The 63,338-nt window shown below is 54.7% G+C and overlaps 1 protein-coding gene across 8 annotated transcripts; it reads right to left on the bottom strand.

Annotated features, from left to right (window-relative positions):
* Positions 1-19,174: 19,174 nt before the first annotated feature.
* LOC109575307 (WAS/WASL-interacting protein family member 2-like) lies at positions 19,175-54,387 on the bottom strand. Of its 8 annotated transcripts, XM_070775738.1 has the most exons (8): positions 54,273-54,387; positions 51,511-51,589; positions 50,545-51,266; positions 48,751-48,866; positions 44,417-44,585; positions 44,145-44,278; positions 34,228-34,303; positions 19,175-19,548 (listed from the first exon to the last, which is right to left on the bottom strand). In XM_070775738.1, the coding sequence occupies exons 3-7, from the start codon at positions 50,666-50,668 to the stop codon at positions 34,238-34,240; spliced, it is 609 nt and encodes a 202-aa protein (XP_070631839.1). In that variant the 5' UTR covers positions 50,669-51,266; positions 51,511-51,589; positions 54,273-54,387; the 3' UTR covers positions 19,175-19,548; positions 34,228-34,237. The 8 variants fall into 8 exon arrangements, 4 of the variants coding, with proteins under 4 accessions (XP_070631839.1, XP_019838849.2, XP_070631840.1 ...); XR_011562711.1 differs by having other exon boundaries at positions 44,710-51,266; XR_011562712.1 differs by having other exon boundaries at positions 44,417-44,817; positions 48,751-51,266.
* Between the last annotated feature and the right edge of the window lie 8,951 nt (positions 54,388-63,338).

Raw genomic sequence — 63,338 nt, 5'->3', positions numbered from 1 at the left:
CTTGGGGAGGGGTCCAACACAGAGCACGTCATGCGCCCCAAGGCTGCCCTCTCAGCTCAGCTCTACCCCTGATGGCGGCACCATGAGACCACCAAGCAGATCTCAGGTTCAACGCCAGGGGCTCTGCTCTACCTCTGGGCTTCCCCCGCCCCTGGGCCCCTGCTGACTGGCCGCAGCCCTCTCCCAGCCTCGGTCTCCTCGTCTGTCACTCGGGCCCATCGGAGCTGCTGTCGCCACGGAAGTCACACTCTAGTTCCTGTCCTCCACTGCACCCCGGGTGCTTATGCAGAATAAACTCAGGAAACCAAGGCCCAAAGAGGGCAGGTGACCCGAGGGTGGCTGAGAAGGGGTCAAGAACAGAGCCAGGACTGGTGGCCTCTGCCCTCTCCCCCCGGGCCCTCCACCCCCATCACGCCCTGCACACGTACTGTCACAGGACCCAGGAGCAACCCCATAAACAGCCCCCACCACCACAGCCCCAGGAGCCCAGGCCACCCCATTCCTGTCCACTTCCTGATAGCAGCCCCAAGAAGCCAGCCCAGGGTTCTCCTCGGGGGCAAGTCCCAGGGCTCAAGGTCAGGGGCTCATCTCCAGGAACCCCAAGTCCCCCTAAGTGGCCCTGCCCCTAATGTGCTGGCTGGCCCTGGTTAGTAGCCATCTGGTCTTCAGGCCTGTTCTCCCATCACCAAATGTACGGCAAGTGGGGTAAGAAGAGGGGAAGGGGGCCTCAGGTGCAACAAGACACAACTTCCAAGGGTCTCTGGTTCCTAAAATCCCCCGTTCCCGGGCGACGTGCTTCTGGGGTTTCCCGAATCCCCTGGCGAGGGGCAGGGCCTGGGGGCACAGGGGGGAAGCCATGCCCAGTCCCCGCCCCCCCCCCCCCCCGGCTCACCTGTGCAGGGGGAGGGGCAACAGGACGACCTCTCGGCCAAGGTCAAATTCATCACTGAACAACCTAGCCATGCCCAGATGCAGGGGCCCAGATGCCCACCAAGGTGCACCCGCTTACCCAGGTGCCAGCCCCAGTGGGAACACCAGCACCATCATGCCAGCACAGCAGACATAACCTAGACACAGTGGACAGTGGGTCCTGGCCTCAGTGGGTCCCCCTCCCCAACCCAGCCAGAAGGGGCTTTAAACCCATTTTCAGAAAAGAGAGGCCACTCTCAGGCCAAGAGGACCAACTACTGACAAGGCAAAAAATACCTGGGTGATAATTCCCCACCTCCCTAGAAAAAAGAGTTTAAACAACACAATACAAACCTGTTTGTCTCCTGAAAGAAAAAAGAAAGAAAGCTGATACTGACTGACATACTGGGTGACGACCGCATGGCATTGCAACAAACGCGGACAGTCGAGAAGAGACCACCTACACAACCACCTGTGCCCAGGTGCCCCACCCCTGCCAAGACCACTGGCATCCAGCGAGCTCGGACAGCGTCTCGAGACCCAGGGGGCCCCGCGTCCCACCCGAGTGAGGCTGCCAGCCTCTCCACCACCTCCCTGCCCCTCCCAGGCCACCCCACCCCACCCAGGCCCAAGAGCTACCAGGCTGTACACAGGGGCCTGTTTCTGGAACAAGCAACAGCATACACTCAGCAAGCAGAGGATGGCTACTCACCACTCAGGTCCAGACTCACCGTTCCTCCTGCTGGCGGCCACAGGTTGGGTTAGGGGCCCCCAACACAGGCCCCCATGTTAGGGGGTGTGATAGGAGCTTCAAGACCCCTCCCTGCCCACCGGGGCGGCACCCGAAGTGAGCAAGAGGCTGGCAACGCACAGGGCCCCAGCCCCAGTGCACCCGCGTCAAGGAGTGGGGGGAAGGTCTCTCCTCAGGCAACGTCAAGGTCTTTCGTGGTGGGACCTCCATCTTTCATGTGTCATATCATGTTCCAACACCTACGCCTGACAAACACACTCACAACACACTCCCACCACCCTGGCAGGCCCCGCTGTCACTCAAGTGGTCCCCTGGCCCGGAAGGCCTTCCTGACCTCCACAGGGACCTCCTGATACGGAGAGGGAGGGGAAGGGGCGAAGGCCTCGGAGGAGAGGGGCTGGCCCTCCGGTCCCGGCTGGGCCTCCGCACTGCAAGCGAGGCTGCCCCCACCCAGCGCCCCAGCGCCCCACGCGTGTTCCAGGCCCCCTGCTCCGTGGGCGGATGACTCCGGTCACACAGGGGCTCGGCGCACCACCTCCCACTGCGCACAGGACCCGAGCAAGCAGGGGACCCCCACGTCAGCAGCCAGGGCCCAGGGGACACCAGTCCAGTGTCCTCAGGCACCCAGCCCAGACGAGAAGGACGGGGCACCTGCCAGTCGCTTCCGGCCAAGGCCCCCGGTGGACCCAGAACTTAGGAATCCCGGGGGAGCTGGGGCGTCTCCAGACGGGGTTTGAGGGAGAGTAAGCAGCCGCCTGTGAGGGGCCTCGGCCTACTGGTCATGAAAGAGTCCTGGGCAGAGGCCAAGACCCCTCAAGGAGACCCTCCTCCAGGGGCAGCCCTGCCCTGGCCAGGCCCTGCGCCCCCAGTCCTGGAAGCAAAGGGCACCACGGTCTCTCTGACGTCCACCTGTCTGTCCCGGGGCTGGTCCTTGGAGAGCGCGCCTTCCAGGGAACCCAGCCGTGGCCCCATCAGCGGGAGAAGCCCCAGGGCCGGCCCCATCCCCACCTCTCGGCCTGTCTGCTCCTGGCCACCAAGTCCGACGGTGGGCCCCTGGAACCCACCCCTCAGGAGTGTCCCACCGCGGACCTAACCTTCCCCCTCCGAGGAGGGGGCCCTCAGAGACGGCCCAGCCTGGGGCGGGAAGAGGCTGGCAGGGGTCAACAGGCTTGAGTACATGGCCCTGTGTGGCCAGGGCCCCACAGGAGTGCCCAGGGTCTGCACGTGCATGAAGGGGACGAAGAAAGGCATCGTGCTGAAGCTGGCGACTGTGCATCAATGCCTGCATGAAGTTGTTCTCACCCAGTCAGCGTTACACACAAGTAGTGGGCCTCAAATGACATGACCGGGAAGGGGCTCCAGGTGACACGTATTGGGGGGACGGGGTGCTCCACAGGATACATGAGAGGGAGAGGGGCTCAAGAGGACACAGGAGAGATAAGAGGCTTCTCAGTGTAACACAGGATGGGGGACTCAATGTGACACATAGGTGGGGTGGGGGTGTATGTGAACAGAGTGGGCACAGGGCTCAGTGTCACACCCAGGAAGAGGAGGGGCTCAGAGGGACCCAGGAGTAGAGCAAGGACTCTATGTGGCATGGGGGGCTCAGTGTGACATGAATGGGGATGGGGTGTCACAGGACACATAAGTGGGGGGTACTCAGTGTGACCCAGGAAAGTGTGACCCAGGACCCAGGAAGAGATGCTCAGTATAACGCGAGGGTGGGGAAGGGACTCAGTCACACACGGGGGGAGGGGGGAGCCAGGTGTGACGTTGTGGGGCAAGGGTCTCATGGGGATCATGTGTGTGTCACAACACACAGGTGAAGAGGCTCTGGGTGGAGCTGGAGAAGGAAGGGACTCAATGACATGAGAAGGGGAGTACACGTGTAAAACGTGAAAGGGGCAGGGGTTCAGCGGGACACATGAAAGGGGGAGGGGCTCAGAGGGACACATGAAAGAGGAGGGACTCAGAGGGACACATAAAAGGGGAGGGGCTCAGCAGGATACACGAAAGGGGAGGGGCTCAGCAGGATACATGAAACGGGAGGGGCTCAGTGGGACACAAGAAAGGGGAGGGGCTCAGAGGGATACATGAAAGGAGAGGGGCTCAGCAGGATACATGAAAGGGGAAGGGTTCAGCGGGACACATGAAAGGGGAGGGGCTCAACTGGACACAGTAAAGGGGAGGGGCTCAGTGGGATACATGAAAGGGGAGGGGCTCAGCGGGATACATGAAAGGGGAGGGGCTCAGAGGGACACATGAAAGGGGAGGGGCTCAGAGGGACACATGAAAGGGGAGGGGCAAAGAGGGATACATGAAAGGGGAGGGGCTCAGCAGGATACATGAATGGGGAGGGGCTCAGTGGGACACATGAAAGGGGGAGGGGCTCAGCGGGAAACATGAAAGGGGAGGGGATCAGAGGGATACAAGAAAGGTGGAGGGGCTCAGTGAGACACATGAAAGGGGAGGGGCTCAGAGGGATACATGAAAGGGGAGGGGCTCAGTGAGACACATGAATGGGGAGGGGCTAAGAGGGACACAGGAAAGGGGAGGGAATCAGAGGGATACTTGAAAGGGGGAGGGGCTAAGAGGGACACAGGAAAGGGGAGGGGCTCAGTGGGACAAAGGAGAGGGGAGGGAATCAGAGGGATACATGAAAGGCGAGGGGCTCAGAGGGATACTTGAAAGGGGGAGGGGCTCAGAGGGTTACATGAAAGGGGAGGGGCTCAGTGAGACACATGAATGGGGAGGGGCCAAGAGGGACACAGGAAAGGGGAGGGAATCAGAGGGATACTTGAAAGGGGGAGGGGCTAAGAGGGACACAGGAAAGGGGAGGGGCTCAGCGGGACAAAGGAAAGGGGAGGGAATCAGAGGGACACATGAAAGGGGAGGGGCTCAGAGGGATACTTGAAAGGGGGAGGGGCTCAACGGGATACATTAAAGGGAAGTGGATCAGAGGAACACAGTAAAAGGGAGGAGCTCAGCGGGACACAGGAAAGGGGAGGGGCTCAGCAGGATACATGAAAGGGGAGGGGCTCAGAGGGATACTTGAAAGGGGGAGGGACTCAGGGGACACATGAAAGGGGGAGGGGCTCAGGGGGACAAAGGAAAGGGGAGGGAATCAGAGGGATACATGAAAGGGGAGGGGCTCAGTGAGACACATGAATGGGGAGGGGCTCAGCGGGATACATGAAAGGGGAGGGGCTCAGCGGGATACATGAAAGGGGAGGGGCTCAGAGGGATACATGAAAGGGGAGGGGCTCAGTGAGACACATGAATGGGGAGGGGCTCAGCGGGATACATGAAAGGGGAGGGGCTCAGCGGGATACATGAAAGGGGAGGGGCTCAGAGGGATACATGAAAGGGGAGGGGCTCAGAGGGATACATGAAAGGGGAGGGGCTCAGTGAGACACATGAATGGGGAGGGGCTCAGCGGGATACATGAAAGGGGAGGGGCTCAGAGGGATACATGAAAGGGGAGGGGCTCAGAGGGATACATGAAAGGGGAGGGGCTCAGAGGGATACATGAAAGGGGAGGGGCTCAGAGGAACACAGTAAAGGGGAGGGGCTCAGAGGGATACATGACAGGGGAGGGGCTCAGAGGGATACATGAAAGGGGAGGGGCTCAGAGGGATACAGGAGGGGCTCAGTGAGACACATGAATGGGGAGGGGCTCAGTGGGATACATGAAAGGGGAGGGGCTCAGAGGGATACATGAAAGGGGAGGGGCTCAGTGAGACACATGAATGGGGAGGGGCTCAGTGGGATACATGAAAGGGGAGGGGCTCAGAGGGATACATGAAAGGGGAGGGGCTCAGTGAGACACATGAATGGGGAGGGGCTCAGCGGGATACATGAAAGGGGAGGGGCTCAGAGGGATACATGAAAGGGGAGGGGCTCAGAGGGATACATGAAAGGGGAGGGGCTCAGAGGGATACATGAAAGGGGAGGGGCTCAGAGGAACACAGTAAAGGGGAGGGGCTCAGAGGGATACATGACAGGGGAGGGGCTCAGAGGGATACATGAAAGGGGAGGGGCTCAGAGGGATACAGGAGGGGCTCAGTGAGACACATGAATGGGGAGGGGCTCAGTGGGATACATGAAAGGGGAGGGGCTCAGAGGAACACAGTAAAGGGGAGGGGCTCAGAGGGATACATGACAGGGGAGGGGCTCAGAGGGATACATGAAAGGGGAGGGGCTCAGAGGGATACATGAAAGGGGAGGGGCTCAGAGGGATACATGAAAGGGGAGGGGCTCAGAGGGATACATGAAAGGGGAGGGGCTCAGAGGAACACAGTAAAGGGGAGGGGCTCAGAGGGATACATGACAGGGGAGGGGCTCAGAGGGATACATGAAAGGGGAGGGGCTCAGAGGGATACATGAAAGGGGAGGGGCTCAGAGGGATACATGAAAGGGGAGGGGCTCAGAGGGATACATGAAAGGGGAGGGGCTCAGTGAGACACATGAATGGGGAGGGGCTCAGCGGGATACATGAAAGGGGAGGGGCTCAGAGGGATACATGAAAGGGGGAGGGGCTCAGAGGAACACAGTAAAGGGGAGGAGCTCAGCGGGACACAGGAAAGGGGAGGGGCTCAGAGGGATACATGAAACGGGAGGGGCTCAGAGGAACACAGGAAAGGGGAGGGGCTCAGAGGGATACATCAAAGGGGAGGGGCTCAGAGGGATACATGAAAGGGGAGGGGCTCAGAGGGACACATGAAAGGGGAGGGAATCAGACGGATACATGAAAGGGGAGGGGCTCAGAGGGATACATGAGTGGGGAGGGGCTCAGCGGGATACATGAAAGGGGAGGGGCTCAGAGGGATACATGAAAGGGGAGGGGCTCAGCGGGATACATGAAAGGGGAGGGGCTCAGAGGGATACATGAAAGGGGAGGGGCTCAGAGGAACACAGTAAAGGGGAGGGGCTCAGCGGGATACATGAAAGGGGAGGGGCTCAGAGGGATACATGAAAGGGGGAGGGGCTCAGAGGGATACATGAAAGGGGAGGGGCACAGAGGGATACAGGAGGGGCTCAGTGAGACACATGAATGGGGAGGGGCTCAGTGGGATACATGACAGGGGAGGGGCTCAGAGGGATACATGAAAGGGGAGGGGCTCAGAGGGATACATGAAAGGGGAGGGGGGGCTCAGAGGGATACATGAAAGGGGAGGGGCTCAGAGGGACACATGAAAGGGGAGGGAATCAGACGGATACATGAAAGGGGAGGGGCTCAGAGGGATACATGAGTGGGGAGGGGCTCAGCGGGATACATGAAAGGGGAGGGGCTCAGAGGGATACATGAAAGGGGAGGGGCTCAGCGGGATACATGAAAGGGGAGGGGCTCAGAGGGATACATGAAAGGGGAGGGGCTCAGAGGAACACAGTAAAGGGGAGGGGCTCAGCGGGATACATGAAAGGGGAGGGGCTCAGAGGGATACATGAAAGGGGGAGGGGCTCAGAGGGATACATGAAAGGGGAGGGGCTCAGAGGGATACAGGAGGGGCTCAGTGAGACACATGAATGGGGAGGGGCTCAGTGGGATACATGAAAGGGGAGGGGCTCAGAGGGATACATGAAAGGGGGAGGGGCTCAGAGGAACACAGTAAAGGGGAGGAGCTCAGCGGGACACAGGAAAGGGGAGGGGCTCAGAGGGATACATGAAAGGGGAGGGGCTAAGAGGGATACATGAAAGGGGAGGGGCTCAGAGGAACACAGGAAAGGGGAGGGGCTCAGAGGGATACATCAAAGGGGAGGGGCTCAGAGGGATACATGACAGGGGAGGGGCTCAGAGGCATACATGAAAGGGGGAGGGTCTCAGTGGGATACATGAAAGGGGGAGGGTCTCAGAGAGACACATGAAAGGGGGAGGGGTGCAACAGGACACATGAAAGGAGGAGGGGCTCAGAGGGATACATGTTAAAGGGAGGAGCTCAGTGGACACATTAAGGGGGCGGGGGTCAGAGGGACACCTGAAAGGGGGAGGGGCTCAGAGGGACACATGAAAGGGGGAGGGCTCAGAGGGATACATGAAAAGGGGAGGGGCTCAACAGGACACATGAAAGGAGGAGGGGCTCAGCGGGATACATGAAAGGGGGAGGGGTGCAGCAGGATACATGAAAGTGGAGCTAAGAGGGACACATGAAAGGGGGAGGGGCTCAGCAGGATACATGAAAGGGGGAGGGCTCAGTGGGATACATGAAAAGGGGAAGGCTCAGAGGGACACATTAAAGGGGGAGGGCTCAGTGGACACATGGAAAAGTAAGGGGCTCGGTTTTATCCAGGAACAGGGGAAGAGTTCAGTAGGACACAGGTAAGAGCCCTAGGGAACACACGGAAGGAAGAGGATCTAGTGGGACTTAAGAACATGTGAGCAACTCAGTGGTGCTCATGGACACAGGACAGGGCAAGGTGTTAGTGAGTAACGTGAAAGGGGGAGGAGCTCAGTGGGACACAGGACAGGGCGAGAGGCTCCTCGGGACACATGCCGAGGGAGCGGTTTAGTCGGACCCATGTATGCTGCAGGGCTTGCATCTAATGTACGGCTGGGGGAGGGCCTGCCGTGACACACGGGTCGGGACGCTCTGTGTGACACGTGGTGGAAGAGACCGCTCCTGACACACGAGTGCAGATGAGACCAGGTGAGTCACAGGTGGGAGGAAAGCTCCACGTGACACCTGAGTAAGGGACCCGGTGTCACGCACAAGTAAGAGAGGGTGACCGTGGCTCAGTCGTGAAGGAGAGACTCAGTGTGACAGTGAGTGGGGAGGTGCAGACGGCCATGTGTGGAGGAAGAGCACCACGCGACCAGGAAGAAGGGGAGGGGCTCGGTGGACCCATGGATGGGTCATGGGGCTCAGGGTGACACGTGAAACAGGCGCAGTGTGACCCAAACACATTCAGATACTTAACGTGGTACAGACGTGGGGAAGGAGCTCTGAGCGACATGAGCGGCAGGAGGGAATCCACACGACACATAACTGGGGGGTGCTAGTGTGACCAGGGTGGAGGAGAGGCTCAGTGTGACCCATGAGCAGGGGGTCTTGGGTGACATACGGGTAAAGAGGGGCTCCGTGTGACTCACGAGCCAGGAAGGGACTGGCGTGACAACGTGCGGACGAGGGGCTTGGCGTGACACAAAAGTGCATGTGTGACCCTGGTGGGGAGGGATTCCAGTGATGCATAGATACAGGAGAGAGGTTAGTGTGAGAGAGAAGCGGGGAGGGCTTGGCCTGACACGAGGGTAAAGAGTACCTCCAGGTGACGCCGGAAAGTGCATGGAGGACAGCCAAGTGCGGGCGGAGCTCAGTGTGACGCGTACACGGGGGGAGGGAAGGTGTGACACATGAGTAGACAGTCCCCAGTGACATATGGCTGGGGAGTGGGCTCACGACCACACACAGGGGCGGAGGAGCTCTGTGTGTGGCTCAAGATGGGAGAGGGCCAGTGGGAGACCACAGTGAGAAGGCTCCGTGAAACATGCGGGTGGAACAGGGACAGAAAGTGACCGATAGGTCAGGGAGGGGCTCTGCATTATAACTGAGAGAAGAATGGACTCAACTGCAACATGTGAGCAGGACTCAGGGTAACACACGAGAGAAGGAGGACTCCACGGGACACATGAGCAGAGAAGAGGCTCAGGGTGACTCCTGAGTTCAGGAGGGACTCTGTGTGACTCCTGAGTGGAGAGGGGAGCTATGGGACACAAGATGAGAAGAAGGGGCCCCTGTGACACCTGCGTGGAGGAGGGTCTCTGTGTGAAAGGAAGAGAGGATCGGTATGACACTTGAGTGGAGGAGGGTCTAAATGTGACACCTGAAGGAAGAAGGGGATACTTGCGTGGAGGAGGGACTCTATATGACATCCAAGTGGAGCGCGGTCTCTGTGACTCTGATCAGAGGAGGGGTTCTTAGTGATACCTGAGTGGAGGAAGGTTCTATGGTTCACCTGAGTGGAGGAGGGGCTTGTGTGACACCTGAGTGGAGGAGGGTTCTATGTGACACCTGAGTGGAAGAGGGACTCTATGTGACACCTGAGTGGAGGAGGGGCTTGTGTGACACTTATGTGGAGGAGGGGTTATATATGACACCTAAGTGGAGGACAGGTTCTACGTGACACCTGAGTGGAGGCTGGGTTCTACATGATACCTAAGTGGGTGAGGGGCTCTATGTGACATCTATGTGATCTGTGTGACACCTGAGTGGAGGAGGGACTCTATATGACACCTGAGTGGAGGAGGGGCTTGTGTGACACCTGAGTGGAGGAGGGGCTTGTGTGACACCTGAGTGGAGGAGGGGTTTGTGTGACACTTATGTGGAGGAGGGGTTATATATGACACCTAAGTGGAGGACAGGTTCTACGTGACACCTGAGTGGAGGCTGGGTTCTACATGATACCTAAGTGGGTGAGGGGCTCTATGTGACATCTATGTGATCTGTGTGACACCTGAGTGGAGAAGGGACTCTATATGACACCTGAGTGGAGGAGGGGCTTGTGTGACACCTGAGTGGAGGAGGGGCTTGTGTGACACCTGAGTGGAGGAGGGGCTTGTGTGACACTTATGTGGAGGAGGGGTTATATATGACACCTAAGTGGAGGACAGGTTCTATGTGACACCTGAGTGGAGGCTGGGTTCTACATGATACCTAAGTGGGTGAGGGGCTCTATGTGACATCTATGTGATCTGTGTGACACCTGAGTGGAGGAGGGACTCTATATGACACCTGAGTGGAGGACAGGTTCTATGTAATACCTGAGTGGAGCACGGGTTCTATGTGACACCTGAGTGGAGGAGGGGCTTGTGTGACACCTGAGTGGAGGAGGGACTCTATATGACACCTGAGTGGAGCACGGGTTCTATGTGACACCTGAGTGGAGGAGGGACTCTATGTGACATATATGTGATCTGTGTGACAGCTTTGTGGAGGAGGGGCTCTGTGTGACCCCTAAGTAGAGAAAAAGGTCTTTACTCTCAGTGGGGTGGTGTATAGCTGTGGTATGAACCTCAGAATGCTTTTCAGCCTCAATCATCCCATGAAGAGCAGCCACAGCCAGGGAGATGATGGACATCCTCATGGGGACTCCCTTCCTTGTGCCTCCTCATCCCTATAGACTCTCAATCAAGACTGCACATCCCACACTAATTCTGATTCAGTTTCAAACTCTAATAGGTAATGTGACAATCCTGAAAGTTAAAGAAGTCCCTCACCAAAGGGAGAATCCCAAACCTAAACCATGTGATGACCCTCAAGGTCCCCTAAAGCTGAGTCCACTCCAATCCTTAGAGAAGGCCTTGAAGACTTTCACCACTGCACCCCACAAACTGGCCCCCCATTACCAGAAAGTCTACAAGGTCTTCATGGACACTAAAGGGTTCCTGTTTCTAACTCTCCAAAACCTGGAAACTTCCTAGTTGGATATTTGACCATCACCACTTGACCAAGCAAAGACATTCAAGTCAATAGATCAAACCATCCTTGCCACCATGATTCAAAACAAATATGGTGTAATGGTCTAAACTACAAAGAGATTGCTCAGAATTTTACAATGGAATAAATTTTTCTCTATGAGAAATTCACTTCCTTTTCCACTATTCAACAAGGAAGTGTAACCCTCCTTCACAGACTGGGTGGCTCTGTGACTCTCCCTCCTCTGAGGTGGTCCATCTCCGCCTTGAAACCACTCCAAGGCTGAGAAGTCTGTCCTCCCCACCCACTTCCCTTCTCTCATGTCATTCATTCATTAATTCCTTTCAACTTTGGTGGAAAGAGCACAAAATTCAGTCCTTAACCCTCCCTCTGAGTCCTTTATGACACTCGGGAAACCATTTGAGCATCAGTTTTACCATCTGAAAAGGGAAAGATGTGAACCGACATCAAAGGATCTGGGCAGGAATGGGTGATCCCCAACAAAGGGGACAATGGAGAGGCTGACCCAGGGAATGGGGCACACAGTACAAGGAGCTAAGGCTGCCAGAGGGACCAGACCTGTGCCAGGGCCCTGGGAGCAATGACCCCCATGAGCAGGCTGGGAGGGTCTGGGGTCCTGGTGCCATTCTGAGATGCCAGCTACCAGTGGGGAAGAAAGTGGGCACAGGTGGGCTCTCCTTGCAGAACCCACTCAACAGGACCTGGGCTGAGCCTCCGCGCACCCACACAGTCAGACCCACACACCCAAGCCGCCCTGCACACCCAAGCCGCCCTGGCCCAGGCTCTCTGCCATCCACCGGCTCTCCTGCGTCTGCCCGAGGCGTGCACTCCCACGGTCCATGTCCATTTACTTGCTGCCTGGCACAGGGCCTGGCACACAGTAGACCTTCACCGAATGTGCAAACGAATGAATGAAAGCCTACCATGTACAAGGCCCTGGGGGCCAGAGGGAGCCCCGAAGCGAGGATGATGGAGTGAGGCAGATGATGGATGGGTGATGGCCAGGTCCACAGTGAGATGAGATGCTGTGCTCAGGATGAGGCCAGGTGGAGGTGATGAGAGCCCGAGGTGACCGGCCCACGGGGAAGGATGGGCCAGGACCCAGGACTTGCGGCGTACAGTGAAGCAGTGCTGGGTGAGGGGAGCCAGGACAAGGGCACCCGTGGGGACAGACATGCATGAGATGGACCCCCAATACTAGAGGTGGGTGCAGGAGGAATCCAGGCCCCACAGACTGGCCTAGAAATCTCTGAGGCTCAAGATGGGACCTGGAGTGCCAGCTAACACCCCTGCCCACCTGCATTAACAGAATACCCATCTTGTACAAAGCTCAGAGAACCACTACCAAGCTGAGAAACTTGCCAGTGAGGAACAGTGGATGCCCTAGAGTGGGGGCATTCCCCAGGAAGGAATTTTGAAAAGCTACCTAATCCCCCCTTCCCCCAGCCCACTTTTAAATTGGCAACAAAGCTTTCACGTCAAGCTTACAGAGTTGCAATGATGTGACTTCCTGGGTATCACATAATATTTATGTGAGATATATATATATATATATAAAATACGTAAATGTAGATATGTATCTGTCAAAAGCACAGAGCTCATTGGATTCATCCACTCTCAACCTCACTGGCAAATCAATCAGACAAAACAGACTTTCATCAGCAAAAGTCTGGCGTTTTTAGCACCTTCAATCCAGACCAACGCAACCCTAAGCGCTGCAAAGACAAACACCACCCTTCTGGATTCTGAATCTCGGGTAGACGCATCCCCCAGATGAGGAGGGGAGGGCGCACCTGGGACAACCAGGTGGGAACTGACCTGGACGGAGCAGCCTCTGGGCTGAGTGCCGTGGGGTTGCAGGCATCGTCCAGGTCTGAGGCTCTGTCGAGGCTGCAGTGCCGTGGCCAACATCTGGGTCCAGAGGTCCTGGCCAGCGCCCGTGGGTGGCAGACGCCCCAGGCAGTGGCGAGGGAGGCTGAGCAGGCTGCAGAGACTGGGCAGCACCCAACATGTCCAGCTCAACACCCTATCCCTCCATCCAGGAGGTGGCTGGACAAATACTGTGAGCTGCTGGGGAAACTGGGTTCTCGGGGCTGGCCGGGAGGAACTGATCAGAGTCCCAGGTGGGGAGGGAGGAACTGGGGGGCTGCAGGCAGGGGAGGCCCCACTCGGGAACACTGGGCACAGCTGGTAAGAGGGGGCGTCAACAGCTCTTGGGGGCAAGATTGCCAAGGAGAGGCCTTGCGGTGGGCGGGGTGGGGGAGGTGCGGACAGGGAAGGGTAAGGGGTGAGGACAGAGGATGCCACTCTCCTGCTCATGGTGGCAGAACTGGATGACAGATGGGCTGGTGGGAAGCTACAGGGGGCTTGTGGCAGGGGGTACTGCAGAGAGTGGGTCTGCGGGGGATCCGGATGTGGAGTTCAGATTCAGGGCATCTGAGGTTAGGGAGAGACCCACGGTCTCTCATTTCCAGTCACTCTCCACCGTCTCTCTCACTCTCTCACACACACATGCACACACACATTTGCACACATGCACACACCCATGCACACACAGGCAGGATCAAACACATCCATCCCCCAACCGAGGCTAGGGCCCCCCTGCACCGTGAGCACCATCCCCCGGGGTCGGGAGAGCACTTGAGCCTAACCTGGGGCAGCCACCCAAGCACCTATCCAGTGCTGGGGGCAGTGCAGGAGCTGGGGTGAAGGGGTGCAGACTGATCTCTGAGTCAGGGATTTCAGGTGGCAGAAACCTTCAGAAACAGCCCCCTTGCAGGTGGCATGAGTCTGGGCTGCATGGGGAGTGTTGGCTAAGACCCTTTGAGGTCACATCCAGTTCTAAAGAGGCAAGTTCCAGCTTGGGTCATTAACCCCAGATGACCAGGCAGGGGTGCCCTGGGGGCTTTGCTTCTAGCAGCGTGGCCCAATTCCTGGGCACCGAGGCCCCGGCCAGAGTATCTCAGAAAAGACCTCTTCTGGGCCCAGCGCCCTATGGACACGTGAGTATCTGTCTCTGAGCCCTAAGGTCTCCCCTGTGACGTGGGGGGCCCAAGGGGTACCCAGCCCCAACAGGCACACATCCATCCACTCCTGCCACCATCAACCAACACCAAGCAGACAGATAAAGTGCTTTGTGAAGTGCAGGTATATAGGTAACGATCCACAACGCCCTGCCAGCCCCCTCCCGGCCCACCCACACCCACTCCCAGGGCCACTTGGAGCCCAGAGAAGCTCTGGCCTTGGAGGCCCCACAGCCGCGGGGAGGCGGCGGACTATGGGCTTCTGGCAAGTACCAGCTATCAAATCAGCCTGATAGAGGTCTCCCTGGGTGGGGCTCCCCCTCCTCCGCCGATCACTTGAGTAACACTTGGCTGGAATTGGGTCTGACTCTGGACCAGTTGGCTGCTGTCTTGCCCCTCACTGCCCTGCCCATTTGTCCTTCCAACCCGCCTCCGCCCACCCACGAGTGGGCCGGGCCTCTGTAGAGTCTTTGCCGCTCCCGGGACTGACTTCCCTGAAGGCTCAACTTGAGTGCAGGGTGCAGGGCTGAGAGTAAGAGGCCAAACTTTCTCCTGAGAAGTGCTGGGGAGTCGGGGGTCTCCTGCCTCCCACTGGCCTGTGTGGGGGACACCCCTCCACGTGAAGGGGGCTTGAGAGAAAGCTTTCTGAAGGCTGCCAGCCCCTGTCTTACCCCAGCCCCCCGGCTTCCCAGCCGCCAGGGCCTCCCAGGTGGCACTAGTGGTAAAGAGCCCCCCTGCCAATGCAGGACACTTAAGAGACCCGAATTCAATCCCTGGGTCAGGAAGATCCCCCGGTGGAGTCCATGGCAGCCCTCTGCAGTATTCTTGCCTGGAGAATCCCATGGACAGTGGAGCCTGGTGGGCTAGGGTCCACAGGGTCACAGAGAGTCTGACACGACTACAGTGACTTAGCACACACATAGGGTTGCCACAGAACATAGAGGATGCCCAGGTCAACTTGAATTTAGGGAACAAGATGATGGCCGCCAGCGTGGATTAGAAGGGAAGGTTATAGTCATCTGGGGGAAAATGGCAGCCCAGGGCATCTTCTGCGTTATTGCTTCCTCTAAGAGCAGAGCTGGCAGTATCCACGAAATCTGGGGCACGAGCCGACCCCTCCTGGGAAGGAAGAAGGCCGTGATTTTCATCTCCCTCAGGGATTGCCTGCCTCCTCGCGGTGAATCCATTTCACCAAGTGGTCACTACTCACTAAGCAAAACGGGGGCTCCCATCAGAGAACATCCCTCCAAAACGGAGGAGGACAGAGTGACTGACGGGGGAACTAAAGCCCCACGGGACAGTCAGAGACAAATGGTGGCTGAGCCTGGCTCCCTAGATCCCCAGAAGGGGGTCTTCCTGTCCCATCACTCCATCCCGCCGAGCAGCCTCACTCCCTCTGGCCTGGTCTTCCAGTGCGGTGCTGGGCTGGGATCCTGGAGCACGGGTACCATCGCGGTCAACCTGCCCGAGGAGACAGGAGGTGTGGCGCCAAGTCTTCCCACTCCTGCTCTCTTGATGGGTGTCTGTGGGCAATCCGCTCAGCCTTCCGGTCTCTTCCTGAATCTCAGAACAGTCAGAGGCAGTCTGTTGTCTGGAAGATTTGACCTCCAGAGAGAGAGGTCTGGTCTAAATGGACATCGAGTAACCAATCTGTCTCTCAGCCTCAGTGTTTCCATCTGTAAAATGGGAGCTGACTGGGAGACCACCATGGACCATCCAGGCCTGACCAAAGGGGAGCCCTCTACACTGAGACCACAGCAGCAACAGCACCTGGAATTTAGTCTTTTGCACTTGGAGGGCAGGGACTGAATCAAATCTGTCTCTTCTCCCAGAGTCTCAGCACAATACTTAGCACTGTCCAGAAAACCTTTGACAGCTCGACAGCCTTCCTGGGAGGGGCTGCATCATCATCTCCGACCTGCGTCAAGTCTGGAGGCTCTGCCCCTGGTCCAGAAGCTCCCTCTGTCCTTATTTCCACTACCGCCGATCGACTTTGAGCCTTGCTTCCTGCAGCTGATGATGTCACAGAGCAACTTCACATTTTTTTCACAAACATTATGAGCCCGCTGGCACACCCGTTTCACATTTGGCTTAAGAGACTGTTGTGCGGACTTCTAGGAAATCAGCAAGGAGTGATTCTAATAATTGCCTGTTCTTGGAAATCTAAAATAACTTGGCCCAATGACAGTGGGTGGTGGGGCAGTCCTCTAAGACAACATTTCTCCTCCACTCCAACCCAGGTCTTGAGTTCCAATTACTCATAAAAGAAGCTCTTGTGTGCACAGTTCCAGATTCGAATGAATTTCCAGGAAACATCACCAAAACGATGTTGGCATCGTTAGGATGTGTTTTTCAAGAATGCATGCTAGCTGCTCCCTGTTCCTGCAGACTCCAACTGCAGAAAATAAGTCAGTTTCTAGGATATATCATTGTAGCTATGTCTGAATGGCATAAATGATGATATCAGATTCTCAGAACCTCCCAGTCTACAGATTCTAAAGTCAGCACATGCAGAATAACACTCAGCATTCTCTTCCCGCAATGTTGACACTTTTCATCACTTCGACTGTGTCATCCCACGACGTTCTTAGGGTTTCTGAGCAAGGCAGTGTTTTTGCCCTCATTCCATTCATTGCCACCTCTCTTTGGTTTAGTGGACACACTGAGGTCAAGCCAGCGTCCAAGGGATCCCGGCGACCATCCAGGCACTGAGGGCAAGGTCCCAGCTCAAAACACAGAGGCACGTGCCACCATCAAGGCCCCGTGTTGTCTGGGGCCTCCTCTGCTGCCCACGCCATCTTCACCACCCATGGCGATGGTCTGGCCCCCTCGCAGCCCCAGCCTCAATAATAAGCTTCCGTTGCTGGAAATAGGCAACCAGATCTGACCAGCCCCAAGGTCTCGGCTGCACGCTGGACTGGCTAGTGGGCGTTTAGCACTTTTCCCCGGGAGAGGAGCTAAGTCAGGGAAACAAGCTTGGGTTACATTCCAGGGTCTGGCCAACTTGGCAGTCCCGTGGGTCAAGTCTGGTGCGCAGCCAGCCATGAGTCCAGCACGACTGAACAGCACTTTGCTGCACACTCAGGGGCGGGCTTCGGCAGCAGGGCCCACCCACGATCCATGACTTCTGTGGCCAGGCTCGTCCTCTCCTCCTCCTCCGGCCAGCAGTGCCTGCTGCTCCTCTCTCCTTACGCATCTGGAACCCAGCTTCCTACGGGATGCAAAGGCTACCTCCGGCATAGCTAGTGAGGAGTCTGCAGGCCACACGTGGAAAGCAGAGTCCCCTCTGTCACCTCCAGTCCAGCCAAACCTTGGCCACACCAAGTCCTGCCCAGGCAAGCCCACGGCCTTGAGACTTTCTCAGTTCCTCCTGTCTGAGCTTTATCAGAAGCTGGAGCTAGGGTCTCAGTTCTGAAATATCAAGGTGGCCCCCATTCTGGATCCCCAAGGTTCACTGGAGGCCAGAGCTGGAGTCTCAGTGCTGGAACATAGAGGGGGGCCATTCATCACAGACAATCTGAAGTTCTTCAGAGGCTGGAGCTGGGGTCTCGGCTCTAGACATCACAGGGGCCCTCACTCTGGATGACCAAGGTTCACAGGAGGCCAGAGATGAGGTCTCAGCTCTGGAACATCAAAGAGGTCCCTCATCACGGACAGCTGAGCTTCATCGGAGGGTGGAGCTGGGAGTCTCAGCTCTAGAACACCAAAGGGACCTTCCTTCTGGATGTGTGAGCTTCATCCTCGGGCGGAGCTGGGCTCTCAGCTCTGGAACATCAAGGGGACCTTCCTTCTGGATGTGTGAGCTTCATCCTCGGGCGGAGCTGGGCTCTCAGCTCTGGAACATCAAGGGGACCTTCCTGATGGATGTGTGAGCTGGGACTCTGCCCACTACAAGCAAGACTCTCCTGGACTCTCAGCTTTCCCTTGCCCGGGCATGGACTCATCTGGTGGGCACATTTAGCGGCGGTCTTCTACTCATCTCAGTGTTGCCTGGACTGTCCACATCCCCTTCAGGGACTGGGGTCAAGCCTCCTTGGCTGAGATACGGCCATGGTCCAGAGGTGGTGCTTTCTCTCTGCAAAGGGGCCACTCTCAGCCCTGCGCAGTCATGGTCGGACTTGCTTGTAGTTCTCTTGAGGCACTTCCCTATGAGGAGGGGAGGGGAGGGGGAGGCAAAGGAGGACGGAGAAGAGGGAGAAATGGGCAAGGAGGAGATGGCGGAGCTGGTGGTGGCTCTGGCGCTGACAGCGGCGGTGCTGGTGGTTTTGGCGTTGACGGAGGCAGTGGCAGTGTGGTCGGCCTCTCTTTCCTGCTGGCTGAGTGTCCAGATCCTCTGCTCCAGCGAAGCCAAGTGTGCTGCCCCAGGATTCCTCGTGGGCTCAGGTCCGAAGCTCCCTAGCACTTGTTCCCCTCTGTCCCCATTTGGCTCCAGCCATATACTGCTGGTCAATGGTCTGACCTTCCTGAGCTGAGCCACGGGGGTGCAGGGGGTGCCTCCCTGCCAGAGGGCAGGGACTGCAACTCAGGAGCTACTTTTTCGGGCCCTTGAGACCTGCTCAGAAGCCAACTGGTGGGATGAATGTTGGCCCTGGGTCACAGCCCGGCTGGACCGCATGGCAGTCCACTCACCATCGGTTTAAGCATTATGACTGTTCTACCAGGCCCCCTGCCAGGGCCCTGGGGATGTGTGAGAAATGGGAGGAAGAATCACAGGCCTGGAGCGGCACCTCCGGGGCTCCAGGGACCTGCACAGACTTCCTCCATCTCCTGTCTACATGCCTTTCTGGAAAGAAACCTGGCATCCTAAAACCAGCAGAAGAAGGGGACCAGCCCAGGTTAGTTCATCCCAACATGCATCTGCCTCAGGAGCCCAGCAGGCCAGCTTTGCTTCTGGGCCTCCCATCGCCCCCGAGTGCCCGACAGGCAGGGGACAGGTGGCTTCCTGGGACCCGAGCTGGCTCCCCCACCCCCCCATCACACGGGCCCAAGGTGACGGGAAGCCCCCAGCCAGACAGCGTCCCGACATTCACCCCTCCTCAGATTAGTAGCACATCCATCGCTGTTTTTGTTAAGACAAGAAACATTTATTGAGAGCACAATGGGCCGTGCCAAGCCCCGCCCCCGCCACCGGGGGAGGGTGCTTTCCGACCCTGGCACAGGCTCCTCACAACAGCCCTGTGAGGTAGGTGTCTGAGCCCATTTCTCAGATGTGGACAGCAAGGCCCGGCGCTCCCCCAAGTCTCAGGGTTCATGAGGGGCGGGGAGGGGGTCCGGCCCGCGTGTCTGACACTCAGATCAGTGAAGTCCATCAGTCAGAGGGAGAGGAGGCAGGGAGGACACGCCCCTCTCACAAGGGGGTCGGCCCCGGTCCAGAGTCTTTAGGTCCAGCCTGTCCCGTGGGAAGGTGTGCAGGCGTCCCCTGTGGCTGTGGAGGCTGAGAGAGACAGGCGCAGATGAAGGCCATCGCTCCCGGGCTCACAGGCCGACAAGAGTTCTTAAGCACACAGGCAGACAGGAGGCGAGGGGCAGACACATTGAGGAGAAGGGATGCTCGGGGCCTGGACCACACAGGGACAGGGGAGCACCCAGCCACAAGCTCTTGCCCTCCACCTGGCACCCTTCACATCACCCCTTCCCTGGTCTCCTCCTCCTGTAAGCTCCAGAAGCATCACATGCTCCTGCACCAGTAACTCCAATGGTCCTCACCTAACCAACCAAAATCTAGATCTCTTGGCCTTGGGAGAAACCACCCCAGCTCTCCTGTCCAAGCCGTTACCAATTAGACCAGGGCATTTTCTAAACTACCAGCTTCCTCCCCATCTGAAAGAGGAAGTGTCAGTCACTCAGTCGTGTCTGACTCTTTGCAAACTCATGGACTGTAGCTTGCCAGGTTCCTCTGTCCATAGGATTCTCCAGGCAAGAATACTGGAGTGGATTGCCATGCTCTTCTCCAGGGGATCTTCCCGACCCAGGGATCAAGCCCGGTTCTCCTGCACTGCAGGCAGATTCATTACCATCTGAGCCCCCTGGGAACCTACTCCTCCTTTGGGGGTTTCTGAAAATTCTCCCTGATTCTGCCTACCTGGACCTCAGTCCCCTCCCCTCTGAACCTGTTACATCTCTCCATTGAAGAGCAAAGCTTCCTGTCCCTCACTGCGTCCCCTAGGCTGGCCGGTGCTCCCCTGACACCCTCCACCCCGCCCGGCAGTTTCTGGGGCCACCATAGTTCCAGAAAGCACAGGGTTTCTGTGATCAGGACCCACAGGCGGCAGGGCGCTGTGGCCAACCTCAAACCGGAGGCCAGGTAACAAAGCACTGATTTTCACATAAACAACCTCCTCGAACCCGACAATAACCACGCCAGGCAGACGTGACTATTTTCAGATTACAGGTGAACAAACCCATCCAGGCCACACACACATAGGTGCTTAGATAGCTTTGAATGTCAGACCTTGATTCTTGGGACCAGTGTACGGGGCCCATCGAGACAGGTTAGCCAGCAGCCCCTGAGCAGACACTGCCGTTATGTACCCATTCTACAGAGACGGGACCAGGCTTGGGGTGGTTCAAGTAACCCCTCAGGGCCACTGCACTGGCAAATGGTGCTGCCACCACCAGAACTCCAGCGGGTAAGATGACCATGCCCCCCGAGCCCCAGTGTGGGGAGACAAGAGAGAATGGAAGAAAGGAATCAAGGTCTGGGATCCAATCCCCACTCATTTGCTGGGTGACCAGGCGGCATCTCAGACCAGGCATGTACCTTACAGGCGAAGGCGGATGGTCACCAATGGTAAGGACAAAGACTTCTCAGGTCAAAGACCTCCCCTCCCCCAGAGTGAGGGCTCCTGAGACCCAGAGTGGGCAAGGGCGTGGCCAGAACACCTCTGCCACCGGGGACCTGCCAAACGCCACATTAGCAACGCCGCCTGGACCACCTTCTGCGTAACACAAGGAACCGAATTCAATACTCTGTGATAACATATAGGGGGAAAGAATATGAAAACAGACTATACATGTAACACCAAGTCACGTGGCTGTACAGAAGAAAATAACACAGTATCAACCATGTGCCAACAACATTTTTTAAAAATCACTTGGACCACAACACATAGGAGTACATTTTTTTAGCCCAAATAAAGTTTTATTCTAGATATAAACATTTCCAGAAACAGTCACAAGACAGCTATTTGCATCCAGAAGTTTCCCCAGGGTGAGCCCCCACTTCAGACAGAGACCCTCAGGGTCTGCCCTGGAGAGTCTTTGCCAAGGAACACCCTCTTTCCTCTTACAGATGCATGCATAGTCAATGTGTCCATCGGCCAACAATCAATTCAGCTTTTCACATCCACTAAAACCCCGCTTGCCCATCAGTGACCATCTATTAAGCGCCTACTACACAGGCAGCAGGACCATCAGGGTCAGAGAAGCCTAAGTTTCAGAGTCAGGGACAGGGGTCTGAGAACCCTGACCCTGACTCGAAACCCTAACCCTCACTGAGAACCCTGACTCTGAATTGAAACCCTAACCCTCACTGAGCCTCAGCTTTCTCCCCGCCCTCTGGAGACGGGGACCCAGGCCTGCCCTGCTCAGGAGGACAAGGCCCTGAAAACACTCCTCACCCCTGGGCACACAGGCCTGAGGACTGTCCAGGAGCAGACACCTACACACAGACTCACAGTCCCCTGGGAGGAGGGCCCTAGCCACCTGTCTCTACGTGGGGATCCCCTCGGGAGCTTCCAAAAAGTTCTCAAGGACACAGGGTGGCCACGTGTGGACACAGCCCACTGAGGCTGTGAAAGCCAGAGGCCAAATGAGGGGGCCAGGGAGGTTTCTGCAGGGGGAGGGGCCAGAGGAGACCCCCGACTCCAGCCCACCTGGAATGGAATCTGGGGGTGTTCTGCAGAACCCTGCTGTCCGCATGTGAGACAAGGGCCAAGAAAGGAATTCCATGGACTTGTGGAGACCCCTGGATCCACAATGACACCAAGGGGAGGTCTCCTGAGCAGGAAGAGGGGCAATATCTAATTCGGCCAAGTTTCCAGGTCCCACTGAAGCTCCACGGGGGCACTGCTAGGCACGTGGTGGGGACAGGGACACATTGGGGCACATTTGGGCTGGCAGAGACCAGCCGCGGAACCGGGAGGGTTTGCTTTGACTGAGTTTGGGAGAGCACCCTCTGGCTTTTCATGGAAGACTGTTCAATCCTGGCTTGGACACAACTCGCTCGTCTGTTAAATGGGCCCGCATGCCAATTGAGCAGGAGCCTTTCCCCTAAAGGGCAGAAGAGGGCGTTTTAGTCCCTAAGATGTTACCCAGAAACCCCTCGTTGGGCTCTGTCTACACTGTCCTTGCTCCTCCCCACTAACAAATACCCTCGGGGGACTCACAAAAGTCACTCCACAGACCTGGCAGGAACAGTCACCTGCGCGTGACAAACAGCCATCCAGGGTGGGAGGGCGGGCAGAGGAAAGGAGCCTCTGAGGAAGGAGAGGAGCCATCACTCATTAACTGAGCCAATATTTACTCTGGACCTGCATCACTGAACACTCTCAGGCCACTTGACCTCTGTCTCACATGTCCCAGTGACTGTCGGAAATACAATCTTATTATAAGGTCAAGACCAACTTTTTATTCATTTAGAACTAGCAAAAGCTTCCCTGCTCCCTTCCAGACAGCACCCAACACATGATCACTTTCAGTGACAGCCAGCATTTAATGAACGCTGTTAGAGTTCACCCAACCTGAGCTCTCACAACAACCCTGTGAGGTAAGCTTTCCGGTGACCCACGGCTTAGAAAAAAGGAGACCAAAAGAAGACCGACGGTCAGAGCGCAGTGCCTTGACCGACGGTGCACGGTTAGTTACACGTTAGCCAGATTCTCATTTCTAACACAGAACATCGACTCGTTCATTGGACAGCGGAAGTGCCACCAAGTGACATCTGAAACCAGAGTCCTGGTTTTCGAACAACATATATCATACAAAGGTCCGTAAGATACAGTAACTGGTTAACAGGTTAATCAGGAGCGGAGGACAGTCTCTTAGTCAAGGTTACAAACGATCGCTGCTTACACTGGGTTACAGTTGTGTTATTCGACCATCTACTCATCCATCCTTCCGACAGGAATGGAAGGTGACCCCTACCACTGGCCTGGTACTGTGTTAGGCACCCAGGCGGCTGAAATTTGAGCCCAAATGTCGAGAAGGGGAAGAGGGGACATTGGGCGGTGGGGGGTGGGGAGGTGGGGGGTAGTGTCTTTGACAACTGGTGCCTAATATTTTGCGGGGAGGATACTGCTGGGAGGGGTCTCTTATGGAGGGTAAGTGCCGCCCACAGGCCAGACACAGTGGTAGGCAAGATACAACCTATTCCAGAGGTGGGTGTGAACGCGTACCCCAGGGGTCCAGGACAGTGCCCAGAGCGATCCCCATTCCCCAGCCTAACCCTAACCCCCAAATTACTCCTACCTACCTTTCGAATGCCATACGAATTCAGCATTCGGTCCCATAATACCCACTGTGTGCTTGCTAGAAAGATTGCCCACTAAGCTGCCCCAATCAGGCTGCCCCTCATGGCCGGTCACCCCACCACCCACCGCCTACTCCCGGGGGCACGCGCACCACCCTACAGGATCACAGTTCAAAACCCTGGTTACAGCAGATCCTCACAACAGCCCTGCGAGGTGGGTGCCATGCTCTGCCCAGCAGGCAGAACTTGGCTGTGCCCATGAGTTTAAACCACATGCTTGTCCAGCTCCAGGGTCCTGGCTTTGTCCATTATACCTACTGTCTAAGGCAGTAAGTCAAACGCAGAATTCCCAGGAGAGCCCCCGAGATCTAAGGTGGGAAGCCCTGCCTGGCTGGGAACCTGGATCGCGGATGCATCCCGGGTTTGCCAAGTGCCAGGCGGCCTGGATGCCCAGTTGTCCCAACAGATTGTTCTATGCAGACCTCACAGGGGGGTATGACCCTCACCATCCAAACCAGCAATTATCTCCCCCAATTTTCTCTCAATAGAGCCCAGAATGAACCAATCTCCAAGGGACAGGAAGGACTCTGAAACTCGCCCTTTGTGCAAGATGAGGGTGTCCTAATGACTCAAAATCCTGCTCATGGCCAGAATCGGCTGTTTGTCTCAGACTCCCCCCCCACTCCAGCTATCATTCTGGCCTCTTGAGACTCTGGGCTATGATTTCTGAGCACCCAGGGAACACAGCTTGCTGATTACTAATCAACCCACTTTGCGGAGGAACGAAGTTGGAGAGGGCAATCAAAATTTCGACAGAACTCTGGCAGAGGGGTGGGCACGCCGAATCAAGGATCCCGCCTTGTGGCTAGCCCCCAGCAAACACGCTCATCTTTTCTTTCGAGAGGGGGTGTCGGAATGCAACCTTGTGACCCAGCTCTAGTATAGCACCAGCTGACCTTTTCGAATGTTTGCGGGCTGGGAGTGGAGTGAATGGAGGGATGGAAGGATGAGTTACAACCGCTGTCATCTGGTAGAGGAAGCGGAGAGGCTGAGGGCAAAGCTCATGGCAGGGACCATGCACCAGGCAAGGTGGCCTGGGGGTGGGGGGCACATCTCCACTCACGGGTGGGGACGGGGGACACCCTGGGCCCCTGGGCCCTGGATCCCTCGCAGTGTGTGATGCATGGGAACGCGCCATGGGGAAGGAAGCCGTGTGGGTGATGTGGCAGATGACATCCAGCTGGGACATGCTCAGAGCAGTGACCCCGGAGGAAGAAGCCACAAGTAAGGGCGTTCACTTCATAACCACAGCCCATGGCGCTACACAGCCTGCCCACAAGGAAAAGGTTTGCTTTCAGGAAAGGGAAAGGCCAAAGCACCAGGTCAAGAGGCCAAATGCAATGGATGGACGGATGGATGGATGGATGGATGGATGGATCCAAGTAATGTTGGGAATCGTCACTGGCCTCCCAAACATGTGGGTGAGAAATTCTGACACAGGCAAACAGCGCTCAGTGCTATAGTAGACGGTCTATAGTATAGTAGACGGGTCTTCCCTCGACTGCAAGCAGAAGGTATTCTGGAAAGCAGGGCCGAGCCTTGTTGGGTCACATGCCCTTCCCGAATGGCCATGATGACTTCTGAGACCTGGCTACCCCTGGGGTGAACCATGAGGGAAGCCCAAGGAGAATATGGGGCCCATTCTACTCCTTGGCTCGTGGAATTGAGTTGCCCCATTTCTGAAGGCAGATTCACTATCTGACCTAATCTGACATATTTAATTAAACCCCAAAGACCACCATGGAGGCCAACGGGACAGTGGCTCACACATCAGAGGGCACTAGGAACATGAAGGGCAGCAGACCGCCTCAGCTGATTGCCCTGAGAGGTGGCAAGTGGTGACCCAAGGGGTTGTCTTCCTCAAAGTGAAATGGGGGTGGGGGGTGGAGGCAGGAAGGCCACCATGTAACTATTCAAGATGGCGGCACAGTTGTCTGGACCTTGGAGGGTCAAAGAGATTCCTGTACCACAAGAGTTACAGAGGGTGATTTGAGAGTTTATAAATCATAAATGCACAAACCCACCCAGGAGAAGACACCTTAAATGTCACTGGGCTGCCAAAGGGAGAATATCATCCCAATGCACATTTTCCAGGAAGAGTCAAAGAGACCTGAAGCGTCATCTAGGCCAACCCCACTCCTACTGATTGAATCTCCTTGAAGCTACCCTCATCGAGTATCTGTCTGTCCTGTCCCTTGAATGACTCCAGGGATGAAGGGCTCACTACATCCCAAGGACCCTCATTCCATCCTTGGCCAGTCTTATCACAAAGCCATGATCCAGCGGACTTGGACAAACAGTTCACAGAAGATGCAATTTTTTTTAACAAACACAGTAAAAAGTTCAACCGTCATTCGTCATCAAAGCAGTGCAAGTTAAAATGACAGAAAAACACTTTTTAACAGAGATAAATTAGCAACAACTTAACAAAATGCTAATACATCACTGGACATCATAAAATGCTACAAGCCTTCTGAAATTAGTAGTCATACAAAAATTCCTGGCCTTTTCTCAAGAAACTCAACACAGAAAATTCATTTGTTCATTCACCACTCCATGTACTCATCCATTCTCCCATCCTCTCTTCCAACAGCCAACCAGGCACTCACTCACATCTTCATCCACCCTTCTATCCTCTCATCTAACATTTAGTATCTACAACATTACAAGCATTAGAGATACAAAGATCACTGCAACAAGCTCTTTGCCCTCAAGGGTTCACAGCCTAGCAGGAGAAATTGACATACCACAAAGCAAAGATCACTTCTAGGTGTGGGAAAATAATTCATAAGAATGAAAAAAAGGGGGGTGTGCTAAGTTATTAGCTGTGGCATAATTTGTAACATTAAAAAAGATGAATTTTGCATAGCAAGAGTAATAATAGTAGGTTGATGTGGTGAATGACTGACACAGCCACTCAATGAGACACAAGGCAGCCAGGGAGGTGATGAAGTGTATGGACGAAAGAAAAATGTTGACAGCGGAATATGGAAAAGGTGGGATGCAAAAATTAAAAAAAAAAAAAAGTGTATGTGGTGAAGAATAGCAACTGGGTTTAAAAAAATGGGTGCTCGTTTTAAAAAATTAGATGTCCATTAAAAAAATAGTGTGCAGAATAAACAGAATCTGAAGGGGAGAAATAAAGATGATTGATATGTCAAATGATGCGTGATCTGCTCCAGCTCATGTGCTATCCACACCATTTACAGTAAGATCACAACAGGGCCTCTGGCCCATCTGCCCCAGACGCCCAGCCTCTGCCCTCCATCCTCTGGCAGGCCAGCCCCAAGGCCAACCTCCCTGAGTTGGGAGTCATACAGAAATCCAAGGAGACTTGTAGCTCCTGGTACCATCAAGGGAAGGATTTGTGCAAGGGGTGCATGCAAAGGTCAAAGTCAACAGACAAAATTTGTTCTTTCTTTGAAAAGGGAAAAGAAGCACGCACTTGAGACAGGCCGTGATCAGAGAGGAGCGCTGAAACCCAACCTTGGACCTCGTGGGTCGGGCACGGACAGAACCAGATGGGGGCCCATGTGGAACTTCCACCCCTGGCTTCTGCAGCCCTGGCAGTCCTGGGCTGAAACCCAGCATCCCAGAACTGGAGACCTTCAGAAACCCTGACCCAGGGACCCTCAGGTCCCCAGCATTCCTAGGACAGAACTCACCCGATCCCAACCCACCCTCCCCCCGGGACATTCCCCCACTGGCCTATTTCCACCCACATGACCCTGGACAGCCCCTTGGTCCCCGGGAGGAGGCCCCCCTCCTTAGGGGTCTGCTTCTGTTCCTGCCCATCTCCTCTGCGAACTGGGCTGTGATCCCCTCCCATTCTACACCTAACACTTTCTCTGTCTTCTAACCCTCAGCTGCCTTTTAAAACAACCACACTCGGGTTCTTCAAAAAGACCCTCCCAGGCTCTTCCTGCCCCAAGCTCCTCCAACCCCCACTCCGGCCCATGCGATGACGCCTGGGGTGGTTGGGGGGCTCTTTGGGGACCCTTCCCTGAGTACCTGTCTTTGGGGTTAAGAAGTGCGCCACCCCCCACCCCAGGCTTCAGGCAGAACCCGGGCCCCCAGATTCCAAAAGAGAAGACAGCAGAGCCCTGAAGCCCCAGAGCCACCTCAGGCCCACAAAGCTCTGCTCACATGGCCCGGACACATGGCACTGGAGGCAGGGAAGGGTAGCTCCTGACACGTGACTCTGCTTCCTCCATCTCCTAAAGGCCGCCTGCGTCCACTCAGGGCCCGCGCTAAGAGCGCAGAGGTTGCCCCTGGGCCCCCTGGCTCCCTCCCTGCACCCTGTCTGTAGCCGTGGCTTCTGCTTCTCCGCCTCCCTGCCACCCGACATCTGAACACCCTGGGGCATCGCTGGGCTGGACTAGAACCACCGACCCCACCCCTCGCCACCCCACCCCGACCACTCCCTGTCCCCACCCAGGGCCCAAAGTCACTCCTAGCGGGATAGCCAGCCCTCAGCCCTGCCCACCAGGCAACGCTCCAGCCCCGCCTCCACCAGACTCCACCCCCGGGGCTCCCCGCACTCCCAGCCACGAATCCTGGGTCCAGCCAACTGGGCTCCTCACGTTCAGGGCACTGGTTAGGAATCCAATTTTTTTTTATTTTTTTTTTAATGTCCCAGACTGGAATCGAGAAGTCAAGAGGGACTTTGATCCTTGGATTGATAGACAGACACAGGCACACCACAGACAGGTGCACAAATCCTACCAATACAGAGAAAAAAAGACTACACAGAACCAGGGAGTCCCTGGGATTCGAAATTATCAGTACAAACAGCCCCAGCGAGGGGCAGGGCGGGGGCAGGGCGGGAGGAGAGAAGACGCGTTCAACAACACACCATGCAAAGGCCATTTTTTTTTTTTTTTTGCCAAAATACAGAGAGTACATCGCAAAACAATTGAGAAGGTAGCAAGGCCTTGAAACGGGCTCTGGGGATGCCAGGGGGAAGGGGGCGGGGTCCTGGGACCACTTCTGCCAACCCTGGGCTGAGATGCACCTGCCCCAGGACACCCCGAGTTGGGAACGGACGGCAGCCCACCCACGGAAGACCCCGCTGGAGGGCTCCTGGACATGTTTCAGAAAGCTGCGGGAACAAGGTTTCTGTGATGAGGCCGTGCCGGCCCCCTTCCCGCCCGCCTCTCCCCTGCACAGGTCCTGGAGTTGAGGGGGGCCCCCCACCCCGCCCCAGGACAGCACAGCGGGCCCTGGAGGCAGGGGGCACCCCTACCAGGACAACGCTCCACCCAGGGCCCCTTGCTCCCTGACCCTCTGCTGCCCCCTGGCGGGAAAAGCCTCCCCCACAGGTGACCCATGCCCAGGGAGGGGCCAGGACATCCACCTGGCCCAACACCCCCTGTTCCCGCAACCTTCTGCAGGCACCTGGGGCCTGAGCCCTTCTGCCTCTCCCGGGCTCTAGACGGGGCACTGCCAACAGGCAGGGCAGCATTTGCCCCCACGATCCACCCAAGCAGGGAGTCGATGCCATTCCACGTCTACACATGGGGAAAACGGAACGAGAGCAATGAGGTGAAATGGCCCCCACAGCCAGGATGTGACAGGGGCCCTCCAGGCAAGGGCCCCCCTGGGCCAGCCCCTCCCCGCCAGGGAATGCGTGTCACAAGCACACCGCATGCCAAGGGCCACCCACTCCATCCAGCTGCTGGGAACCCAGGGGCCCAAACAGGAAGCCTTCCCTCCCTCTCTTCCTTCATTTCCCTTCTTCCTTTGCCTTCTTTCCTTCCTTCCTTCCATGCATCCATTTCTTCCATTCATTCACTCATCCATTTAGATTTGATGCCTTTACCTACTGACTTCAACAGCATGACTTTAATCATAGCCTTTGGTTCATGAAGGTCTCCCTTCTTATTTGTTTACACATTATTTCCATTTCTGCTTTCTTATTTCTCTCATGCTTACTTTCATTCCTTCATTTTTACAAACTCAGGTGAAGAAGGATGAGTCAGGATCCCACATGCAACACCCCTGGTCCAAGCAACACCATTTCATTCATTCACTCATGCAGTCTCGCATTTGCCCTGCCTTTCATTCTTATCCTGGCTTATCCTGGGAAATGATTATAGCGGTCAAAACTCCACGTGCAAAATAACCATCATCAGCCCACGTGCTTACCTGCCTTTGCAGTCTTTCTTCCTCGCCACTAGTCACCTTTTACATTTTGCTATTTATTCTTCTATTTATGGACCTCCATTGCCTATATTTTATGATATAAAGATAATAAAAGGCTGGGGGTGCAGCCTTGTCTTGGGGCTGGATGTTTGGTCTATTTTTCATTTATTCTCGGAAAGGTGCAATACTTTTATCTATTTAAGGAATCGTATGTAAACTAATTATCGTTCCTGTTCAGACAACCTCTCTTAATGAACCATTTATCACTTTGGTGGTTGGTTTACCGTCTTTCTTTTCTCTCTTTTTTTTGCTGCTGCTTCTTTTTTAATCTCTCCATCCTCCTTTGCCCTAGAAAAGGGGACTGGATGACCTTATCCATCATTAGGATTGATGAACACCTCACCCCTATTCCTAACAGACCCTTCTCTCCAACACACCCACATCTTCACTCCTTTCTGCTGGGTCCCCCACCTTTCTCTTTCACTTAAGTTTCGTTTTGCCCCATTTCTTTCTCTGCTTCTCTTTCAGTCTTAGGAACCTCAGGTGTGCGGGGTGAGGTGAGCGACCATCCCATGGACCGCCTCAGGCATTCCCATCAGGAACTCAGGCATTCGTGGGTCCATTCATTCTTTCTGTCACTCTTTTATTGCAATATTTATTCTTTCACTTATGGGCCTCAGGTGCACAGAATGGGATCACCTAGCATCTGTGGTTCCTGGAGCCTTCTCGGCACCAGTCCACGTAGGGCCCCTTTGGTTCATTAATTCCTTGCACTGGTGATTTGCGGGAGGACTTATTTCACTCTCTCAGGAGCCCAGTTTTGAATCACTCACGATTCCTGGTGCATGGTGCCTTCTCATCTTTTTGTTCTAGCATGGCCTTCTCTCTCGTAATTTATGTACATATTTATTTATTCATTCAATATGTTTTTATGGCTAATATCCATCTTGTCTTAATTGTCTATGCCCCTCCTCTGTCCTCACTGGCTCTTTTGGCAATTCTTCGATTCTCAAGAGCCTCAGGTGCAGAGACTAATTCATCTAAGTCCCCTTCCTCATTCATTCATTCATTCACACAGCCATCCCCTTATTTATTCTTTCTTTCTGATGAACTTCAGCTTTTACTAGTTTTTATATTTAGTGAATAATATGTTTATTAAGTACTTATCCAGGAACTGCCTTTTTTCTTCCATCCGTCTATTTTCATTTCTTCTCCCATATCTTTCTTTCTCCCCATCTCCCCTTCAATTTTTCAAACTCCTTTCCTTGCCTTCTTGTGGAATGCGTGTGTTTATTCCTTCAGGCTTCTATTTACGTATTGTTCTTTTTACTATTTATCAACTCGGGCCAGACATCTGAATGAATGTGGATGATCTGTGCTAAACCAGGCCCCTCTCACACACTTCACTGACATACTTATTATCTTTTTTACTTCTTTATAAAAACTTTTTATTTTTTTCCCTCCCATCTTAATTAATTATTCTTTTCCACCAGTCTTTCAGGCTTTTTTCTTACTGCCTGTCTTTCTTTTGGAGATTGGGCACCAGGAAGTGGCTGAACCCTAACACGCCTCGCAACATCAGCCTCACTGGTCACTGCAATTTTTTTTTTTCTCAGTCATTCATGCATTCATGTGCCCATTCAGGCTTCCTATCTCTTTGATAATGGTTTTTACACTTCTAGATGGCAGGGTACCTAATTGGATACATGATAATATACAAGCAATGGGTCCTCCCCTCCCTAGCCTCTCTGAGGTCCTCCCTTACTTATTTCGGCTTTGACCTGCCTCCTGGTTGGGTGGGTGGTGACCCCTCTCAGAAGCCCAGATGTGAATTCACCCATGCGCATGGTTCACGCCCCTCACATTCCTATTCCTAGAATACCTCTCTCTTATATACGCATTTATCTATTAGTACATTCCTTTTTCTCTTTGCATTTCTAATCTGACTTCTGCTTGTCGTTTCTTTCCCATTTTCAGTTTCACTGTTTCTCTCTTTTACTCTCTCTCTTTCTTGTATTCTTTGGAGCTCAGGTGCCACGACCTGATGGAGCCTAATGTCACCTGCAAACAGCACCCCCGGGCCCTTCAGCTCCGCCTCTCAGTCAGTCTTTCCCTCTGGCTTTCCTTCCTTCACACCATTCTTCCTTCCTGCTTTTGTTTTTCTTTTTATTAGGTATTTACTCCTCTACTAATGGAGAGCGTGCTCAGATTTTGACCCATTCTGACCCACAGTTTGGATTCCTAGCCTCGCCTTCTTCCGAGGACCTACTCACTTATCACCTTTTTTATCCTCTCTCTTTCATTGCAACTTTGCACGTCTCCTCCTTTCTCGCTTGTCTTCTTTCATCGTCCTGGAGCTTTGGTGTGACCACGGCCTCTCCCCCTCCTCACTGCATGCTGTCTCTGTCTCTTTAGATGCTCGCTCACTCGTTTATTGAGATATTTATTGTTTTTTGATAGTCCTGTGGCTTTCAGGGTCGGACTAACCACAGCCCTCGAGTCATGACCGTCTGTTGCTCAACTGCTAGCACTGCCTGCTTTTGTATGTTTATCCATTCACCCACTAATATTTTTCTGGACTTCACACCCGTTACTTTTTCTTCCACATTTCTAGATTTTTATTTAGATATTTTATTCTCCTTTTTAATCCTTTCATGGAACAGACCTCAGTTCGCAGGACTGGATGACTCAAAACCCTTTCTGCCATGCTCCCTTCTGGATCCAGGTATGTCCACTGCTCACTCATCCTCCCCTTCATTTTTTTCTCTCTTTTTTTTTTTTAACTTTCATTTCAGTCTTTATTCATGTGTGCCCAGAATTAGAAAACTTTGGGTTAAAGTTAAATCTCATCTCTGGTTCCCTGGGTCTTTTTTCATTTTTAACTATTCTTTGAGCTCTTCCTCTAGTGTTTTCTCTTTTTTTCTACTGCCAAGAGCACGTATTTGGATTAATCCTAATGCTTGGCTTATAATAACCTGACATAGTCCTCCTTATGGGGAGTATTTTTCTCACCTCCTAATTTTAAAAGTTACCTTATTTTTTACATATTAATTTGCATCTTTCCATTTTCCTTGCCGCTTTCAATCCCTGGTACCCTCTCTCCCATCTGTTCACTTTGATGGGCTTCACCTTCCCAGCCTCAGCCCTGGTTTACACGTCCAGACTCCTCATTCTCTCTTTCTGTCATGTAGGTGTTTCTTCTTTTATGGACAAGCGATAGGTGCTATGCATTTGAATTGCTTGTGTGCCTTAGTCCAGGATAACCGGATACCGGTTTCTGCATGGCCCTATTTACATACTGATTCCATGCTTCATCGACCTATCTATTGATCTGTGATATATCCAGCTGGATCTCATTCAGGGTACACTCCTTTACACTATTTATTCGTTTATTCATTCTCTCGTGCCTGCATTCATTTATTCATCCACTCGCTTCTTTGGATCAGGTAACAGAGCCCAGCAAAACGCCTTCCCAACCAGAACAGTAGGGCATTCACAGTACTCTGACCTCCCACCCGCTCTCATCCTGCTGAGCACCAAGGAGCACAGAACCCACAGTCCTTGACACGTAAGCATGGCAGATGCAGGCACAGGCAGAACACGCGTTAGAGCAGCCAGACCCCCACCCCGGGGCCCACACCCTGTGCACACAGGGGTCGGGCTCCCCAGGCCCGCTGGTGGGGCAGGCGCTTCCCCAAGGACCCCTGTGAATGGTCATCCCTATGAGAAACCTGTTTCAAGACCCAAGAGTACACAGAGACACACATGGTATATACAACCTCCCTGGTGGGAGACGACGGACAGAGTTCATCTGAAAGCAGACGGCTTTGTCTATAGTCACACACACAAAAATATATTTTGGCCTTTCAAGGCAAATAAAAAAGGAACTACCCATCATTATTGCTAAGCGTCCCAGTCCCAAACAATAAAAAGCTTGAAGAGGTTTGGCCCGAAGCTTTGAAGACAGAAAGTCTGTCCATTGGGACATTTCAAGGGGGGAGGCAAGCGAAGATTATTGGAGCTCGGAGACGGCTTCAGAGGCTGGTGCCACTGCCTGCGTTTTCTCCTTGGCCCATCGAAGGGCCCCCCAGCTAGGCCACTTCCATCCTAGTTTGCCCTGCCACACAAGAGCCAAAGTGGGGCTCGGTCATGAAAGGGCCATTGACTTCCTTTGTGAAAGAGGAGCAATTCTGTGGGGGTCTGGCACTTGAGGCCACCTGTAGAATCCCTTTGCCACAGAGATGCCATGAGGAGGGTGGGGGTGCGCCTCTGAACGCAAGCCCGCAAGGTCCACACTCAGCTTGGCTCCCTGGGCACCCCCTTCTGGGCGGGGACCTCCGACCAGTGCTCACCCATCCCTCCCCACGAGGCTGTCGGGGCGGCACCCGCCTCCATCGGTGACCAGCCTCACATGTGCCCCCCACACCCCCAACAACTTACGATTGTGGGGCTAGAGGGTGCTGGGGTGGCGGGTTCGAGGTCCTGGACCACGGAGGATTCCAGATGATGGCTTCGGCTGGAACGAGAAAGCACCGGGTCACTCAGAGAATCTCACCCAACGGAAGCAGAGGCGCCCCAACTTCAAGGGTGGAACTGATGAAATCAAGCCTTTCTCTCCTCTTTACACTCACTCACGAGCGCTCTCACCTGCCAAGCTCCCCCTCTCCCAGCTCCAGGTATATCTGGAGCTGACGGGGGCTGGCGTGGACATGACCCCAAGGCCCTCAGGGTGGGCTGTTGCCACCCGTGCTGCCAGACGCTGTCTCACAGAACCCAGAGGCTCGGAGTCACTGCGTGAGTGACAGCTGGAGCTGGACACACTCAAAGGCTGCATAGAAGGCTTCCTGGAAGCGCATTCTACCAGGAAGAAGGGCGCTGCGGGCACAGCTGAACCAGGGTCAGCGTGTGCAGGGTAGCATGCGCATGATGAGGGGCGAGGGCAGCGGGCCCTGGCTGAGACTAGGGAAGTACGCTGAGGACCACGCCAGGGTTGTGGGGTCCTGAATAAGCAGCATGTCCTAAAACCACGAGATGGAAGATGAAGGGACAGGGCTGCCCGGACAGACGGCTTCACCTGAACAATTTACCCACAAGTTTTCACCAGCCCCATATAAGAAGCCCTGACCAGGCTTGTCAAATCTTTGACATCAAGTATTTGCCTTAAAGTTTAAAAAGAACGAGCTGACCAGTGATAGACACGTGTCATTATACATCTGTCAAAACCCACAGACTGTAGGATACAAAGAACAATAGAAACCATGGATTTCAGTTAACAGCTACATTCTCAAGGTCAGCTCATCCATGGCAACGAGTGCGCCACGCTGATGCCAGATGTTGACCTCGGGGGAAACGGGGGTCGGGGGCAGGTGACGAGCATGCTCTATATTTGCCATTCACTTTTTCTATAAATCTAAAACTGCTCAGAAAAAAAAAAAAAAAAGGTGAGTCATTTTCTAAAAATATGTTAAGGGAGTTGATGTTGAACATATACCCAGGAGGCTCTGGTAGGTAAGTGTGGCCAACAGGTGGTCTGTGATGACTAAGGGGGGTTTGGTGTGTTTTTTGTTTTTTGTTTTTTATACTGAAGCACAGTTGATGTTTACAATATTGTGTTAGTTTCAAGTGTACAGCAAAGTGACTCAGTGATGCAAATACATGTATCTATTCTTTTCCAGATTCTTTTCCATGATAGGTTATCACAGGGTATTCAATAGAGTTCTCTTGTGCTACACAGAAGGTCCCTATTAATTCTTTTATCTGATGACTGAGGTTTGATCGGCACTGTAAGGTGAGGAGGGAGCCAAATCAAGGCAAGAATGAGAAATTAAAACTTGAGAAAAGGAAGAAAGAACAAGGAGAGTCCAGTAGCCCTCCAAGGAAACCCAAGGAAGGAAGAGGTCCTCTCCAAGCCCCCTGCCCTGACTTAAGCCATCTGGGTACTTCAACCCCCTTGCCCATGGTTCACTCACTGGGGTGCCCAAGACTTGGCCAGGGCCCCAGGGGGCTCACCTCTTGCTTCCAAGCCTCCTGAGAATTCCTCCCCTGACCTTGAGCTTCCCAAACACTCTATTCCCCTGACTGGTTGATTTTATAAGCAAAAAACAGGAAGTCTTTTTAAAAAACCAGAGTTAATCAAGCAGTCATCAGCCCATGGGTGACCAGGGTACACTGGTTATCTAAGGGCGCTCTGGGCCGTATTGCGGACCCCCCACTCCGGGAGAGTTTCCAGCCCTTCCTCAGAGACCCATGAGCACCCAGGGGTGGCCCTGTCACCATCTCCACAGTCCTAAGAGCATGGCCGGGCTCTAGACCCGGAACACACGGCAAGACCACAGTCACCGCCCTTTCCCACAGGCCAAAGAGGTAGGAAAGGGCTCTGCTATGTCTTTCCGCTTTGGTTCTCTTTGGTGTCTTTTAATAGGACTGGGGAAATCAGAAGCAGCTCAGGGCACCTGGGTTTTTTTTCCTGCTTATTTCCCCAGGGACCCCGGGAGCCCTCAGAGTTTCCTGGTTGTTCGTACTCAACTTTCGGGCAGACCCCCGGGCTGCGACTAAAGACGTTGCCCCGGCAAAGTCATGCCTTGGTTTCTGAGCTCCGTGTGTCCCAGCCCTGCGACCGTGGTGATGGATCAGCCCTGCGGTGCTGGGCTGCAATCGTGACAGATGAAGACATTGCAGAGATGAGTCAGTGTCTGGAACCAGAGGAAAACACGAGCTTCCTTTTAGGGTCCAGAGGAACAATTGTCGCAAGCAACGTTGATCGGAGAACTCATAAACGCACGTGCTGCGCTCAGGATGCATGCAGGAAGCCCTGCTGACTACACCAAAATCATCCTCCAGAGCGTACGAGGCTTAGAAAACCCTAGCTCTGCTTCTCAGGAAATGTTTTCTTTTTCTTTTTACTGAAGTATGGTTGATTAGCAACACTGCTACTTCCTGCAGTACAGCAAAGTGATACATATATTTACGTTCTTTTCTTAATATTGTTTCCCACTACGGTTTATCATAGGATATTTTTTTTTTAATCGGAGGATACCTGCTTTACAATGTTGTGTTAGTTTCTGCTGTTCAATATCATCAATTAGCTACATGTATACTGCCTCTCAAGATTTTTAAAGTTCCTCGATTCTAGGGGCAAATGGGACCTCCTTGATCTGGCATGTCTGGTACAAATCATTTGTGGATCACTCATAATTACATATGTGTGTGTGTGTGTGTATATATATATATGAGACTGACTTGTGTTGTAGGGCAGAAACCAACGCAACACTGAAGAGCAATTTTCCTCTAATTAAAAAATAGATTTAAAGAAATAAAATTTTTAAAGAATTTTTCCTACTGTAATATATTTCTCCCCCCAAACCTTTTACTATTTACTAATCAATCTACTTTTCTTCTATACAATAAATACTGTATTGAAATTGAAAAAAATACATATATATCATTTGTGGGTGTTGAGTGCAGGGGAAAGATGGAAAAGGACGATTTTTTCATAAAATGTTGATTCTCAGAAATAGAAGCCCGCAGTTTATCCAACAGTCATCAGCCTCGCCCTCCTACCTGTTGAGGAGAGACCACCCCCTCACAACTTTCCCCAACAGATGCAAGCTCTTGGCGGACCTCATTTCCTGTACCTTTGTGAAGGCCAGGGCCCTGAACATTACGGGCTCATTTATGAAAATAGGAGAGGTAATTGGGACAGCTTTTGAAATCACGTCCCCCCCGCACCAACCTCTCACCGGCCCCCATCAGTCCTCTAATTTTAGTCGGCCAGGGAATGGGGGCTGTTTACATACGCCTCTTCCTGGAATTTCACTCTTTGCTTCAGGAGTGGGCAATTAGAGAGAATTAAGGCCTATTTGGCGTATGTTTACCGTTAATGGATAGAGTGGCAGAGGCACTTGGGAAGGCAGGCTGCCGGTCTAATTGAAGCTGGCAATTTCCCGATCCCTCATTTCAGCTCGCAGGTATTGTAGCAACCAAGGTCAGCAAACAAAGGCTGTAGCCCACCATGGTGATCACGGGTGCAGGCCTGGCCGTGGGTTTGTGCGCTCTTTATTACCATGCACCAAAGCACAAAGAGACAGCTAGAGATGTTTGCAAAACTGAGTCTGGGATGGGCAGCGGGGCAGGCGACTGATCGCTTTTCCAGAACTTTGCCTCTCTGCCTGATGGCTTTTTCAGGAAGTTCTCCGCGGACCGGGCCAAGGCACCCACGGAGGTACCGCGGAGGGTCTCCTGACCGAAAGGCCCCGGGGCGAGCCGCAGGGAAGGGTGCGGCCTGGCACACCCTCCTGGGACCGCAGCCACGGGCCAGGCTCATTACATGGCCCAGAAAGGTGTTCCAGGCTTGGCCGGCGGCCCACCTGTGTGGAAGAATAGTCCACTGAGCTGCTCTGGGCCACGAGCCTTATTAGGATCCGTGTTCACAAAGAGCTGACCGAGAGGACTGGTTGACGACTGCCAACCCTGCTGCCTGGCCACGGGCGGTGGGCTTCACACCCAGCTCCCTCAGGTCTCTGCTTTCCTTGTCTTGGAAGTAAAAGAGGGTGGAGAGACAGAAGACCAGTGATCTCCAGCCCTCTGACTCTCAAGACTCAGCAAACAAACCCCTGAGCAGCTGGAAGGAACTCAGGGCCCCATGGACCCTGAGGTGACCGTGATCCTGCACTGCCCCCATTTCACAGATAGGAAAACTGAGGCCCATCAGGGACCAAGGTCATAGTCACAGTGGGACCTGAGCATAGGCTGGAACCAGGTCCCTAGAAGACCAATGCAGAGCTGCTGCCTGACCCTGGGGCACCCAAAGTGCCCAATCTGGACTCTCTCCTCTGACTGACCAGGCCTGAGTAGCAGGGGGTCCCTGCCCCCAGCCAGGAGGCCAGTAGGGGCCCAATTTGAACACCTAGGGACCCCCATCCCCTCCTCTGGTGAAAGAGCCCTTGTCTTTCTAGCGCCAACATCCCTGGCTTCTTCTGCTTCACTAAATACAGACAACTGAAAGGCTACTGCCTCATTTTACAGATGGGGAAACTGAGGCCCAGAAGCCAGCAGCAACAAAGTCACCAGCAGAGACTCAGAACCAGGATGCTTTCATCCCATGGCAGGGACTCTGCCCTGGGTTCCTCCAGAAGGGCCTGAGTCCTTGGGATAGTTGGGGGCAGCGAGAGTGCCAACTTGATTCCCTCCAGCTCAGAAGGCCCCCGTGCTTAGGGTGGCCCCGACCCTGAGCCCCCTGCTGACTGCCCACCTCTCTCACCTTTCCTAAGTGGATCTCGGAGCCACAGAAGCCCCAGTTTCCTAACCCGAAGGAATGACTTGACCCCCCACTCCACGGAACAGCCCAGAGAAGGGCTGGAAGGGCCAGCACGGCTGTAAGTCTGGACGGCCAGCACACACGTGCGGCCAATCTCTGCCCACCCCCGACCAGCCTTCTCCCCAGCTTTCCACCCTGGACTCCTGTCTCCTTTGGCTGTTTCTCAGGCATCAGGCCCGTTTGATCAGATTCTTGTTTACAGGCAGGGCGACTCGCTTCCCCCTCCTGAGAAACTTGCAAAGAGAAAGCCCCGGGTCGGGGGAGTCCGGGCTGGTCTGGGGTCGCGCGGACGGGGCAGCTAGCTGGACATGCTTTGTGCGGCCTCTCGTTTATGCGCCTCGGAGCCCCCACCATGCACACAAGGGCGAGGGGCCCCGCCGTAGCCCCCGGAGGGAACACACACGCACACACACACACACTCTGTTTCAGGGGGAGGTAATTGAGGTTTCCTCTTTTCATGTGAAGAAAGGGCACCTTCTATTGAGAGAATGTATTCACAGAACCTGGGAAAACTCATCTGCGCTGGGCCTCCCAATTATCCCCAGGTGGCTGTTCTCCGTGGGGGGCTCCCCACATTCCTTCTGCGGGGCCTTTGTCTCCATCTGCACCGCCCTGGGAGCTCCCAGGCTAAGTCCCCTCCTTAAACCCCTGCCAAAGACCCTATTCACTCTGCAAAGAGACGCCCGGCAGAAGGTGGTGGGCAGCCTTCCTCCCCCGCCACCCTGGCCCCCCGACTCCCAGGAAGGAGGACTTAAGAACCCTCCATCTGGATTTTTGTTGAAGCCCAAAGAAATTGGAGAGCAATTAGGAGAGTCATGACTACACCCTCCACCACTCTCCTCTCCCTTAATTAATTCCTCTCTCTCTCTCTCTCACACACACACACACACACACACACACACACACACCCTTCCCAAGTTGGGGCCTGCCCCGGCCTCGGCCGTCCTGCACCTGCTCTGCCTGCAGGCCCCTCACGACCGCCGAGGCCCTTGGTGAGTTCCCCAAAGGCGGGGATAAGGGGCCAAGTATCTAAAATCTGGAAGGCACTAGGAATTCAAGGATGTGTGGGCATTCAGAAATGAGCCTCTTGGGCACTGCTAGCATGTCGCCTGGGCACTGACTGAGGAGGGGACCCTCGACTTCTGCTGGATCCAAGTGAACTTGAGATCCCTCCTGCTGCTGCTGCAGCATGTGGGGAGGGGGGAGCTGTGCCTGGGAGTGGACACTGTAGAGGGCTGACCTCCTCCTGGTGGATTTCCAAGGGTCCCTTCATTCTCTTCCCTCCTGGCCCCAAAACACTGACTCATGCCACGCCCATAACGGGGCACTACCTCAGCTTAACTCCTGCCATAAACACCCACCGAAAAAATGGCCCAGCCTCCCGAAGCCATAGGCAGGCAGCTGGGACTTGGGGCTGCCCATTGGAACTAGGGGGAGGTGCCCCAGAGTGAAAGCCTCCCCTCCTTCCCCTACAGACCATTCTCTTCCTTTCAACATGGGGACCCCATGCTTCAGATGGCCTCATTTGGAAAGCTGTAACTAACTCTTTTCCAGAATTTTCCATCTGTTCAAACCGGGGATGGGAGACCAAGGTAGTCAGACTCCTTTAAGTCCTTCTTTAGGACAGGGGGCAGAGCTCAAAGCCGCAGATGGAAAAAGGAACCAGTTCTTGGGGCTCATTTGCAACTTGTTAAATGTCAGTCTTCTAAAAGAAAATGCTCCCAGCACCCCAGACCTTCTGATTCAGCTCACAATGGCGGCTTCTACACTGTCCACTGCCCTTTAACCCTTTGGGGCCTTAATTTGTTTCCCTCCACAACCCCTTCTGTGTAAAGCTGCCTTCCTCTTTTCAAGGAAAAATTCATTAGCAAGCTCATTAAAGACGGGTGATTTTTTTTTTTTTTTCTTTCTGGAAGTCAGATTGGTCATAAAAAAAAAAAAACCACACACATTTAAGTTCCTTCATGTAAATGAATGAATAAGAAACACATGCCTCCCGTTGCCCTTAAGTCTTGCCAGTTTTTTACATTATTTGGAGAAATGTGCTTGGAAATACATTTGGGGTTTGAGTCACGAGTCAGGAGACACTGGGTCAGGGGCCCTGAAAGCTGCCATCAGTCCCACAAGCAACCTGCAGGTGGGAGACTGAGGGCGAGAAAGGGGGCATTTTCTTGCTTTCCAGACGCGCAGAGGCGCAGCTATGCTCTCAGCCCCCGTCCCAATCCCCCTCCACGGTCGGGGAAGCAGGTGGGGCCCGAGGACCAGCTTTCCAGCAAGTCCACCATCTCTTCCCGATACCTGTGCGCACCCAGAAGCATTCAGCTAGAGGCGGCCCTGAGGACCGGCCCAGCACCACGACAAACGCCCAGGGAACCCCTCCCACCGTCTGGCTGGCTGGCTAGGGCCTCATTTTCACCCCTTACTGCTCAGGGATGGGCCAATCCACCAAAAAGGAATATTCCTGAAAATGATCCTTTCTTCCAACACTGGACAATGGCAGGTGGATACGTTTCAGCTTCTTCAAATGAAGAGCTTGACCCAGTATACCTATTACTCTATTTTCTGAGTGAAAAGTGTCCAGCTCTTTGCGACCCCATGGACTCTATGGTCCGGAATTCTCCAGGCCAGAATATTGGAGTGGGTAGCCTTTTCCTTCTCCAGGGGATCTTCCCAACCCAGGAATCAAACCCAGGTCTCCCACATTGCAGGTGGATTCTTTACCAGCTGAGGCACAAGGGAAGCCCAAGAATACTAGAGTGGGTAGCCTATCCCTTCTCCAGCAGATCTTCCTGACCCACGAATCGAACCAGGATCTCCTGCATTGCAGGAGGATTCTTTACCAACTGAGCTATCAGGGAAGCCCCCATTTTCTGCATGCTGCTGCTGCTGCTGCGGTGTCGCTTCAGTCGTGTCCAACTGTGCGACCCCAGAGACTGCAGCCCACCAGGCTCCCCTGTCCCTGGGATTCTCCAGGCAAGAACACTGGAGTGGGTTGCCATTTCCTTCTCCAATGCAGGAGAGTGAAAAGTGAAAGTGAAGTCGCTCAGTTGTGTCCGACTCTTCACGACCCCATGGACTGCAGCCTACCAGGCTCCTCTGTCCATGGGATTTGCCAGACAAGAATACTGGAGTGGGGTGCCATTGCCTTCTCCGATTTTCTGCATAATGACACACAAAATCCAAAATATGTGTTTGCCTGAGACTGAGCATTCACCAAAGCCTCTAAAATTCACCACAGCCCAAAGACAGGCCATCCCAAATACCGAGGAGGAGAAGGGGCGGGGGGCTGGCAAAGTCTGGGACTGGGTGGGAATCGGCCTCCATCCTGACTCTGCCCGTCAGCCCAGCCCACCTGGAGGGGCTCCCGAGACGTCCCCGAGGAGGGAGGCGTCCAGGAACCGTGGGCATTTGGCTCTAACGAATCACATAGATCTTTCTGGTAAGCTCCGGATACAACATCCCGGAGCCCGCATCCTGCCCTTTGTAAAGATCCCCTCCCGGGCTCCGTTCCACATCATCATGTTTGCAGGTGGCAAATGCCAGCCTCGGAGTAAATGTCAAGGGGTGGAGACCGCCTGGTGCCCGCTCCCTGGAATCAGGCCTGGGCACACGCTCTCCACCTCTCTGCAACCTCTGGGGAGTGGAAACAAGTGGACAAAGGGGTCAGCCCCCTGTATGGACACGTCTTCCCTTCTCGCCTGCTCAAAATACCATCCCCAGCCCATTCCCCACTCAGGGCAGGAGGGCAGGACTGTGGAAGAGCTGGCCCCCAAATCTGGTTGATGCAAGAGCCTTACAGAAGCTGGGATGGAACCCGGAGACCCTTGGGGAGTACGGGGGTCCATCCCCTCTGCTCACTGGGCTACAGGGCTCATAAAGGCGGGTGCACCCCAAGACAGGGCCCCCAGCTCCAACGTGGTCCCTGTTTCCTCTCACAGAGACCCTGTGTGGAGCATCAAGGCATGGGGACTGGGACAGGGCAAGGCCCACTTGAGCCTCCATAAACATCAAGGGAGTTGAGTCAACTCTGACCCCATATCCAAGCCATCCCGGCCACTTAGGTGCCTTCATTCATTCACCCCAGGGGCTACCCTGAACGTCTCAGACATGCGCACAGAGCCAGCCACCTTCCACTGAGCTGCTGGCTGCGAAAACATCCCCAAAGCCCTGCCGTGGGCTCCTCTGCTGTGACCGCAGAAAGCAAGGTGCCCTCAGGGGAGCCCCCGCACCCCTGTCCACCTGACCTAGATGCCACATAGGCCACATCACCATATGGGACCCGCCCAGGCATCTGACTAGACCCTCTGGTCCTTAAGGCAAAGCTGGCCTCAGGCCCCTGGAGAAGAGCCCCACCCCCAGGCCCCCAAGGCTCCATCAACGCTTCTTGAATAAATGATGGTCCCATAAACAAATGTCGGGCCCAGAGAGCCTCATGGAGCTAAAACCCCAGCTTTCTTGTGCTCCACCATTACTGATTTTATTTACACACACAAAAACATTCCCACCCCGCTGCAATTTCAGGGGTGAGGAGACGAGGCCAAGGGAAGAACTCTCAAAAACCACTGTTTGATCAAAGGACATTATCAAAGCCTTGCGCGTGAGAACCCAGCATTCTCACAGCCACTGACGTTTCCATGGCGTATGGGCAGAAGCGCCCTTCCAGCTCCAGGCGGACAGGCACGGCTGTTTTCGCATCTCCAAAGGGGCCCGGGAGCTGGGCTTTAGGCGGAGGGCAAACGTCCTGCTATTCATCTCATTACCACGCTCAGCAAAGCTCTGTGAGGACCTACTGTGTGTGTGCCTGGCCGGCGCTAGTTCTCAGGAGCCCAGACCCGAGGGAATGCTCCCCACTTACCGTGCTGGCACACAAGGGTCTCAGCTCCCAGCGGCTTCCAGAACGCCCGGCCCCGTGGTCGGGGTGGCAGAGAACTTGCCCTTGGAAGTGACCCCCTCCCAGGTTTGCATGTGGACCTCCTCGAACTGAGATATGTTTGAGTAAGCCTGATGAAATCGTGGTGTCTCAAAAAAGCGCGCAACTCACCCCAAGCCAGGCAGCAGCGTCGCAGCTCGGGGCAGGCGCGAGACGCCAGGTGACCCTGCGGAAGACGTGCTGTTCCAGGGCAGCTCCTCCACCTCCTCTGTCCAGGCGTTCACGATCCGGGGCCGCCGGGGCTCCTTGGTGTGGCGGGGGGGAACAGGCAGAACGTTAGAAGGACGACAAAGCAAGTCCCCCAGAAAAGCCACACACACACACACACACACACACACACACACACACACAAGACCCAGAAAAGGCAGAGAGCCTGGTCTCACCTGCCATCTGGTTTTCGGTGGAGGGAGGTGGCTCGTGGGGGCGGCAAGGATGGGAAGAGGTGTGGGAAGCAACAGGCCAGGGAGCAGCCCCCAGACGGGCCACAAGGCCTGGGGAGGCACGGGCGCCGAGCCTGGGACTTGCCGGGACACAGCGCTTGGGTGGGCAGACCTGGCAGGATGTGATCACAAAGGGTCTGGGGGGATTAGGATGGGGAGAAGAGGACAGGGCAAAAGCCTGGCTACAGCCCAGGGTCACTCAGAGCCTGGGAGGCCAGGCCCACGGGAAGAGGTACCTGAGGATGCTAGGGGGAGGTGGCCTGCCGGGTTTGGGGGGCTTGCGCCCCGGGCACTGGAGACCCACTGGAATCTTGAGTCACCCTGAGGGGGAAGGCCTTCTTGCACTGCGGGAGACAGGGAAAAGGCATGGAGGTGGGAGGTGGGCAGGGCAGCACGCGGGCAACCACAGGTGTGGGCTCGGCAAGGAAACCAACGTGTTAAGCAGAGTGAACGGCCGAGACGCAGAGGGTCCTGAACCCAGAGAAGGGGGCACAGGGAAGGGCACACAGGTCGGATCTGGCAAGCAGAGCCGGGGGGGCGGGGGGAAGCCAGAGGAAGAGCTGCCAGATAGAGGAGGAGCGAGGTGGGCAGCTGGGAAAGGTGAGGCCTGCAGGTCCCCTGGAGGTTCCCAGCCAGGGGCCCTTGGCGGTGGGCAGGCCCCCGCCCGCAAAGGTGGGGCGGGGGAGCTGGATGTAGTCCCAGGAGGAGGAGGGCATCCTGGAGGGAGGGGTCCAGCCCGTGGACCCCCAACTCAAGAGAGAGACCTGGTGCGGCCAGAGCCCAAGGGGACACATGCCACGGCTGCCCCGGCCCCCTCCTCAGTCCTGAACTCTAGGGCTGGGGGCCCATGACGACCATGCACATTCAGCTACAGGATGGGCGGGGAGGCCGGGCGAGCAGGAGGGGCTGGCTGGCTGGGACCTGCAGCTGAGCCCTGGAGAAGGGCAGGTTCGGGGCCCCCTCCCCAGGCTTCGGATTCAAAGGGGGCCACTCAACCACAGCAAGGCAAAGCAGGCCTGCCCCTCGCACCCCCCCGGCCTGCCTTCTCTACAGAGCAGGAGCATGCTGCTCCAACGCCCGGGAGCCAATAGGGCACCCTGGGCAGAAGCAACCCCCCGGCTCCCCACCCTGGGGAGGCAGAGGCCATCAAGGGACGCGCTAGGGTGGCAGGTGCCCAGCCCGGGGCCAAGCCATGGGTTTGCTCAGCAAGGATCAACTGTTGGATGACGGGATGGATGCGTGAGTCCAGGAAGGGGTGAGACTGGTGGGGCCCCGCTCAAAAGGGGCTGGGGGTGGGGCAACACCCTCCACCCTTTAGACCTAACGCTTCCCAGTGACTCCCACCTAGCAGCTCGGGTTTGACAGTCAAGTTCCTTCATTGACTCACCTGTCCAAACATACATCCCACATACTCTTACTGAGCCCCATTTTGTGCCGGCTGGTTCTGGGACACCCAAAGGAGGAGTGGGCTGGCCTAGGACGCCCCCCTGAGGGCCAGATGAGGAAATGGGAGTCGAGGAGAGAAGACGGATGGACCACAGAAGGGGGCAGTGAAAGCAGAAAAATAACGGAATAGTCAGAAGAACTGGGGGGAGCCTCCGGGATTGACTTAATGGTGGCTGTGCCCGCTGGGGCCCGGGAGTCCGGGGGCCCACACAGGAAGACCCGCAGGACCCCCGGGCTGGAGGAGTGGGGGCAGGTGTCCCGTGCCCACAGGGAGCTGGGAGCTGCGTCAGTTCGGGCGCAGAAGGGGGGCCACAGAAACAAGGACACAGGTTAAAGCAGTCCACACCGTCCACTCGGGAGTCAGGAGCACAGACACTCCCTGCCAGCGGCCTCAGAAGATGAGTTCAACTGCCTTCCCCTCCTCCCTGGGTTCTCAAATGCTAAAATATTAATGACTTTGGGGCAGGTATTTTAGTTATTGATACGTATTTGAGGGTATGAAGGGTTCTATGGATTTTCTTTTTTCCTACTTAAATCCTTCTAGAAACACCAGGAGCTGCCCTCTAAGCTCTCTCCACAAACTGCACAGAAGAGGGCAGGTTTCGGTGGGACCCCCTATTCTCAGAAGTGCCCACCGCATCCAGTCCCCCAGTCCGGGCAACATCTGGGGTCACCACCACCAAAAGCGATGGAGTGGTCCCAGCTGGCCGACTGTCATCTAGGGAGCTGGATGGGAGGCGGTTCTGCTGACTCAGGACGTGTCGAAATCTCATCCACCAACACCAGGGGACCTTTAGCCAAGAGGTAAGTTGAGGAAGGGAGGACCGGAAGTTTTCAACTAATCAAGTTTTCTTGCTCCAAACACTGCACTTCTCCGCACCCACTCCCTTTCCCCCACCCCATTTGGCGGAAGGTCTGGCTAGAGTCTGAGGTTTAAAACTGGAGTGATCCGATCGTGATTGATCTGCCTTCAGGTGAGGAACATCCAGAAGTTAGGGTTCATAAGGGCAAGTTTCTGACTCAGACACACCCTCCCTAAAGACAAGAAAGGGCTCCAGGGATTTCAAGAATGAGGGCAGAAAGAGAGGACTGACGGGCGGGGCGGGGCGCAGGACACGGGAACCGTTAGTGGGTACAGCGGGTGACGCCGGGTTCGGACACTGGATCCGAGTGGTCCCGACAGACCGCTGGGGTCTCTCATCATACAAGGGGCTGAGTGTGAGCCCCCACCTCTGCCCTTCTACGAGGATGGGGCTGTGCTAGGGCACCAATACCCATCCACTTCCTGACCTGAGGGGGCGTTCCACGGACGCTGGCTTGGCTACAATTGCACGGCGTCTACACCTAGGACTTACTTTTTCACCCAGGACTTACTTTTCCAGCTTTGGGAAGTCTTACAGGTTTAACACCGGGGAGCCCTAAGAATGAGTCCGGGGTGAGCCTGACCCACATCTCTGTCTCTCTGCTCCTGGAAAACTGATCCCAGAGGCCTGAGTCACCCTGGCCCATGGCTGGTCTGCACGCAGGGTCGAACAAAGGAACTCTCTGCAGAGCAGCCCTCATCTGTGGCCCAAAGCTGCCTGCAGCTTTCAACCTCACTCCATGCACTGCAAGCTGGGACAGAGGCAAAGGCTTGAATGGGGAGCAGAATGAGTCCCTGGGCTCCAGCACCAAAATGAGAAGTGTGGCTTCAGACCCTCTTCGCCCCTGCCCTGCAGCCGCGGTTCACCTCATTATGATAATCAGTGTGTCTCTCCTTCCCAGACAAAGAAGGCTCCTTATGAGATGAATATTGGAATCCAGCAGCTACCTCATTAAGGCCTACAGCCTCTTCCTTGACAAGGCCCAAGATTAGCCCTGTGTTCATTAAGGGAAAAGGGCAGAAAGTGGAATAGAACTGAAAAACACAGCTGGGGGGAGGGGGAGGGCTCTTTCTGCTCGCCATTCATTCACTGAAAGGCTCCATGTACCTTCGGGATTTAATCACCAGCGAGGGGGCCAGGAGAAGGGTTTAACCAGGATGCGGGAGGTAAAGAGGTTAAACCCGATAGAAGGAGTTAAAAACCTAAAATGGGGCAATTTGATTTGAAAGCTTCCTGGGACTTGTCACTGGGATAATCAATTGAAAACCTTTTTCCTGTTTACTTTCTTTTTGCCTAACCCCAGAAGGAACCTTTCTCTGGATGTGTTTTTTGGGGTGGGTTTTCGTATTTTCTAAGTCTCCCTTTGCTCCTGGTTTTTTTTTTTTTTTTTTGTCTTAGGGGCACTTTTCTAGTCTTTGCTTCTTTCTTGCCCCCCCTTCCCCCACTTCTTTCTTCTCCCTTGCGCTCCTTCCTGTGGGAACTTAACCTACAAGAAAATTGGATGGCGACCTTGGCTGTACTTTCTCATGAACACTTAAGTGAATTTATTTCAAGTTCCTCGAATAGTGGGGACATGAGGTTTTACCTGCACGATGGCCCACCTGACCTGCCAGGTAAAGATAACTATTCTGCAACTGAGAGAAAGGTGGAAAAGCTTGGAAACACTGAGCTACCTCAAGGCCTCAGCTCTAGGTGGTTTGGGCTCCAACCCAGAGAAGATGCCAAGAGGCAGGTTCTGGAAGGTTCTGGAAGGGCTGGATACTCTTCTAGGAGAGGTTAAGAAGGAGGAGGGCCAGAGGCAGGTGACTCCGTACCGTCTACATACAGGTCAGGGGGTGGAGGGGATAGGGATGTCTGTCAACACCAGAGACCAGGAGCTGGGAAGACTGTGAGAGAAACACTGAATACGTGTCCGTGCGTCCGGGAGCCGGAAACATGTCTGGAGTTAAGCTCCAGAAAAGTCATTACCTTAGAGCTGGTGGAGTTCAACGGACCAGAGGAGACCACGAAGCGGTGGGTTGGAGGGGAAACGGAAGGTGAGGAAGGAAGACAGCGAATGTAGATAGGCTTTACAGGAGGCGGGGCTGCGGAAGGAAAGAGACAGAGGCTAGAAAGGAGGCCAGGAGAGGCCCGGAGGCTCAGAAGCTGCTGAGAAAGCAAAGTTAGGAATTTGGAGGGACTCGCTTGTGGCCGAAGGGCCAGGTCTGAGAAACTGGAGGGGCTGGGGCGGGGGGCCGCCTCTCCCTTTACTGTGTCAGACACCTCAGATGTCCTCATCTGAAGGCCGCTTGACAGCCTCTGTTCCCCTAGGAGGTACAGGCCAGCCCGGGGTCCGGACAGGGAGTTGTGAGGTTCAAATGAATTGATGGTTGCAAAAAGGCCTTTGCCAACTGCAAAGGGAGACATAAATGTCCCCTATAATTACTCACTGGTAGCAGGACGCTCAATTTTACAGCCCACTCAAATCTCACTGGGGCCTGAGTTTTCACTGACCATAAATTATGCGTCCTTACATTAAGGATGTAAAACCCAGTGGTGAAAGCTCCTGCCAGCCTTTGGAAGACAAAAGGTCCCTCCTAATAGCCTGGATTAACTCACAGCAGATCTCCGCCCACTTCATTTGCCACCTCCCAAGTCATCTTTCCACCTTCATTTGCCACATAATCCAATCAGCCCCTTTCAGAAGCCCGGGAGCTATTGTCTACACCAAGCCGGGTTTCTCTAAAGCGGCCCGAGTTGTTTTTGTCTCGTCCGGACAAAACTGGTTGGCTTAAAAGGGGAGGAAAGAAAGTGCTGGTCAAACGAGGACCCCAATTAGCTTCCAAGAGACTTGTTTTCATCATCTTTGTATCACATTCCAGGCCTGGTGTGCGGGGCATATTGTAGGCAGTCCAGAAAATGTTTGTTGAATTAATTCTGTTTTTATTTCTTCTGGAATTTATTTACTGAGTACAAACACACAGCACCTAGTGGGTGCTAGCTGTTATTACTGCGGGGGCGTGGGGGGGGGACAAGGCTGGGCATGTGATAATGAGGCACAGCCTCCTGGTGCTAAGTATCTCGCAATTTCCACAGCAATTTACAAAGCACTTTCATAGTGGTTACATCATTTGGCCTTCAAAAGCGCCATGTGGGGTAGATAAACGCGGGTGTTTTTTGTGTTGCTTTTTTTTGCCCCCCTAATCCCCATTTAGGCCATGAAAAGAGCTGAGACTCAGGGAAGGTAAGCAATGTATTTGAGGTCACACCGTTATTGAGAGGTGGGACCGGCACATGGTACCAGCAGTGGGGCCACCCAAGACCCCCAAGACCACCCCGGGCAGCTGGGATTCCAAACAGGCTGTCCCATTGTCAAACGTTGGAGTGGAAATCAAAAGGCTCTTGGTAGAATTCTGGGGCAGGGGTGGGGGTAAGGGGCAGCCCCTGATGGCACCCAGGGTCCAACTCTGACCCCTTCTCTTGCCAGGAACGGAACAAAACGCTCACACTCCTCCAGCCTCAGCGACCTCACTCTAAGTGTGAGTCACTCCCATCCCACAGGGAGGGGGGCTCAGTTCTGTCTTCTTGCCCTCCACCTTTTAAAATTACTCAAATGGAGGCCACATTCATTCTCATTTGTAAACGAGGCGGCCTCGCTCACATGGACATCTGACATAGCAATAACATAGGCACAGAACATACAAAGCGCTCTGGAAATGACCACACGCCCCGTGCATGTCCTGACTCAGGTCAGCCCGAGCCCTGGCTGAGTATGGCCCCTACCTGGTACACCGAGAGCCCTGCGGACTGGGGTTGTCCGGAGCGCTGTGGGAGAATAAACGAGAAGCGTGAGACAGGTGAGGGGGGCGAGGGGGACGTGGTCGACCAACCTGTTTGGGAAAAACATTTACTGACCGCCTCTTCTATGCCTGGCCTTACCAGCTTCCCAGAATCGGACCAACACTCACAACACCCTGGGAGGTTGCTTTTCTCGATCCCAGTTCCCCAGAAAGGACGAGGAGATCTGGAAGAGGTGGGGATACCCCTGGCAGTTCAGTAGCATGGCCTCGGGAATCATGCTCCTTCCAGAAGCCCACCCTGGGCCTTGGAATTGCCAGGGAGATGCTGGCCGAGCCCTTGGCCCAGGTCTCCCTCCTGAGAAGTTCCCAAAGGGACCCTTCCTTTCAGACCATCCTGGGGATAATGACGGGGTGGACTGAGAAAGACTGACACCTCCCTGGGATGGTGAAACCTCCAGGTTGATGGAAGGTTAACAGAAGCAGACGCACATAGAAAAGCAAAGCATCAAGGCAAAAAGCACATCGAAAGTCCGAGGTTAGCCAGTGCCCCCTCACTAGGGCACTGGTTTCAACACTTAGCCAAGAGGGACAGCTGGTTGGTCAGTTCGGGTCCTCTTCAATCTTCGGCGGCCTGGGGGGGCGGTCACTGCCCAGTGGTTGCTTTGTTTGCTGGTGGGATCCAGGAACCCCTGCTCCTGGCGTCCTCTGCAACAGATCAAAGGTTAGAAGGCCAAGTCTAGGTGTTAGTTAAAGTTGAATTAATTACAACTAAAACTAATTAGTTAAAATTTTAAATTGCCTTTTAATTGCTAATGGGCCTGGGGGTGGTGCAAGCAGGGGGGCGGGGGGGGGGGGGGGGGGGGGGGGGCGGGTTCTGCCCGCTGTGTCAGGTTTCAATTGCCACCAGGATGGGTTGAGGTACCATTAGACGAAGGTGAGCAGCAAGCACCTGGGCATCAGCTCGTCATCCACAGGTGGTCCTTGGTGGCAGGAAGGCAGACGGAAGGTGTCATCCTTGAAGACAGACCCTGGGGCAGGGGAAGGGGGGCACAATTAGAAACCGTCTTGATGACCTCTAACGGCCAGCACTGGAACAGCAGAGGGAGGGAGGGGGCAGTCCGAGGGAGAGGGAGGAGGGAGTGAACAAAGAGGAGGGCGGAGGGGGAGGAGGGAGGAGGGGGGAGGGGGAGGGGGCGGAGGGGGAGGAGGGGGGAGGGGGAGGAGGGAGGGGGGAGGGGGAGGAGAGAGGAGGGGGGAGGGGATGAGAGAGAGGAAGGGGGGAGGAGGGGGAGGGGATGAGAGAGAGGAAGGGGAGGGGAAAGGGGGGGTGAGGCAAATGGGAGGGGCGGGGGAATGGGAGGGGGAGGAAGGAAGCGGGGAGGGGAGGGGGAGGAGGGAGAGGAGCGGAAACGGGAGGAGGGAGAGGAGCGGAAAGGGGAGGAGGGTGAGAAGTGGGAGGGGGTAAGGAAGATTTGATTGACAAGGCACAAGTGATAGCGGTGTGCGCATGCGCAACCTGAAGCCTAGGTTAGCAGGCCGAGAGCCATTTGCAGACACAGACCGCTAGGGGGCGCGCGGCCAGCACCCAGAAGCCGAGAGCAGACACCTGCGCGCACCCCAGCCTCCCGCCCGCGCCCGGCCCGCAGCTGCCAGGGGCACAGCTGGCATAAGGTGGAGGGGGCGCCCAACAGGTCTCAGGCCTAAGAAAGTGGGGGGGCAGAGCCCACCCCAGCCAATCGCGCAGGGCCGCTGGGTCCCCTAAACGCCACGCCGGCCGACACCAGCCAGAATCCACCTGTGGATTCTATGTGGCGGAGCGGGGGGGGGCGCTCGCCCCCCCATACAGGTCCTGAGGTCCTTCTGCACCCCCCAACTGCGGGGGTCAATCTGGCACCAGACAGAGCTGAGCATTTCAAGGGGACAGTCGCCATAGGGTTCTTTTCAGAACAAGATTCCACTTTTGATGGGTTAAAAATACCGAAATCTTGGCGCCAACCTCCAGAAAATGCAATTACCCATCCATTAATTAAATGATAAAGGCCCAGTTTTCAATACACTATTTTCACACACTTAATGTGTCTCTGGACACATGATACAAAATACAGTACCACTAGGAAATAAAATAAAGTTAGCCAAAACCGCCTTAAATTATCCAGACCACCACCGAGCGCCCCCCACCCCACCCCAAATCTCGTCTCCTTTTCTCCGCCACAGTAAGAATCTCAAGACCCCCGCACGATGGCGCCTAATTAACCGTTTTACGACTTCTCTATCCTACCCAGATGAGCCACACCTTCTCAGACCCTCAAAACCCAAACGGGCCGAAATAAACTCATCTGTGTCCACGCTCATCCACGACGCCCTAGGTCACGCAATCAGTGCCGACCACGGCATCGCGACCCAGCGCGAAATCCTGCAACCGCTCCCCCAGGGAATCTGGGGGTCTTAAAACATTTCTCCCCTAGGTAGATGCACCCAGAACTCTCCAGGAAATCCCGCGCCCGACCCCCTCCAGCAGGAGAACAAAGGCCACCTCCCCTCCCCACCCCGCCCCCCCAAATTCCGCAGTGCCGCGGGCGCCCTCTGGCGGCCAGCGAGAAAATCTTCCAGAAACCTGCCACGTAGCAACCCGCTCGCGCTCCCCCTCCCCAAGCCCGCCGGCCCACCGTGGGGAGGGGGCGGCGTGGGGGGGTGCTTTACAGGGACAAAGGAAATGGCAAGAGGCGGCTCGATCAAAAATCAAAAGCCCACAACACGTCAGAACCTTCCAAGGACCATCGCGCAACACCGAGAAGACCCCCCGATCCCCCAGTTCTCCGCTCCCAGAGCCCAGAACTCTCCCAACACGCCCCCTTTTTCTGTATTTCTCTCTTCCCTTTTGACCAGCCCCTTCCAGACCCAAGGACACAGCCTTCCCTCCACCTCAACCCACCCCGTGCCTCTATTCTGCATGCACCCCTAATCACTTGACCCGTGCCCCCGCTCCCCAGCCGCCCTTCTGCACGGAACCCGTCCCCGGGGGGGGCTTCTGGAAGGTTTGCACTTGGGCGCCGTATCTCTCACTGTTTTAATAAGCCAGATGCTACCGGGTAGTAATGCTACTGCCTGAATTTTGACTGGAGTAGGCTTCGCACTAGCCTGTGTACTTGGATTCGGAACCCCTAGCGGACAAGTACCTCTACTCCTGATGCCTACGGCCACCAAGAACCTGGCCAAAACTAGCGGGAAAATATGCCCGGGAGACTCTGGCTTTGGGGGTGCTTCCCCCCCAATTTCTTAGGGAATGGGAATGCATCCACCACCACGTCTCTCACCACTCGTGATTCTCAAGGTGGCTTCAAACCCAGAAAATCTCGGTTTTGGACCGCGGTGACTGCGGCACACTGGCCTCTGACAGGGGGTTGATCAGATTCCTCCCACTCTTCGTAACTGAGGCCGCGACCACCCAGCCTGCCCTCAGTGACTAGACTGGAAAGGGGCCCTGTGATTCTTTCTTTTTTGCCCCCGTCCTCCAGGAAAATGTGCCTCAAGACTTTCCTTCCCGACACGATTCCGTCGCCGACGCTCGGGGACCAGGCGAAGTGGTCGCCTTCAGGAGACCGTCTCGGGTATCTATCTCGCGGCAGGTCCAGTAGGACGGAGCCCAGCCCAGAAGGGGGTGTCGTCTTCCTTTTGCACATCCTTTCGGGCAAAGGATGGCCAACCACTCACCGGGTAGGGAGGTTCTCGCGTGGGCGCCCGGGCTCTCCGGAGGAGCCGCGGCCCAGGCCAGCGGGCCAAGGCGCGCTCCATCCCAGCTCTCCGCCGTCTGCGCTAGGGGCTGGCTGGGTGGGGTTTATATGGAGGCGCAGAAGGGGTGGTCTCTGACGTCAGTGCATTCTGCTGCAATGCGCTCATTTCTCCAAAAGTGATTGGCCGGAAAAATGAGCCCCCCAGATTCTATGACAAATTGCTCTAGCCGCACCCAGATTGCAGCAAAGAAGGGAGGAAAAAATTCTGCCGCAGTGCCCCTCGCCGCCATGACCAACACCCTGAGCTCGCTGTTGCTTTTTCCCTCCACGAGCCCCGCGCGCCAAGCGAGGGAGATTTCTGTGCACGATTTGCTGGGAGACCGGGACAAGGGGTGGTTGTCCTCGGGCGGGCGAAGGGCAAAGCTGGGGCGCTGGGGGCGGCAGATCGCACACCTGGCTATTTCGGAACCTCAATCAGAGGATGCAGCTTAGGGAAAGAAAACGATGCTCTCTGCTTATTGTCCTGAGAAATAAAATGCCCTAGGCAAGACAAGCGGCACCCAAATGTAAGTGGCGGCTGTCACCCCCTTCTATCCTACCCGTCCTTTTCTGATCAAGAGACTCCATAGTGCACCTCCGAGTCAGAAAAACCGGGTTGTGAGTTCCCGGTTCTGCCGCTTACAGCCTGGGTACCCAGAACCCTGCAATGCCCCCCTCCTCTGCCAAGAGGTCCGTTTCCTCCACTTTAAAGAAAAGCGGGGGTACCCCTAAGAAAGGGAGTTGTAGTAATCTAGACACGAGATGTGTCCCTATAGGGAAAGTACTTTTCAAGGAGGTCCGTATCCCACCGGGAGATCCATAGGGCACCCCTCTCCAAATTTGAGATCACTTCCCCACACATACAACTTTGAACCGCCCCCCCGCCCCTCGCCCCCGGGGAAACAGGCAGCGACACATGTTGCCGCAGACCAGAGCTTCACGGCCTCGGACTCCGGGACTTGGCACATGAGATTTAATCCTTAACAGGTGCCGCCTTCGGCAGCTCTACCGGGCACCGAGCGGCAGAGTGGGCAGAACCGTCAATCAAATGTCCTCTCGCAAAGGTCAAAATGCTGTTGAAAGGGACTAAGGATCTATCTTAGGGCGACAGGTGGGTGGCAGCCGGGAGGACAAGGATGAAGCGCCTGGTGACAGCAGAGGGGTAAGAATGAGTGATGGGTCCCTAAGGGGAAAGACAGAGGGTCCCCGCAGGAGGTATCAAGTTAGAAGGAGCTCCCATGCTCTTCTGGGGCGCTTCAAAGGAGCTTCAGAGCCAACAACACCCCCGCCCCCTCGCCCTCGCCCTCGCCCCGCGCCGTGGCCAGCGATCCTGTAGGTGACTATAAAACTGTCGGGAGATTTCCTGGGCAGAAAAGAAGGGACTGAGCTATTTGTAAGCCCACCACTAGAGACAGGGAAGTGAAAATGGACCACCCGATCGAACGAGACACCGAGCCTTGGGCAGGGGGCTCATTTACAGGCGGGCTGTTGGGTAGACGAAGATAAAGTGGTCTTTGGGGTCCATGACGAGGAGCTACCTTAAAGTGTCAGATAACGTAAGAAGGGGACGAGAACCCCCTTTACAGCCTGGTTGAGAGCATGCAAGTTGCCCCAGAGACTAGAGCCCCGGCCGCAGGACTTGGAAAACAGAAAGGCCAGCGCCAACCACGGGTGTCAAGAAAGCTTCAAAAAATCATGGCTCCGAGCATCCTCGTCAACAGGAGAGCGTTTATTAGCCATGGTATTAATAGCTAGGAAACAGCCGGAGCCAGCGGGGACCAATCAGCAGCCAGGAGCCCCTGTCGTCAAGCCGGCGCGGCCAATCAGACACCCGCAGGCCCGGTTGCTAGCCTCTCGGGGGCAGAGGCGAGAGGGGTGCGCATTGTCAAGGGGGCGCCAGCTCGCCCTCCGCGCGCGTGGGAAGTCTGCGTGGGAGCGGAGGCGGCCACCAGAGAGCGTCAGTAGTTACGCACTAGGGGTCCCTGGAGGCTGTTCCAGAGACGGCCTCCTGGCGTCATTCCTGCAGCCCCGAAAGGACATGAACGATGCTCTGGGAGGAGCCCCCGGCTCTGGTTGGGGTGCCTCTGAGAGGCCCTGGAAAGAGAAACTCCAGATGGCCAATGTGCATCTACGTCCTCGAGGCCTGGCCCCCGGGAGGAGAGGTGGGCCTCCCGGCGCAGAGTCCGCCTCTCTGCTTTTTTTCCAGGCTCCTTGGCCTGCTGCTCAGAACTTCACAGTAAATCCCACTCCTCTTTTTCAAGGTCTCAGTGACAGGCCAAGGTAAAAGACCCTAGAAAGCCTGTGTTTTCGACAAAAGTGCCGCGGGTTTGAATCCTAGCTCTGCTCCCTCTTTAGCTGGGAGGCTGCTGTCCAGGCCTTTCACTCTGGGCCCCTATTTCCTCATCTGGAAAAAGGAAAGAGTTGGACAAGATGGTCCCCAAGGAGCCTTCCAGTCCTGCTCTGCTTGATTTGAATGTATACATCAGGCGAGTCAAATGTCTTCCAGAACATTCTGCATGACAGTAATTAGTATCAGGTGTATCCTGCCGTCCATGTGGTTACTTCATCATGCTGCTTTTCTTTCCATTGTATTTTATTTTAAACAGAACTCCATGGCAACATGTTTATCCTTCTGGCTTCCTAAAAGAAAGAAAGAAAGAAAAAGATAGAGGGGGGAAAAAGGCAGAGAGAAAGACAGACTGCTGTAAACTAATCTCTACTGAGCTTGGTTTAACCACACACACACACACACACACACACACACACACACTCACACACACAGAGTCCATATGTTTAAATGTTTTTTGCTGGCTTTTCTGGAGCTCAGAACCTAACTTTTTAAATATCTGTTGGTCCAAAGCAAAAAAAAAAAAAACTTGAAAGAGCTAACTCTACGGTAATATTTGGATCCAAACTGCTTCTCAATCTGAACAATGTCATGCAACTTTACTTGCTGGAAAAAAGACATATGAAGGCTCAGATCATATCGATAGGGCAAAACAGACAAGGAAATCTAAGTTTGAGAAATGGCTCACTTTCTTTCTGTACATGCTAAAACCCAAATCTCCTGAAGATCCCTGGAGGAGAGCCAGTGGCCCAGACACACAACTTAGACTGCTGCCTCATTTTCTTTCTCTTTTTTCACATAGATCTAATTCAAAGCATACATTTTTCTTCTTTTTTAAATTCATTCTTGGGAGCCCTCAAAAGCCATGTGAGCAGCCTCCTATCCACATGTACATACTTGTGGGCAAGTAGACAAACGTCCTAAGATTCAGCCAGGAAATGAAGACAAGCTCCTCCCATAGCCATCTTCCAGGCGTGGGTAAATGTGTTCCCTTATTTAAAACCATGCTCAGGCTTCTGCTTAGCGACCCCTGAGTGCCTGCCCCTCTAAGCGGACCTTCTCAGTCTTCCAGGTAAAATGCTAGTGTTCCCTAGAGATCTCTCCCCCGGGCCGTCTTCCTTCCATACATCCCGAGACTGGCCACAGTGATAGCTGATGCTTCTGCCTTCTTGATGCCTAGCTCCAGCGCCAGCCTCTGGCAATTCAAAACCCCCAAAATCACACATCCCTGAACCACCCTCACTCCCCCTAGGCCTCATCCCAAGCCAAAGAAGCGGAAGGGCACACAGACGGCCTTCCTGTGAACCTGCTTTGCGGTGGGGGAGACTGGAATTATCAGGTACCACGTCTGTGCCTCCTGTAAAGTACAAAACTGGGCATCAAGGATTCAGGGAGAATGATCTAACACAATCCTGTCTTCTGGGATGCTGGAATTGACAGTAAGTCTTCTAGAACAATGGCAACCCACTCCAGTATTCTTGCCTGGAGAAATCCATGGACAAAGGAGCCTGGCAGGCTACAGTCCATGGGGGCCCAAAGAGTCGGACACGACTGAGCGACTATCACTCATTTCTAGAACACACACTCATCTGTGACTCCTACACTAACCACCTTTCGAGAACTTGATTTTACCCTCAACGCAAAGCCTGAACACTTGAGCTTGGTATTTAAGGACTTATAGGAGGGATCCCCCTTTTTCTTTCTGCTCTCACTTACCCAAACACAATTCCTACGCACACGCCCCGCATCTCAGAGTCGTGGTGGTCCCTGCCGTGTGTCATGATCCTGGGGTTGGTAAGCAGGGAGCCTCATGGCTTCTTGATCACATGTGGATTTTCTACCCACGACCCCAATGTCAGAAGCATGCTGCTCCCTGGAAACCTGAGCTCCAGGTGCTGCCCCAACCTTTGCATAGAAGAGTTTGCCAAACCGTAGATATTAAAAGACAAATAAAATGCAGCGCCTTTCATGAAAGGCCACGGATAAAGCTGACTTCCCAGTAGACTGCTGGCCTTCCAGGCAGTGTGTTGTGTTTGACTCTGGGGTGTGTAGTGTGGGGGAGAGAGGGTGGGCACTGCTCTTTAGAGATCCTTTTCATGATTAGAGCCAATGAAAAGGAGCTGGAAGGTAATACCTCCAAATTACCCCCAAACCATTAGCTGTTCTGGGCGAATAAATTCTGAGTGGTTTGTCTTCTTTCCACTTTTATGGATTTCTCTACTGACATGTATTGCTTTTATTTTTCTTTGAAAATGCAGCAATCCAAGAAGGCTGACCATTTGAGCCTCTTTCTGATGGGCCTCAAATAGGAAATATTTTCCTAGTAAGTAAATAAAAATTACGAGACTCAGGACTCCCCCTCCTGAGTAGTTCAAGGCACTGTCCTCGGAGGCATTTGAGCGTGGGGTGCAAGTGAGGGGATCCAGGGGTAGCCCCACAGCCACACTTGATATCTGGAAAGTCTCTCTTGATCCCGTCACGGAGGTGAACAGATTCCAAGCTGATAACAGTAAAAGAAATGGAACATCAGTGGGCACCCGTGCACAGAGGGACCTAAGGAGATCCACTTACTAGGGGACGAGGCAGGCCAAGAATGGGGTCTTGGAGAGGAAGCCCACCACCACAGGGTGGATTTTAGAAGTCACATCCTGACACCAGGAGAAGGTGGCCACGTTGCCCAGCCACACCCCCACCCAGCCCCCCTGGCTCTGGGTGTGGGCCAGCCCGGATTCAAGCAAGGGGTTTTTTTGGCCCAACTCCATGGAAATATTTCCTTCGGTGGAGCAAAGAACTGCTTCATTCAACTGCCTGCGGCTAGGGAGGGGGCTGGCTTTGCTATGTTGACAGAACTGCAGAGGCCTGGGGAGGGGCCCCCAAGGAGAAAATGTATTCCAGGTAGAACAGGACTGGAAAGTTTGCTTTTTTTTTTTTTAACTGAAAGGTTGCTGACAGTTGAAAAACTGCCACCCCACCCAAGAGGCCCCAGGAGAAGACATCTGTGCTAGATTTCAGCAAGGTCCGTCGCAAAGACCTGTCTCCTTAACAGCCAAGGAAAGGGGACCATTTGCAGACTCACTTTTCACTTTCAGTTTAAACATTCAAGGCCTGGATCCTTCCAAAGCCCACGGTTGGCTTCCCCGGGCCAAGTCTGCTGATACCTGAGTCTCTGAGCTCACCCAGAAGCCATTAGCTCACTAGTAGAGTCAAGGGCACCCAGAGGACCCTGGAGTTGGAGCCCGTGTGCCCTCAGAGGTTGACTTCCAGGGCACACACCATCCTCCTTGGCTGACCCTAGGTGTACTGATGTCTGTGGCCTCAGAGAGATCACCCAGAAACAGAGGGACCCCCCCGCCCCTTCACCAAAAAGCCAGAAGGAACCACACTTATATGACTCCTGCCTGAGAGCAGAGCTCAGAAGCTCATCTGCAACAGTCTCCAGGGGGAGTGACGTACCTGCCGCCCGCGGGGCTCCTAGGGGTGAAAGGAGATCAGAAACCAGCGGAGGGCAGAGAGCGGCGTGCAGGTGGGGACCGCTCCGTGCAGGGGCCATCCTACGTCGAGTTGGTGACACCGGCCACCTGAACTGAGGGGGCTGTGCTGGGCCGCGCTCAGTCGCTTCAGTCCTGTCCGACTCTTTGCAGCCCTGTGAGCTGTAGCCCGCCAGGCTCCTCTGTCCGTGGGATTTTCCTGCAAGAATAGTGGAGCAGATTGCCCATGCCATCCTCCAAGGGAACTTCCTGACACAGGGATCAAACCCATCTCGCCTGTGTCTCCTGCATTGCAGGCAGGTTCTTTACCACTGAGCCCCCAGGGAAGCCCAAATGAAAGGGCTGAGATCCTATAATCACAGTGCCCATTGCTAGTGTTTGGGCCCAGCTCTTGGGTAGACCAGTAGTCTTGCCAGTGGGTGAGAGTTTGGGCTCTGAGTTTAGACTTCAGAGTCAAGTCCACTCGCTCGCTGCCCACGTACCTTAAGTTAGTTGTTTAACCTCATTTTCAGAGTCTGTAGAATGGAGAGTAAATGTCTCCTTCAGGAGGGAAGATTAAGTGGACAGAAAAAACAAAACAAAAAAAACATACGCTATAGCCACCATGTGTCTCCAATCCGTATGACACCAGGGGTGAAGATGGCAAGAAGAAATCTTGTTTTCTATGTTATTTGCTTTTACTGTATAAGAAGCATGCATTTATTTTGTACTTTACAGAAATTAAGTCCAATGTATGTGCTAGAAGTGAACCAAGCTCTGTGCTGTGTGCCCCATTGCCCTGCCACGGACGTAGAGATGCCCTTCCTACATGGGTGGACAACCTTGACTGCTGTTGTCTCAAAAATGCCTGAGAGTTTGGTTGCTGCTCCCCAGAGCGTGAGGAATGGGCTCTGCTGGTCCCCACAATCAGCCGGAGAGGAAAACGAAACATGCCCCCCCAACTTCAACCTCTTTGCTGAGCCCCGTGGGTTCTCTGTGGACCAGGCTGGCACCCCTAGTGCAGGCATCCGGCCCAGCACCCTCTGTCCCCACCACCAAGAGCCCCGTCTCCTCCTCGACAGGACCCCCATCCCAAAGATGAGAATGTGAGATACAGTCCACAAGCTCGGTGGGAAAGAGATCGTCCAGATAAAAATATCCCCACAGCACTTGGCCTGCTTCCTCCCCCTCTTCCTGTTCTCCTGTCCCTGGTAGGACTCAGGCCCTCTGGGGTCAACATGAAACATTTGTCAAGGAGGCAGCCTTGACAGCCAAGGAAGAGGTGGGTGAGAATGCAGGCTTTGACGTCAGGCCTGATTCAAATCTGATACCATCTGTTGCTCGTAACTTGACCTCGAGGGAAGGTCTCATGCCCCTCTGTGTCTCAGTTTCCTTATCTGTAAAATGGGGATAACCATCGTGCCAGCTCCCCACCCGCCCCCCGCCAAGGTTGTTGAGAAGGAGAAGGGAGGCGTACGTGTGAAGCCCTCAGAGCAGCGCCTGAGTACCCAGTGGAGCCTGGTAACTGAGGTGGCACCCTCTCCACCCCCACACAGACAGCCATGCTGTCCCAAAGAGAGTTGGTCTCACAAGGCCATCCTTCACGGGGATGCAGAGCGAGAAACCTTGGCCACAGCCTCCTGGTTCAGGAGGAATAGCTCTGGGCCTGGCAGATGAGAGCTGTAAGCATCTCCTTCCTGGGACTCATGGGCTAGGGACAGAGGCAAAGATTCTAAGGGTGACCAGTTACCCTTGATGCCAGCCCCTGTTGCATGCCCATCCTTGAGCCAGAGTGCAGACATCTTGAGGCCTCAGTTTCCCCAAAAGCTCCCCCCACCACACCACGAAGGGAACTCCACTACCAGGGTGGCTGGGGGTGACCACAGGTCACGGAGGGTCATCTCTGAGCACCACAGGTCCCCCTGAACCTTGCCCTTGTCTGCCCAGTTGCTCAGGCTTACGGCTCTGCAAACGCTTGGCCCTCGGAGACACGGGCTCAAATGTTCAACATACCCTTTAGGTGTTTGCGGAAAGGATGAGCTTAAAGGCGCCTGCCTTTAGGTAAACAGAGCTGCCCTTGCACATTTGATGATAAAGAAAAGCAAACAAAGGCCACCTTTCAAAGCCTGCTCCAACCTGAAGACAGCGATGCCTTTGTGAACCGGCGGGGGCAGAGGGCTTCGGGAAGGTTCTGGGAAGCCCAGGCCCTTTGAGGAGGGTGTTGCCCACTCACCCCACTGAGCTCTGGTTTCCTCCGCAAAAATATGGAAATCAGGATTCACACCCCAGGTGGGCCCTGAACACAGAATGCTAAGAACTGCTAAGAACAGAGTGCTAAGAACGATAAAGCCTCCCGCTTTATTAGGAGGGTCAATGGCCACGAAGGTCAATGTCCATGGCCGGAGGTGGACCATCTGAGCCAGTCACCCGGTAGGTGGGACACGTGCAGTAGAGCCAGGACACCCAGCACCGCCTGCCCCCAAGATACACCACCGAGGGCCGCATCTTTAGCCTGTGCCTTGTTAACTTTGAAAGATGAATTCCAGACAGTTTTGTTGATGTTCATTCATTCATTCATTCATTCACCCCTTTCAAGAAACACCCACTGGATGCCTAAGGCTGGCACTGTTTCAAGTGCTGGGGGGTAGGACAGCCGGTGACGGGCACGCTCTCTGCCTCTGGGGCTCACGGAGCTGAGCCCTGCACCAACTTGCACCAGGCTCAGCTCTGGCCACCTTTGCTCCCATCTCAGTTGGACGGTTGCTCAGCCCAGGCCCTGAAAGCAAGTGAGCGCCTCCCACCCTCCCTGGAAGGAGGAATCAGCAAGGGGCAGCTTTATCATTTAACTAAAAGAGAGAGAGCCCCTTAGGGCCCAGGACACCCGAGGGAAAGCTGCCATCTCTCTGTCGGGTCTGACTATCAGGAATTTTGAGCCCACGTCCTTTCCCGACAGTCTGGCGTCATGTAGATTTCCCAGAAATTCTCCCTGTTTACTCTGAGGGGCCTCCCTACAACAGAAGTCGTTCAAATCCTGCTCTCGGCCGTAAGTCCCTTTCCGGCTGGCTTGGGGCACCCGCGTCTCAGAGCGGTAGACGTATGGCCATGTGGCAGCCCCAGAGATCCAAGCAAAGCTGTCTGGCTGCCTGGCCTGAGCTGACCCCGGAAGGCCTCAATGTACCCCCCAGCCCCCTGC

The sequence above is a fragment of the Bos indicus genome, chromosome 21 (assembly GCF_029378745.1).
Source record: "Bos indicus isolate NIAB-ARS_2022 breed Sahiwal x Tharparkar chromosome 21, NIAB-ARS_B.indTharparkar_mat_pri_1.0, whole genome shotgun sequence".
Lineage (NCBI taxonomy): Eukaryota > Metazoa > Chordata > Mammalia > Artiodactyla > Bovidae > Bos > Bos indicus.
This window is presented reverse-complemented; position numbering and strand designations above follow the sequence as displayed.

Coding starts and splice junctions, on each gene's coding strand:
- LOC109575307 (XM_019983291.2), bottom strand. CDS start 49,188: ATGTCTCCCTTTGCAGTTGGCAAAGGCCTTTTTGCAACCATCAATTCA. Junction 44,279..48,750: donor TGAACTCCACCAGCTCTAAG/GTAATGACTTTT, acceptor CGCCACACCAAG/GAGCCCCGGCGGCCCCGGAT. Junction 34,304..44,144: donor ACGCTGCTGCCTGGCTTGGG/GTGAGTTGCGCG, acceptor TTCTCGTTCCAG/CCGAAGCCATCATCTGGAAT.